Here is a 59,231-nt window from a genome sequence, read left to right on the forward strand (position 1 = left end):
TATATTTAGTACTTGCGCAAGTAAGCTCCCCCACTGTTTTTTTACAGCAACTAAATTCCAAATAAACACGTGTAGACAGACTAGTTTAGCGAAGTCAGAGACAACCAAATTTGGTTGTCTCTGGCGAAGTGTATTAGGTCGACCTGTTCGTAGGAGCTTACTGGAATTGTTTTGTGTGATTTTTTTTGGAACACGATGACGTCTCGTTGGAGTGAAGAGACAACATTAAAATTCGTACACGAGTATCGTGATAGACCATGTTTATGGGACACAAGGTCTGGGAATTATATAAAATAAACAAGCCCGTGATGCAGCATACACAGAGATTGAGGAAACTATGGGAGTCGAAGGGTTTGAAGCAGGAGAAATCAAAAATAAAATAAGGGCCTTAAGATCAACTTATTCACAAGAGAAAAGAAAGATAAAAGACTCTATGAAGTCAGGAGCAGGATATGCAGATATTTATGTCCCCAGTATAAAGTGGTTTAAGGAAATTGATGCGTTTCTTCGTTTTTTGGATGAAAATAAGAGACCTACCCAAGATAATTTTGGTAACGCAAGTATATTCACATTAAATACATATTTAAATAATTCAAAAAATCATTCTCTCCTGCCATGGTACAGCACCTTCACCCATAAAATACTGACACAGTTGATCCCTCATATTCCTTGCAGATTTTGCAGAGTGATTGCTGTGTACTTTCTCCATTGGGGAAAATCTGACTTTAAGATCTCTCCAAGAACCAAATCGCATTTGACCTCTGTCTAGGTCCTCTTCATCTAAAGATCCACTCGGAGTGTAATTATTGCTTGAAGTAATTCTCAAATAGTTGTGTAATGCGCAACAAGTTTTGATAATTTTGTTATAAATAGTTTCTGGTAAACATGCTATGGGCTTTTCAAAAATGCGAAACCTACTAACCATAATCCCAAAACCATTCTCAACGATTCTTCTTGCACGTGAGAGGCGGTAATTGAACACTTTTTGCTCTTTTGAAAGCACCACTTTTGAAAAAGGTTTCATCAAATATTCCTTCAGCGGGAATGCATCATCACCTACGATGAATCCGCCCGCTGATAATAAACCATACTCTAGCGCTTGAGACAAAGAAGATTGTTGGAACACTCCTCCGTCTGACTGCCTTCCAGAGCATCCAACATTTATATAACGGAAACAATAATTATCGTCTACTACAGCTAGCAACACAATGCTGTTAGTGCGTTTATAATTAAAAAATTCACTTCCACAGTGTGCTGGTGCATGGATGACAAAATGTTTTCCGTCAATTACACCGTAACAATTTGGAAAATTCCATCTTTGTCGAAATCCATTTTCAATTACTTTCCATTCTTCTTCAGACGCAGGAACCTAAAATATACAGAATAAAAATATTACAATCGATAACAATAATAATAATAATAATAATAATAATAATAATAATAATAATAATAATAATAATAATAATAATAATAATAATAATAATAATAATAATAGTAATAATAATAATAATAATAATAATAATAATAATCCCCGTGGGGGGCCGGGGTAGAATAGCCTCCTGGTACGTTCTGCCTGTCGTAAAAGGCGACTAAAAGAACAACCTGGACCACCAGGGTTAAATGGTGGTACACCCATGGAAATGGAGACACGAAGTGGAAGATGCCTCGGAGAAAGGTCGCTGCCTGGGGATCGCCAGGGCATGTCTGGTGCCGGCGCTGGACATGACAGTATGCGGACCGTCGGTGGCAGAGAGTTAAGGAGGCGGCAACCTGTCATTCAAGAAACTACACCTCCTCCTCTTCAACAACAAAACGACCAGGAGGGCCCAACACCATCACGAGCCCCCCTCGCTGAAGGTGCTGCGCAGGAAATTCAGCCAGCGCTCACCCAGGCGGGACTACAAAGACAGCGCATAAAATGGATATCTGCGATGAATGAAACCGTCATGCGCAGCTTTTATAAAGTGACCAACCTGGGACGAGAAATGATCGGCTACAGACAACTTCTACATGCCGAATTTAGGAGAATCTATCCACATCTCCAAGTTACCGAACAGAGAGTAGCAGACCAGTATCGGGTAATAATGCGTAATCACCTAATTCCAGAGACAAGACTCAATACCATTAAAGAAGAAATACAAGTGCAAATTAACAACGAACAAGACCCCGCTAACAATGAACCAGCTGAGGAGCAACTTGTAATAGAAAACGTATTAAATAAGACACAGGAACCTACCGAAAACACTCAAGAGGATAATTCTGAGCTATATCACGAACTATCTGCAGAAATGGCACGTGCGATGCTAGAATTTGAGGGAACCAACCCACTGATAAGACCCAAACTTCCAAAAGTAAACTCTTCAAAAAAACTAGGTCAAATTATGGAACTTTCTAACACCAAAATTCTTCCACCTTATCTTTTAAATATTAATAACATGCAATCTCTTCACCTTTTAGTTTATAGCGCAGCAACTGCCGTTGCTAAAACCATGAAAATTAAGATAAGGATCCACAATGACTCTGCAAGAACCGAGCTCCCGATACCGCCATGGAAAACCAGACTTCAACGAAAAATTCAGAGGTTTCGAAAAGATATCGGCCAACTAACAGAATATCTGAGGGGTACACGAACAAACAGACAAAAACAGAAAGTTGATGAAATTTTGCAGAGAAACAACATCCACACTCGGCATGAACCAGAAAATAATACAGCTCAACAATGCCTGGATACTCTAAAACAGAAACTTTCCTTATTTTCAGGGCGCCTACGAAGATACAAGACCAGTAATAATCGAAAACGTGACAATCTTGGAGAAACTCCGCATCTGGATGGAGAAGCCCCTTCATGGGCGGCATCCTAATGAGATCAGCCAAAATCATGTCGACACTGCTTCGTCGAACTATTGGTTGGTATCAGGCAAGATGTTTCCAGAAACCGAGGGCTTTCTACTCGCCATCCAAGATCAGGTTATACCAACAAGAAATTATCTCAAGCACATCGTCAGAGATCCGTCCGTACAAAACGACAAATGCCGGTATGGATGCCAAACATCAGAGACAATCCAGCACATAACAGGAGGATGTCAGGCCTTTGCAGTGACAGAATACAAAGAATGGCACGACTCAGTTGGGAAAATTTTACATCAAGAGCTGGCAATGAAGTTGGAACTTATTGCAAAAGAGAAGGTTCCGTATTATAAATATACTCCAGAACCCGTAGTGGAAAATGACCGATATAAGTTATATTGGGACCGCAGTGTCCTTACCGATTAACATGTAAGGCATAATAGACCAGATCTTATTTTATTAGATAAAATTTCCAGGAAAACAACTCTAATTGATATAGCCATACCGAACAACAATAATCTGCAAGAGAAACACACTGAGAAAATCGCCAAATACAGAGATCTAGAAATTCAAATCGGAAGGCAATGGAGAATGGATAATGTTCAGACCATCCCAATTGTTATATCGACAATGGGTGTAATACCAAAGAGTCTACTGGAATACCTTAAACAACTAGGAACTGGCGAACATCTATATAAGCACATGCAAAAGGCAGTACTACTGGCAACTGCTTGCAGCACCCGGAAATTTCTAGGAGATAACTCTACATTTCAGGTCACTTAAGAACACCAAAAAGGCCCCCACAAACCACAGAGCTTAATCCTTTTGATATCGCAGGTATCTGGGATAAGTAAATGATCCCCCCCCCCCCCTTAGAGGGAGTGCGAGCCTTAACTGGCTGTAAATAATAATAATAAATACATATTTTTTTATTTAAGGAATCAGAATGTGAGCAAGAAGTTGGTGAACACAGAAATAAAGAACAGGATACATTGACCTTCAACGAAACGACTAACCCTGCAAAAAACCTAAGTCATTATCAAAATTGAAGCAAGTGTCTTAAGTTGTTAAGGACCTCAAAAAAATTAGCGAAATAGTAACACAGGAGCCTGCCACAAATGTAAATGAATATGTTATTTTTATGGTCAGAGTGTGGCTGCACAGCTGATGACGCTATAACCGATTTCAGCTATACAAGCACAAGAACAAATCCAGTCTATTCTTACCAAGTTTAAACTTCATGACTTGCGGGCTAATAATAATTATTCTTCTTCATCAGAAACCACCCACACTACTGTTCCATCTTATACCTCTCCACCTCTACAATCTCCGAATGAATATGACAACACCATGAGTGATGGCTCAATCCATTATGAATATAATGCCGCCGAAAATTATTCTTAAGCAGATATCATAAGCCAAGCGTTCACCAACATATAAGTTAAGTTGCTCATATATTGTATGTACGTAAAAATATAACCATATTTAAAAATTTTAAAGAATGATTGTTTCCTTTTTTAAATCCACTTACCTTTATATATTCCTGAAGAGCTTCATAAATGGCATCGCATACCTCAGGTATAAAGTTGGAAATTGCAGGCCTTGACACACGAAATAATCTCTGCAAAGTTCTGCAACTGTTTCCTGTCGCTAAATAAGCCAATGTGATCTCTAATTTTATCCTGGGTGGAATAGCAGCCCTCATTATGGTATCACTTTTAGTAATTATAGAGGAAATTTTATTTAGCAAATTGTCAAATCATTCTTTGGTCATCCTCATACAATTTCTATATTCCGAAAGATCTTCATTAGCAAGTTCTCTCAGCAAAGTAGAAGAAGCACCATGAGTTTCTCTCCGACCCAGCCAATTTTGTACCCAACAACGATTTTCATGATTTTTGTTCATTTCGTCACTAATTATATCTGATATTTCACCACATATATCCAAAACACATTTCTTCAAAGAGGCACGAATATCTGTTGCCGCCATATTTAAAAACGAGAACTAAACCAAATTACTAAAATGTGTGGACACAACTAAATAGAAATACATAATTTTTTAGTTAATGCTTTAGTAACTTGCTCAAGCTACTTAATACGTGTAAAGTAAATTCGGCTTTAGTACGAATAACACAAGTCTTTTGATACGGATCACACATCATAAGTTAGTAGGATTCGAATCACCCAACTATTGTAGTACCGAGGAATTAAATTGGTCCACAGAAGTCCATGCTAGGCGCCAAATTTATATTTTCCGTAATCGTCTTCACCATTTTTAGCGTTAAAATAAATCCTCCTGGAACAAGTATTTATTTTATTTTTCTAAAAATGCAACCACTCAGACTGCCTCAATTCCATACACCACTAGTAAAACTAACGGGTTGAACGATCATCGTGGATCACCGATTCACCCACAAAGTGGCAAATCGAGATCGTATCTCACGCTCAGGAATCGAGACTGTGTCTCATCCTCATGGTTGCGACAACTCTACTTTTGAGTAGAGAGTATGCGAAGATCTACTACAGAAATGATCCTGTGAAGTATGATCTTAAGGGAAAACTGGATTTTTTAGCAGGTCAACGCGAGAAACAAAACAGTCACGGTGCGAGTATACGTATTGCGGAACCTATTGGCGGAACGTAGAGTTAATGCGGTATGTTTTTGGACTTGCGCGAGGCGTTCGACTGGGTTTCGATCGACGTGGGGTTATTAGAAGCGTTAAGAAATATGGTGAATGCACTGGGTAAAAGCTAGATAAAGTGGTATTATTAGATGTTTACATTTAATAAAATTTAGTTGAATGTAGTTTGTTATAAGAGTGGGATCCTTATTGCTTATCGCTTCTTTTCGAATCTTTCTTATCGCTTCTTTCTTTTGTTCTATTCGGAGTACAGAAACGATGTTTACCTTTTTATAATCTAGAAATATGGGGCTACAACTTGGTTATTTATAAATTTTTATTTTTTTTTGTTTAGGACAAAAACGCCTTTAAACTCAAAAATTTTTTTATTTAATTTTTTTAATTGTAATGCGATACAGGTTGCAACGGTTCTTTGAATATTATGAAAGTTTATGGATCGATTAGAGTTCACATGAGACAGTGGGGTTAGTTTTTGGTTATTCTCACCATAATGGGAAGTATTTTTTTAACGTCCAAAGCAAAGTCTATATATTTCAATACATAGGTATATTGAAATACATATATAGACTTGTCCAAAGTTTGACATATGTGATATTCTAGCTCCTTTGACGGTTAAACAGTATCTTTGCGGCAATAATGGCCTACAGAAGATATGTGCGTCTCATCGAGGACTACAAATTATATTAAAGGTTTAAAAAAAAATCTTTAATATAATTAAATATAAATAAAAAAAGAGGTTTACCTCATGTTCATTTGTTACTAAGTTTAAAAGATAACTGCAAGTTTCGAGATATTCGGATATTGATAAATGTATTTCCGCAGATATTCCAGACCCGAATAACACAACACTGTACAATTTAGTTAAGGCACATATGGTGCACGGTCCTTGCGGCAATCTTAACCCCAAATCAGTTTGTATGGATGAGGGTAAGTGTACAAAAAAATTCCTAAAACCATTTATAGAACAAACAAAAGAAAACGTTAATGGTTATCCTCTTTATCAAAGAAGAAATAATGGTAGGACTATCACTAAAAATATTCATAGCAAAGATGTGGAAATTGACAACCAATACATTGTTCCTTACAATCCATTTTTATTAATGTATTTTCAGGCTCACATTAATGTTGAACTTTGTGCAAGCGTTCACAGTATAAAATATATACATAAATATGTTTATAAGGGACATGGTTGTGGTAATATACAGATTACTGCGGCGGAGAAAGGTACACTCCACCATGATGAAGTGTCAACATTTCTGAATACACGATATGTTAGTCCCACTGAAGCCGCCTACAGAATTTTTTGCTTCCCTATGCATGAACAGTCTCACACAGTTATTCGCTTACCCGTACACTTACCGCAAGAACAACAAATATACTTTCGCGAGGACAATGCAACTGAAGCATTATTTAGAGCAGAAATGCAACATACAGAGTTAACTGCGTGGTTTGAGTTGAATAAAAATCCGTCAAGAAGTTCTTACATTTATTCGGAAACACCAGTTCATTATGTCTGGAATAAGCAAGGGCATACCTGGAAAAAACGTGCGAAAAAGCTAAAAATTATTGGTCGAAAGTACAATGTTTCTCCAATTGAATCTGAACGATATCACCTTCGTCTCTTACTACTTTATGTCGTAGGTGCTACAAGTTTTGACGACTTAAGGACTTACGATAATGTCCATTATGCTTCTTTTAAAGAGGCAGCGATGCGACGTGGGCTGCTTCAGGACGATACCGAATGGCATCGTTGTTTACAAGAAGCATCCGTTTTTCAAATGCCACATCAAATGAGGCAACTTTTTGCTTATATTTGTATATTTCAGCAACCTTCTAATGCAGTCTCATTGTGGGATACTTTTAGGGATTCTCTGAGCGAAGACTACTTGCTTCTTTACAGTCAGGATATTGCTTATAAACTCACTCTTAATGATATTAATAAATCCTTAACATTGCATGGTTTTTCTCTTTTGACATTTAATTTACCAATTGTAAATAATATACCATTAGTTCCAGACAATGCACCTCACTTAAGTTTAAATTATGATTGTGATTCTATGATTTTGTAGGCAAATCAGGAGCAACGTCTAATTATTAATGAAATAAGTAAAGTTATACAAGAAAACAATATTAACAGGAGCAATGCTTATTTTATAGATGGTCCAGGGGATACAGGAAAAACTTTTTTGTATCAGTGTCTTATATCGAAGTGACACAAAGAGGGTTTTGACGTAATATCAATAGCATGGACTGGCATTGCTGCAATGCTTTTACCAAATGGTCGCACAGTACATAGCAGATTTAAACTACCTCTTAAACTTTACGAATCTTCGTTATCATCTTTAAATATTAACAGTAAAATGGCAGAAGATATTAAATTAACACGACTAATTATATGGGACGAAGCGCCAATGGCCAGTGCTCATGCATTACTGTGTGTAAATGGTCTCCTTCAGAATATAATGGGTAATAAACATCCCTTTGCAGGTAAAATAATTTTGCTTGGGGAAGACTTTGACAAGTTTTGCCGGTTGTTCCTCACTCTTCGAGACAGATAATTGTATTAAATTACACCATTGTATTAAATTTTCTCCACTGTGGTCGAAATTTAAAATATTTAAATTGTATAAAAACATGCGCGCTAAATCGGAAAAGCAAGACTTTAGTGACTTTCTTCTTAAAATTGGCAATGGTGAATATCCTGCTTTAAGTAATGAGCAAACTAAAAATTCAGTTTTGATTGAATTGCCTTTAGGTATATTAAGCAAACAGGACATCGTGACCGAAATTTTTGGCGTTGGATTTCTAAAAGCTGAAGATGTAATACAAGTCTCCAAATACGCAATTCTTGCACCAAAAAACGAACATTGCAATCACATTAATACAAAAGTTTTAGATTTAATACCTGGAATCGCAAAAACGTATGTTGGTGTAAATCATTTAGTCACTGAAGAAGAAAACGGAATTCTTTAATTTCCAGTAGTTTTTAAATGGTTTGGAATTAAGCGGTTTGCATCCTCATATTTTGACACTAAAGGTGGGTGCCATTGTGATGCTATTAAGAAATTTAAATGTATCTCAAGGCTTATTAAATGGAACCAAATTAATTGTAAGACATATGTATGAAAACTGTTTAGATTTGGAAATTATCACAGGAGTTAAAACAGGACAAAGGGTATTAATTCCTAGAATAGATCTTACGCCTTCAGATAGTTCACTGCCATTTAGTTTTAAAAGACGCCAATTCCCCATTCGTCTTGCTTTTTGCATGACTATAAGCAAGGCTCAAGGACAAACCCTAAAACGGGTTGGTATTTATTTACCGGAACCGGTGTTTAGCCATGGCCAGCTATACGTAGCTATGTCTCGCGCCCGATCGTTTGTCAATTTAAAAGTACAAAGAGTACCCAAGGGCAACATTACTTCAAATGTTGTCTACAAAGAAGTTCTTTGAATTGGAAGACGGGTAATTTTATAGATTACTTTTTTAACATTCTTTGGCCTGTGTTCTAGCGTCAAATTTCGACGGGTTCAAACTAGTTAATTATTAACACATTAAGAAAATTCAAAAATTAAAATAACTAATTTTGATGAACGTCATAATTGGCCGAAGAGGTAGCCTAAAATTTCCTTTATGCAGCCCTGATTTTTATGTCAGTGGCAGTTGTCAAGTATTGTCAAATGTCAAATATTGACAATTGTCAAATAAATTTGAGAGATATTTTAATCAGGGCGGTCGTATTTTTCCAAATATTCAATTACCGGACAACAGTAATAAAATGGTGAAGGCGCTGGGTAACAATTATCTAGTTTAGATTATTTAGTTAGGTTATTATCGTTGTCGATTTGTACATTTTAAAATAATGTCACTTATCAGAAAATAAATTTTCGTCTCGAGATAAGGCTCCCTCTTGTTGGGCGCCAAAAACATGCTTTTACACCAAATAAATCGAATAATTAAACATCAAAGCTGAATATTCTTAGTACATTTACAGAGCGTCCTAGGGAAATTTCCTCAAGTATTCCTACCAATAATCAGATAATTGAAGGCAGCTAAAATCATTTACCATTCCTTAAAAGGAACTTTGATGATCTCGATCTTCAAATGGACATACGACCTTCTGACGAACATCGTTCATTACTTTGGTATATTGTCTTTTGTGGCACAAGCTCCTTCCACATTTTCCCTGTAATAAATAAAAGCACATTTAATAGAGCAATTTAAAACCAGTTTTCCTCCAAAATTACCCAATAAAAGTATGAAATTAAAACACTAAAGCAGGTTAAAATCGTGCCCCGGTCGAGCTGATTCTAATGCACGAAACGTCGTGGTTCCTTATTACAAACCTGTTGCCACACACCTGCCATGGGCGAACTTTTATTCTTTTAAGCACATGCTTTGTGAAACAACCTGTGTCTGTCTTTTGTCACGCTTAAGGGCTACTACTTCCTCCTTGGCCCTTTTTTTTAACGACTTATATGGGAAAAAGGGGAGATATTGTTATAGCAGGTTTACATTATCGTCATATAGGGTGGATTTAATTAATTAATGTAACGGTTATGAATAAAGCAACGTAGAAAGCGAAATTCTAAGAATATACAATTTGCATATTTATAGGTAATTTTGGTGTTTTAAGAGGCCACCAGAAGTAATGGAATTCATGAGTTTTTGGATTTTTTTTTAAGAATCCTAATTGGATATTCAGGCTCCTTTTGATCTTATCTATAGCTGTACCATGCTATTAAAGGAAGAACCTTAAATCTCTAATACGTATTTGGCCTACCATAACCCATAAAGAATGTTATGGCATCAGGTAAGATTTAAAAAAATAAATCTCGAGTGAATCATAATGAAGTGATTCAGGTATGCGGTTGAGATGCGTCAAAAAGGGAAAGTGGTGTGAGATTTTTAAAGCCCAAAAAATAACTTACATCTTTCTTTGTCTCACATATCATTGTGGCCATGAGTTTATTTTTATTTATCTTAATCTTCTTTATCTTAATGAGTCTGAGGGAGATGGCTGAAGATTATGGCAAAAATAATATGTCAGACAAAGAAGGATATATCAAAGATCTATTTTTATTTTTTCACATAGTAAAACATAAAGTTGATGATGGTTCATTAAAAATATTATAAAAATGAAAAAGATAATTTTTGATGTATTTTTTTTCAGAATTTACAAAATGTTTAAAGTATCTTTTTATATATCCACTGAATTTAACCGACAATTTCGCTTTTACATAGTAGTGAATATTTCAATATTTTATGTACACACTCTATACATAAGGTATTAAGACACCCATATGCAATTATAATTAATACCCAAGGACAATGTACTTCAATTAAAAATAAATAAGTGGCTTTTCAAAAATGTGCATTTAAGTGCCGTAGAATGTTCCTTTTGTGGAATTAATTTATGTATTGAACTTTACTTGCTGGTATATAAATCGATTAAATAAGACAATTTTTCCTATAGACTAGATATTTTTTTATCTTTAATATTTTCGTAATCAAGTTTTTTGTGTCTTATTTTAGCACGAACCTCTAGTTATTTAATTATCAAGTCCTGTTTCTTCGTGTTTCATAAGACAAATTTTGCTACAGACCTCTAGTTATTTTTTTATCTTTAATATTTTTGTAATCGTCTGCTTCGTATCTTATGTTGACACGCACCCCTAGTTACTCAACTATCAATTCCCATTTGTCTTTTATAAGAAAAATTTACAGGCCCCTTGTTTTCTATATTCTATTTTTCCAGTTATTCTAGTTGTTTAAATATCAATTCACATCTGTTCATTTTTATCTCTAAGATAAAATATGATCATATCTTCTTTAATATTTGGGAATTTACCATTTAATTTTAGGCATAAGATGCTATGAACTCCTTATTATTTATCAACTTTAATTTCACAGTTTTTGCCTTTAGTGTTTGTAAATTTAATGTTGAATTTATTCATAAGTTTCTAATTTTTGATTTGTTTTTTTAACATTTAAAAAAAGTAAAATTGTATACGTCAAAGTGCATAAACTACTATTTGTTTACATCTATCTTTAATATTGTTCATCTTAAAATAAAAGTAGCGTTGAATGTCAACGTAATTTGCCACGAACTCCTAGTTATTTATATCTACGCGCTCCTAGTTTTTTATTTATTTACTAATTTCTATTTATTTACTTTTATCTTTAATATTTTTAAATTTAAAATAAAATTGGCATTGAATTACTGCACAATTTGCTACGAACCCTCAGTTATTTATTCGTCAATCCTAAATTGATAATTCGTTTCTTTAATATTAAAAGAAAATAATATGATAGTTTTGCTTATTACAAACAATTAAAAACATGAGAACTATTAGATGTCATCATATTCGGCGGAATTTTAATATTTATGTTTAAAGTATCTTCCTTGTTAATCACTTATTCCATTTCCAAAATAGAATTCTTCAATAAATTATTAATATAGTAAACGTCAAATAATATGTTTATTTACTAGCATCTATTTATTTGTTCTATTTTTAATATTTTTGAATTTAAAATAAAAATCGCGTTGAATCTGTATAGTATTTGCTTTTCTTCATTATTAAAATATATATATATATTATAGTATATAATATAAAGTACGTATAGTGCTATGCACCCCTAGTTCTTCTTTTACTAACACCTATTTATTAACTTCTATAATTAATATTTTTCAACTTATAAAAAAAATAACATTAGAATCTCTACATAATTTGCTACGAACTCCTACTTATTTATTTACCAACATAAATATTATGTTTAAAATTTAGTATTGTATATGCTTCTCTATCTTTTTTTATTACCATATATTTATTGCATTTTATCTATACAACTTAGTGCGAACTCCTGGTTATTCACTTAGTAACCTCAATTTCATATTTGCCTTTGGTGTTTTTAAACGTTGGATCTATATAATATCTCCTACAAACCCCTAGTTCTTTATTCGCCAATTCGTAATAATTGTTTATTTTCTTTTTAAGTTTTATAGATTGAAGTGCTAAACTGCTACGCACCCCTAGTTATTTATTTACAAACTGCTATTTATTTATTTCTATTTTTAATATTTTTGATCTTAAAATAAAATTAGTATGGGATCTCCACGTAATTTGCCATGCACTCCTACTTATTTATTTTTACGTGCTCCTAGTTGTTTATTTATTTACTAATCATCTTTAATATTAAGTTAAACTAAAATTTGCATTACTGCACAATTTGCTACGAACTCCTAGTTATTCATTTTACCTGCGAAAATTTAATAATTTTTGTCTTTAATGTTTTTAAATTTAACGTTTTAATCTCTTATTAATATTACTCGCTACACACTCCTGGTTGTTTATTTACTAACTCCTATTTATTTACTCCTATATTTAATATTTTTCAATCAACTGAAAATAAGATTAGTGTTAAATTTATAAAAATTTGCTGCGAATTCCTTTGTTATTATGCTTTAATATTTCAGAATTTACAATTTAATTTTTGGTATAATTTGCTACGAAACCCCAGTTATTTATTTGTCAATTCTTAATTCTTGATTCTTTCCTTTAATATTAAAAAAAATAATATAATAGTGTTGCTAATTACAAACAATTAAAAACATTAGAATTATTCGATGTCATCACCGTCTACGAATTTTAATATTTATGTTCAAAATATCTTCCTTATTAATTATTTATTTCATTTCCAAAATGGTATTTTTCAATAAAAATTCAAATAATATACGTCAAAGTGCATAAGCTGTTACGTACCACTAGTTATTTATTTACAAACTCCTATTTATTTACAAAAATGTGCATTAAAAAAATGCCCTATAAAGTTTTTTCTGTAGGATTAAATTACACTTGCTTTTATATAAATCGATGAAATAAAACACATTTTTCTATAGACCCCTAGTAATTTTTTTTATTTTTAAGTTTCTCGTAATTAAGCTTTTTTAAGCTAACTTCTAGTTGTTCAGTTCTCAATTCTCATTTATTCATTTTTAACCCTAAGATCAAATCTGATATATCTGCTTTAATATTTGTGAATTTAACGAACTCCTATTCATTCACTTACCAACATCAATTTCATAGTTTTTGCCTTTTATATTTTCAAATTTAACGTTGAATCTCTACATTATTTGCCACGAAATCCTAGTTATTTATTCATAACTCCCTGATTAGTGATTCTTTTCTGTAATATTTAAAAAAAAATACTGTATTATACGTCATCGTGCATAAGCCGCCCCTCTAATAGTTTATTTACTGCTATTTATTCACTTCTATATTTAATATTTTTGAATTTAAAATCAAATAACGTTGAATCTCTACATAATTTACTATGAACGAACTATCTACTTCATAGGGTTGATACGAACTATCTACTTACTTACTAGATTGAATATTAGTTTTGAAATTCAATATTGTATTTTTCTTTTTTTACTCTTAATTCTTGTATTTTATCTACATAACTAGCTTCGAACTTCTGGTTATTTACTTACCAACTCCAATTTTATCATTTTTACCTTTAATATTCCTAAATTTAACATTTAAACTCTATATTATTCTCTACGAACCCCTAGTTATTTATTCGTCAATATTTAGTTGTTATGATATAGGGATTACTAACTTAGATTGGTCTCATATTCAAGGAGAGTCCCCAACCTAAAACTGCTCTTCCTACAAGTGAAACCAATTTTTTGTACAAGAAAAATATCTGAGACTACCAGATGTACATTGTTTGGTTTGTGATTTGGTACTTAAAGCAATAACGAGAGGTTTTAATTAAGAAAGATCTCCAGGCTTAGGAGGTACATATCGTTCAATATTAATGCTAGTCTCCTCCAAATTTCGACAAAGTTCAATAACATCAAATGGTGAACTTATAGATTAGGTTATACTAAGGGGGTGAAACAAAATATAATTTAATGATTAAACTGTTTCTTAAGGACCCAAGATAAACACAAATCGACAATCCTTAAGAGGATTCTATAAAATTATTTCTTAGGCTTTTCCAGACAGTAAGAAAGACCGATTCTACTCCCAAAGCAAGCTCTAAACACTGAGGAAAACAAAATAAAAGAAGGTTACATTGATTACAGCTTAGACCTAGTGGAACTTCTAATAGGGACACTGGAAAAATGTGTGAAAACCATAATCGGAGCTATAGAAATATCAAAAAAAGGACAGGTAAACAAAAATATATACAAGAAAAATATCCGGTGCAAGATGCAGTATTTCTGGTCCAGTCCTTATTTTCAATGGACAATTATGATATTATCTTTACTTTTATGATATTATTTTTTTACAGGCAGTTGAGTTACTTTATTCCACACTTCTTCAGTTTAGTCTAAGTTAGAATCAATAAAATGGCTGACTTAGAGTGATAAGGATTTTTTTAAATTGAATAATTCTAACTCTCAAAAAGGACTTTGTCTTTTTTTCATTCTGATTTATTAAAATCATGAGTTTCGATCTCAAAAGAATCATTTTATCAATTTTGTCATTGATTCAAGGGGCTTGATTTGTGAACTAATGATTCATAGTTCATCAAAAGTAATTAGAGAACCCCTTGCCAAGTTTCATTACTTTTCTATCGCTGAAAAGTGATTTGAGATAATTGAATCATAAGACAGTAACATTAAATCATCAGAAGTCGTTAAAAGTGATTTTTTTATTAAAAAAATAATACATTGAATCATTAGAATTCAGATAAGAGTTCTGTTTAAAAAAAATCTTCTAATTCATTAAAACAAGTTTCAATTTCAAATGAATTATTATAATGATGATTTAAAGTACATCATTTATAAAATAATGATTCATTATTTTAGATGTTCATCAAAAGTGATTTAAAAAATAAAGAAGTAATAAATTAATTTATCATTAAGTCCCGTTGCTAAGTTCAATCATTGAAAAATGGCTTAAGGTAGTTGAATCATAAGATTCAAAATTTGTTAAAATTGAATAAATTTGCCTCTTATTAAAAGTTAATTAATTCACTCTGAATGATTAAATTATTCACGTTTCTTTAAAAAACTCTCTTCACTAATTCATTCTGTCATCAAAAAAAATAATTCAAGCACTTGATATGTAAAATATTGATCAGAAATCGTCAAGAGTGATTTTTCCGGAAAAAAAAATAACAAATTGATTTATTCCAGTTTTTGTAACTCAGTTTAATCAATTCTCATTTCTATCGTTGAAAAGTGATTCAGATTTCGTTGAAATTAATTAATTTTGACTCTTAAAAAATCAATTAGCTCACTCTGAATGATTAAATTATTCGCTTTTCATTAAGTTGAGTTTTGTTATCCAATAATGACAATTTGATTTATTGATTTAGTTAAAATTAATTAATTTTGAATCCTAATTCAATTAATTCACTCTGAATAATTTATTTTGGTTTCAAATAGTCGTATTCTTATTATATTATTTATATCGTATAAGTTCAATCATTAAAAACTGAACATAAAGTTGAATGGCTCAGAGTTCCTTAAAGCTGATTTTGACCCTTGACAAAGTTGGGTTGGGCTTTGGTTTTGACTAAATAAACCCGATCATAACAATCATCAATTTTGATAATTTTTCCCTTTAATACTTTTACATTTAACGTTGAATCTCTATATTATTTGCTATGAACCCCAAGTTATTTATTCGTTCCTGCAACAACTGTTGATTTTTTTCTTTAATAATATTTTTCTAAAATCAGTATACGTTAAAGTGTATTAGTTTTTATAAACTCCTAGTTATTTATTTACTAACTATTTATTTAATCCCATCTTTTGAACTTAAAATAAAATTAGCGTTGAATTTCTACACAAATTGTTTCGAACTCGTAGTTATTCATTTATCAACGATAATTTATTTTTAAATGTAATTTTTATAATATTCGCTTTGAACCCCTAGTTATTTATTCGTCAATTCCTAATTGTTGATTCTTTTAATATTTAAAAAAAAATAGTATACGTTAAAGTGAATTCATTTCTACGCATCCCTAGCTCTTTATTTACAAACTGCTATTTACTTATAAAAATACATTTATGCATTTAAGTATGTAGAAAAGTCCATTTAAATGCCCTAGAAAGTTCTTTGTGTGAAATTAAATTAGGCATTAAATTATTCTTCCTATTATACATCTAGATCGATTAAATAAAACAAATTTTTCTATAGACCCCTAGTTATTTTTTTATTTTCATGTTTGTCGTAATTGAGCTTTTGATTCGTTTTTTTTTTCACTAAAACATCTAGTTATTCAATTGTCAATTCCCATTTGTATTTTTATCTCTGAGATTAAATAAATATGATCATATCTACTTTAATATTCGTGACTTTACCATTTAATTTTCGGCTTAATCTATTACGAACTCCTAGTTATTTGGTTACCAACTTTAATTTTATAATTTTTGCCTTTAGTATTTTTAAATTTAACGTTGAATCTCTACATTTTGAACTTAAAATAAAATTAACGTGGAACCTCTTTACATAAATTGTTACGAACTACTAGTATTTTATTTACCTACCCCTATTTGTTTATTTATATTTTAAATATTCAGCATACTACAAATTTCTAATATAATTAAAAAAGTCTAAAAACAAAAATTTGAGCTCCGATGAGCTTAAAACTATGGTTTTTTGAAACTAATGTAATAAATCAGAAGACGAATGCAAAATAATGTGAGAATTGATGAGGGTTTATTTTTTTTTACATCTACTATCAAATTTGAGTTTCGAAAAAATATATAAGTTCCGAATATCTCAGTTAATTGATCTCTGTAGGTACAAATAGTGATCCTGCTAAGGAACCACCACATTCTTTGCTAAGACACCCTGAATAATACTATAATTCTTTCAAAATAACGGTCTCAAGGGAAAGTATAGACTCCTAATTGTCGCCACCTTATACTATACCAATAACACCAAAAATTTTATTACTTCCTAAGTACCATCGTAGTGAATCATTTTCCAAGTATTCTAATCAGCCCAGGTACGAAACAAGACGGCCAAAATCACGGAAATTATATTCACTTATACGATAACAATGGTAGTATCTGGTCGTAGTACCACCATCAGGTCGTGCCTATAATAAAATAATACATCTTGCCTTTTATTCGGTTCTCCGGTTCTCTCGTAGTAGTACCAGCCGCTTGACCCCCCTCTAAAACCTCTTCTTGGGTTCGACTTCTTTCTTTCTTCAGGTAAACTAACCTGGTAGTAGGTGAACCCAAACGCGCTTGCCTGTTGTGGTGGCGACCGTATTAACTATAACGTTTCGCGTTTTTGAGTGAAAATGGTGATTTTTTTATAGTGACTTAGTGATTATTTGGGATTTATCCAGGATGACTAAAGGAAAGTGCCATATCCCGAAGGCTCTTCTTCATATTAGTAACGTAAGTAAAGGAATATTATTGATGATGGTGACCCAGGGTCGACCTGAACGGACCAATCGGAGAATACCGCCAACGGCACAATTGCGTAAAAGCGAGGAGTGTATGTGTGTGCGAGTGAGTGGATAAATGAGAGATACTGTTGTTAACAATGGGTTAATTTAAAAGGACTTTTAAACTTTTAACATTGGCTTACCTAATATGGTTATTCCTCATGCTGACGTCCCTTGGTCCTATTTTTAATGTTCTAGGAATGTTCTTCTTAGGGTGCAAAGACAAAAGGTCGATAATGGCTTTACGAGAAAATGTTTGTCTTTGTCATGCAGGCCTTTGTTTCTTATATTACCTTTACCTTTTATGTTATGTAATGTTAATAAGGCGGTGGTCTTTGATATGTTGGCATGCATAGAAAAAATCCATAATGCATTTTTTAGTACCTTTATTTCTATCATGAATGGTTATTTCAGACCTCTTATGACATATTTTTTGTTTTTTTTTATTTAAATCTTTATTGCATTTAGATCAAAAAATCTCTTGAGGTTTTTTAACCTTTTTCAAATTTCACGTTGAAATTTTGTGTTCTCAAAGACATTTTCGGATCTGAAAAAAAAAATCAGAAGCGCTCTGTGTCATTTCAACTCATATTTCATTTCTTTCCTCGATTTCATTATTGCACCTATAAACAATGTAAGATTAATAAATTTCTATGCTAGTTTTTCCAATGGAATTCGAGTTCTGCCTCTTCTCTTAAGAGCGTGCATTTCACATGCAAATTATGTAATTTTTTTGATCCTTCATATTTATTAAGTCAGAGATTCATAGCATCTCATATGACTCTAACGAGAGCGTGTAAAATCAAATGTAGTGTAATGATTCTTTTATTAATAGCTAAGAAATTAGAGATTTTATAGAGTAAATAGTAATATACAGGGTGTCCTTTTTAAAATTAAGGACGTCGCCAGTTGTAAGTGGAAGGGACAACACTGCATCAATTAATGCATTTAAGACAATTATATTGTCATTCAACATATACTTGTGGTTTGCACTGGACTATTGGACACCCTATATATTATATAAGAAATGTCTGAATGTTTTTTTAAATATGTCCTGTATTTGCTGGAAAACAATTTCATTGTAATAAGTTCAAAATGACGGGGTTATGCCAAAAAATTATAACAAGGCGTTTTTGATACAATTTTTTATGTACAAGTTTTTTTAACATTTTTTACTACCTATTACCTAAAATTGTACAAAAAAAATACCGTATCTTAAACAAAATATGTACATTTAAACATAAAAAATGTGTTGATGGAAAAATTGTACTGTGTTGCGTAGCCTCTGGCCACGTTGTATAAAGCTTTTAGCATTTTTTACTATCTATTATTCAATTTTAACTTGAAAGCAGCCAAAATCTCCAGTTAAGGTCTTTAAAGCTAAGAATAGAAAACGGATTGTCTATATAAAAAAAGATCTTTTTAAATTTATTAAATGAAATCAAAATAGCTTACACAAACGTTAAAATTAACAATTATAATGCCAGAATCTGAAAATATAAACGAAATCTAAAGCACTCCATGATTTATATATACCATAAAAATATATGAATGTAAGGAACAGATTGTTGCTTTCAAAAAATAAACCTAAATAGAAAATTGTATATTAAATCAAAAAATTAATTACACCTTCAAACTGACGAAAATAAAGAAAAACACAAAGTCACGGTCTCACAACATGTAATATGTAAACTTTTACTTAAACTTTTAGGCCTGATGATGCTCTAACTAGAGCGAAACACGTGTAGCCCGTTTATTACATGTTGTGAGACCGTGACTTTGTGTTTTTCTTTGTTTTCGTCAATTTTGTATGTTGGTCTCTTAAAGAATAATGGATGATATTTTTGGACCTTTAAACTTATTAATTAAAGTTATGATTTAAGAATTGTACGAAAAACACCTTATGAGCATTATGAAAAACGCTCAATTCAAAATTTGTTAATGGGAAAATAGATTTTGGGCATAGATTCTGTCACGCACAAGGCGTTTTTAGCACATTTTTTAATGTGTTATTTTTAAAGCTTGTTTATCATTTTTACTACCTATCCAAAATTGCTCTTTAAAATTATTAAAAAAAAATACTCTATGCGTGGCTATACCAATGCGTTATGAAGATTGTTTAAAAATGTGTACATTTAAATTTAAAAAAACCTGTTGCTAGGAAAATTGTACAGTGATGTGTAGTCCCTGGTAATGCACAAGGCGTTTTTAGCATTTTTTAATGTACAAAGTTTGTTTAGCATTTTTTACTAGTTGCACTGTAAAAACTTCCTGGAAAAATAGAACAATGTTCCTGTAAATTTACTTCTTTATTACTGGCCATGCTACGTAAGTTTCCTTATTTACGTAAATGGCTTTTAATTTTTCTGAATTATGTAAAATTCGAAACTAAATACCATGAGATATGTAATTTTACGTAAACTTTACCTAGTATAATAATAAAATTACGCAAAAACTACGATAATATCGTAAAAATATATACAAACTACAACCAAACCAAATAAATACAACCAAACTACGAAAATTTGTAATTTGACGACAGATTTGTTGTAAATATACCAAAGAATAGTAATCAAAAGACGTATTTTATTCAGTAAACTTTGGCCAAACTAACGCATCATAAAAAAGGTTCCAAAAACTGTACTTTGAATTGTACGGCTTCATTTAATTTTAAATAAAATTTTTTTAGTACACAGGCTTTTTATAGGTTTTTCTTAATACTTATCATCTAAAGCTTTACTTTTAAACTTGTATAAAAAACACCCTATGTGCGGCGAAACGGTAAACATCGCTAAGAATGTGTACATTTATATATAATAAAAGTGATGATGTGAAAATTGTACAGTTATAATTATACTTTGAAAATTGTCGAAAAAAAAACCTATGCATCGCCAATTATTGTCTATTAATGCGTTGCCTCTGGCCGCGTACATACTAAGTACAACTTTTTCATGTACAAAGTTTTTGTAACCTTTTTTACTTCCTATTATCTAATTTTCAATTGAAAGCAGCCAAAATCTCCAGTGAAGATCTTACAAGGTAAGGTATAAGGTATAGCTTTATTAAACAAAATTTAAAAATGCTGCACAACCATTAAAATTTACAATTATAAAGACAGAATCTGAAAATATAGAGGAAATCTAAGGCACTTTATGGTTTAAATATACATACCATATAAATATATCAAAGAAAAGAACTGATGTTGCGTTCAAAAAATTATCCTAAATAAAGAATTCTATATTAAGCAAGAAAATTATTACACTTTTAAACCGAATTAATTAAAGTTGTATTTTTTAGAATAGTATAAAAAACACCTTATGCGCATTATAAAAAATTATCCAAAATTTGTACATTTAAATTTACAAAATTGTTATTGGGAAAATCTTACGTTGGTGCTTAGCCTCTAGCTATGCGCATGTATATTTTTTTAATGTACAATTATTTTTTACCATTGTTTTTTACTTATTGTACAACTATCCAAAGTAGTGCTTTAAAAATTGTACCAAAATCATCTCCAAAGTCTGCACACTTAAATTAAAAGAAAAGTTAAAATCACCTCTGGCCACGCTCAGGTCGTTTTAAGTACAATTTTGTTTTAATGTGCAGGGTTTTCTACTGAAAAGCACCTTCTGCGTGGCCAAACTGACGTATAAAGGATATTTTAAAATTTGTGCATTAAAAAAAAATGTTGTGGGAAAACTGCACGACAGAGGCTACGCACCTCTGACCAAGAATAAATCGGTTTTAGTACAGTTTTTATTAGCATATTTTACTATTAACCATCCAAAATTGTTCTTTGAAAATTGTACATAAATATAATGGGAAGAATTGTACGATGGTGCGAAGCCTTTGGCTACGCACGTTGAGTTGCAAGTAATTTATTTAACTCTTAGAACATTAAGAGGCCCTTTTAAGATTTAACTGCTTGTTATCCAAAGTTGTACTTTAAGAATTATATAAAAAAATACCATATGCATGGACAAGCCAACGCATCATGGAAAATATTCCAAAACTTATACATTAAAATATAAAAAAATTTGTGGATGGGAAAATTGTACAGTGATGCATAGCTCTGTATCATTCTGACATATAAATAATAACGACCTGCGTGCTATGGCATTTTTTTCTCTGCTATACTACTTTTCTCTGTAGATATAGTTCTTCTAGATATAAAAACTTAAGCCATAACATTGTGGTTAAAAATAAGGACTCTCTTAGTTCCTCCGATCATACCCCAATCCTAATCACTGTTGTTCAAACCTCTATGCAAGATCCCTATCCTGCAAAACTTATCACCAACTGGGAAATGTTTAAAAATATACTTGCAAAAAATTATCCAATCCCTATGGAATCTATTTCCTCAATAAAACAATTAACAAATGCAAATAAAGAATCGTTTAATTTAGCAACCACTAAAATCCCAATCCCAAACACCCACTCCATAGTCTTCCCAATGAGAATTAAAAGGTTAATAAGAACAAGAAACAGACTAAATAAACAGGCTAGACTGCAAAAAGACCCATAGGCAAAAAGAATTGCGAATAATCTTACGAAAAGAATAAAAAACGAAGTCTTCGACTTCAGAAATGGAAGATAGGGCAATTTTTTAGAAGAACTTAACGATGGCGATGAAGACAAATAAAAATTCTGTAAGGTTTCAAAAATATTGAGAGGGAGAACAAAAACAGAGTTCCCGCCCATAGAAAACCAAGACGGTCTTCTGGTATACTCGGACTGGGATAAGGCGGAAACTTTCAACAGTTCATTAACAGAACAATTTGACCTAAACGATAAACCAGATAATCCGGAATTACGTGAAGAAATAGAGCATCAAACGTACAAATCGAAAACCTACCATTAAACGCATTACCAAGCTACAAAAGTATAAGCCTACAAGAAATAAGAGACGTAATTAAAGACTAAATGAATAGGAAAGCACCAGGCCATGATGAAATAAACAACAAAATGCTGAAAACACTACCTGACAATACACTCTTGGGCTTAAAAACTATTTATAACAAATGTTTTAGCCTGTGCTATTTTTCGGTAGAATGGAAAAAAGCAATTGTGGTAGTACCTAAACAGGGTAAAAACATAAAAAAAACGGAAAGCTACAGACCCATTAGTCTGCTGCCATCACTGGGAAAAATCTTTGAAAAGACGATACTAAGCAGATTATGGGAGGAGCTAGATGAACTCAAAATAATCCCGGAAGAGCAGTGCGGATTTACAAGAGGATTATCAACTGAGTTGCAGCTTGCACGGATACAACAGAGTCTGGTGGATTGTTTTAATGCGACGGGATCTACCCCCATGATCACGCTCGACATCGAAAAGGCCTTCGTTAGAGTGTGGCATGACGGTTTGATCTATAAGTTCTAGAAGTTTGGGGTGTCCGCAAGGTTCACTAAATTTATTAAAAATTTCCTGAAATACAGGGAATTTACAGTTAAAATAAATGGAACTATCTATCACCTCCTATAACAGGATGAGTGCGGGAGTTCCCCAAGGCTCCCCGCTCGCACCAATTTTATTCAACATATACCAAACGGACATTCCAAAAAGCACACACTATTCGCAAGTCGCATTATTCGCGGACGACACTTGTATCTTTGCGAGCTGTACAAATTTATTCCAGATATCAGCGTACATGCAGAGTCATCTAGATAAAATTATAGAGTGGGCAAACAACTGGAAAATCAAAATAAATAGTAAGAAAAGAGAGGCTATTCTAATAACAAAAAAGCATGACCGCAACATCCCAAATTTGGCAATTTCGGGAAAGATGAGATAAAGTATCTAGGAGTATATTTCGACAAAAATAATAACTTCAACACGCACATTATAAAGCAAGTAACTGATGCAATGAAACCATTCATGCGCTCTATTCCTTTCTCTGCAGGAGCAGTAAGCTCTCTTTAACTAATAAATTAATGGCCTATAAATAGGTTCTACGACCTAAACTACTTTACGCCTCAAACATTTTCTGGAATACCACGAAGACGAACATCAGAAAGCTTCAGGTGTTTTAGAATAAGTGTTTGAGGATGTTCACAAATGCACCCTTATTCGTAAGGAATCTAATCTATCTAAAGATCTGCACTCTGACTGCAAACTTGATACCGTTCAAGAATACATAATTAAAAAACATTCAAAGTTCAAGGAAAAAGTCAGAAGTATAGACAACTCCCTAATAGAAGAATTTCTCCTGAGACCAAGAGGAAACCGGCCATGGAAAGGCGTAATGTGATGTTAGCCGCCGAACTCAAATATGACTAAAACAGTTCTTTTAGTATCTCAGGCTTTGTTTTCTCTGCGAGGAGTGGAGCTCGGGCTCTGGTTCCGCCCAAAGATAACTGGCAACCTTTCCCCGAAGCCTAATTACTCTTTCCTATCCTGAAATAAGTTAAAAATCCTTTAATCCAACCTCAGCACCCATATGCTATAGAGAAAAGTAGTATAGGAGATCAAAGAAAGCATAGCACGCAGTTGCAACTGAGAAGACCGGCAAGAGCAATAACATCTAGTCCGGAAGAAACCAGTGTAACAAAAGACAGGCGTAGTCTGTAGCAATGCATAAGATTTTGCTTCGTACAATTTTCAAAGCATAATTTTGAATGATAAGTAGTGAAAAAATGTTTGTGCAATACCGTATAGTTTCCTATTAATTTTTTTTTTTTATTCTAATGTCGAAGTTTTGAACCACGGTGGTAATATAGATGATTTTTGTACAATTTTCAAAGTACATCTTTGGATCGAAAGTGGAACAAAATGGTAAAAAAACTTTGTACACTAAGAAATGTACTTAAAACGACTTTTGCGTGGCCAGAGGCTACGCACCACCGTACAATTTTTTCAGCAATGTGGAATCATATTGAACATCATTTTGGAATTTAAATATACAAATTTTGAAATCTTGCATTGCATTTAATAACGATGCGTTAGTTTGTCCACGCATAAGGTGGTTTTTGAACAGTTTTTAAAGTATAACTCTGAATAGCAGGTAGTAAAAAATTCGAAAACAACCCTATACAATTAAAAAATTGTACTTTAAACGTTTACGCTACAATTTTCTCATTAATGATAATGAAATAAAATGATGTTCAATATGATTCCACATTGATGAAAAAATTGTACGGTGGTTCGTAGCCTCTGGCCACGCACAAGTCGTTTTAAGTACATTTTTTAGTGTACAAAATTTTTTTACCATTTTGTTCCACTTTCAATCCAAAGATGTACTTTGAAAATTGTACAAAAATCACCTATATTACCATCGTGGTTCAAAACTTCTACATTTAAATTAAAAAAAAAATATTAATAAGAAACTGTACGGTAGTACACAAGCTTTTTTTCAGTACGTATCATTCGAAAATGTGGTTTGAAAATTGTACAAAAAAACATCTTATGCATGGCTAAAAACTACGCATGTCCAAGAAAGTTTTAAAATTTGTACATTTAAAATCAAAAATTTAAATGTACAATTATGATGGGAAAATTGTACGGTCGTTTGTAGTCTCTGGCCAGTCACAAATTATTTTAAGTACCAACTTTTTTAGCATCTTTACTACTTATCATCCAAAGTTGTACCTTAAAAATTGTAGAGAAAACATTTCATGGATGGCCAAAGGCCTCGTAAAATTTAAAAATTCGCACATAAAAATATGAAAATTGCATATTTGCTATCCAAAGTTGTACTTTGAAAAATGTACAAAAAAAAACATGCGTGACCAAACTAACGCATCATGAAGAATGTTTCGACACATATCTTTTGAAATTTGTACATTTAAATTCAAAAAAATGTGTTGACGGGAAAATTGTACAGTAGTGCGTAGCCTTTGACCAAGAGGTTTTTCGTATAATTTTTTCAATAGGCCTAAAGTTCGTTTTTTATTTTGTACATCAACTCAAGGATTCCTTTTTAAAATTGTACTAAAAAGCCCTACGCGTAAAAATTCCCCATTTGAAAAAGAGATATTTTCTTGAATAACTAGAAAACGCGATGTTCAGTTATTTTTCTATTTTTACCATAAAATCGCGTTAACTTATCTAATTATTAACAATAATTAAATATAAATCAAATAAAATCCACAATTTCTTCATCTGAAATAATTACAATTAAGAATATTCGTACTACGGCTTTTACTGAAATTTCACAAACACACCGTATATATTTTCCGCGATTCCATTATTCTACCGAAACAATGAAACGCAAACCTAATGTTAGACGGATTTCTTCCAATCTTAATCAGTTCTTCCAATGCAATATAATTAATCCCGCACAGTGAACCGTTAATTTTTTCGACTAATCACCGCCCCTCCTTCCATAGGATCTGAGCTTGAATTACCTGGGAAACTCGAGCTAATAAAAGGTCAAGGTTTAAAAGGCAAACCCATTGTTTCTTCGGTTCGTAGACTCAGGAGGAAAGGTTAAAAATCTCCGTGTGTCTTTGTATAGGCGATATGCACTAGAGAAAATCAGAATTTTCAATAATATTTTGGTTGTTATAACCTTCATTGTGTCCGCGTGTCTCCTACACTCTTAGAGTAGGTGCGACTTATGAAAAAAAAATATGTCAAGGAAGCAATGAAATATTCTTGCGATTGTTGTATTAGTAGAACTTATAATTGAATAAATAACGAATTAAGAAAACCCGTTTTGGAAATTCGTATATAGTAAAGTCTTTATATGTAAATTAACCGTTCGGTTTCATTCTGGCTGCGGCTTTCTTAAAACTGGTTCTTTTTTTTCGGTCAATTTTATTTTTAGTAGGTTGTGCCTTATCTTTTTGCTTAATTGACAGTGCTCAATCATACACAGTTTCTTTTAAATTAAATTGTATTATTGTAGGCATAGTTTTACTAGAAACTAAACATTCTTTCAATTTTTGCAAGGAGTTGAAATTATTTTATGTTTCCCACGCAGTTTTTTAGAACTAAATATATTCTTTTTAAAAATGCACATTTAAATTTTCCGCCATATTTAATGTTTTTTCTTTTGGGCCAGTTTGTATAGCAATATGTTTATCATATGTGGGCCAAGGATGGATATATTATCATGTAGACTATTTGGGGATAGTGAAAATATAAGAATGTATAGAGGATCAGTTATTGTAGTCAGATTACTATATTTATTCAAGTTAATGGGCTTTGCACAGAGTTTTGAAGTTGAAAAAAATAAGTATGTGATCTATCTTCAGTAATTTTTTTCCGAAAACTCAAAAAATCATTTTTAATGATGTCAATAAAAATTCAAATTTTTCGTTATTTATCGGTTTTAAAGGTGGTTTTGAAATTTATGTATACTAGAATTGACCAATTCGAATCTTTACTGAGATTTGAATCGCACGAATCATACTAACTTAGTGATTCATATTATTGGTACTAAATCTCTACTTCATACTAAGGTCAAAGATAAAATTTATTTTTACATAAAATTTATAATATTTGCAAGATTTAGTATAATCTCCTCCACTTAACCAATTAGTGTAAATAATAACGGGAATTTAAGTATACATATGGCCCCAAGAAAACAACCTTTTTTAAATAACCAAATTCAAATCTGTAAACTTTTATGGACTGTTTTCGATAATAGACCACCTTGTGAGACACACAGATAAAAATGTTGATGTCAACTACAGTAAAAGCAAAATTAAATATACTGGTCTGGTCAACTCAGGTCTTGAGTGCAATATAGGCACAAATAATGGTTTCACTGATATTCAGTTGCTGTAGTGGGTACAGTTGACGAAGACTGTTGGTTAATTTTTTGTTAATTATAAATAATATAATATTTCCTGCACTATAAGATACAATGTCATACTACCCAATAGTATAATTTTTTAAATACTATAATAGCAACCTGTTCTATTATGAATGAGTTCCTATATTGGAACACGTGGCTAAATTTGCCAAGCACAAGACCAAAATACGAAAAAAAAAAGTTTTTTATGTACTATGGCCCTCTCCACCCCGCAGATGAATAATGTATAAATATAGAATGGATTTTATGGGTAAATATGTCCCTCAATAAAAAAGTTTACAGAGCGAAGGATTTTTTTTTAATTTTCACATTCCAGTGAGTAGGACAAGTCAATCAGACAAGTAGACTGGAAGAATTTCCACCTTATTCCAGGCAGTTTGAAACGTCAATCGTCTCATTTTCACAATAACTTTAAAGGAAGAATACCTTCTACTGTTTGGACGGCTTAAGTCTTTATTCCAGGCAACTGGACAGAAGCATTTTTGAATTTCCCGGGAAACTTTAAATAAAAATGGCTTCAAATGCCTGGAAGCATTTTCTCTTTATTCCAGGCAGTTGGATACCTCAATCGTCTGATTCCTACAGTAACTTTAAATGAAAATTAACTTCGACTGCTTGAACCAGTTTAGTCTTTATTGCAGGCAACTGGACAGGTGCCTTTTCAAATTTCTTCAGAAATTTTAAATAAAAAATAGCTTCAACTACCTGGAAGAAATTTTTTCTTATTCCAGGCAGCTGGATACGTCAATCGACTGATTTCCACAGTAACTTTAAAGGAAAAATAAATTCGACTGCATGGACGAGTTAAGTCTTTATTACAGGCAACTGGACAAGTGCATGTTTGATTTTCTCGGGAAACTTTAAATAAAAAATGACTTCAACTTCCTGGAAGAATTTTCTCTTTATTTCCAGCAGTTGGATACGTCAATCGACTGATTTGTATAGTAACTTTAAACGAAAAATAACTTTGACTGTTTAGACGAGTTGACTCGTTATTCCAGGCAACTGGATAAGTGCATTTTTGAATTTCCTCGGAAATTTTAAATAAAAAATAGCTTCAACTGCCTGGAAGAATTTTCTCTTTATTTCAAGCAGTTAGATACGTTAGGCGTATAATTTCCACAGTAACCTTAAAGGGAAATTAACTTCGACTGCCTGAACCAGTTTAGTCTTTATTCCAGGAAACTGGACAGGTGCATTTTCAAATAATTTCTCCGGAAATTTAAATAAGAAGTAACTCCGACTGTCTGGAAGAATTTTCTCTTATACGTCAGTCGTCTGATTTCCGCAGTAAACTTAAAGAAAAAATAACTTCGAGTGCCTAAACGAGTTAAGTATTTATTCTAGGCAACTGAACAGGTGCATTTTAAATTTCCCCAAAATACGTCAATTGTCTCATTTCCACAATAGCTTTCAAGGAAAAATAACTTCGACTGTTTGGACGAGTTAGGCCTTTATTTTAGACAACTGGACAAGTGCATTTTTAAATTTCCCCGGAAACTTTAAATAAGAAATAACTTCAACTGCCTGGAAGAATGTTCTCTTTATTCCAGGCAGTTGAGCATCATAATGGTTTGATTTCCTCAGAAACTTTAAAGGAAAATTAACTTCGACTGCCTGAACGAGTTTAATCTTTACTTCCGGCAACTGGATAGGTGCATTTTCAAATTTTTCCAGAAACTTTAAATGAAAAATGTTTTCAACTGCATGGAAGAATTATCTCTTTATTCCAGGCAGTTGAACACGTCAATCGTCTGGTTTTCACAGCAACTTTAATGGAAAAATAACTTCGACTGTTTGGACGAGTTAGGTCTTTATTTTAGGCAACTGGACAAATGCATTTTTGAATTTCCCCGGAAATTTTAAATAAAAAATGGATTCAACTGCCTTGAAGAATTTTCTCTTTATTCTAGGCAGTTGGATACGTCAATCGTCTGATTCCCACAGTAACTTTAAATGAAAATTAACTTCGACTGCTTGAACCAGTTTAGTCTTTATTCCAGGCAACTGGACAGTTGCATTTTCAAATTTCTTCGGAAATTTAAAAAAAAATAGCTTCAACTGCCTGGAAGATTTTTTTCCTTATTCCAGCAGCTGGATACGTCAATCGTCTGATTTTCACACTAACTTTAAAGGAAAAATAAATTCGACTGCACGGACGAGTTAAGTCTTCATTACAGGCAACTGAACAAGTGCATTTTTAGGGAAACTTTAAATAGAAAATGGCTTCAACTGCCTGGAAAAATGTTCTCTTTATTCCAGGCAGTAAAATACGTTAATCGTCTGATTTCGACAGTAACTTTAAAGGAAAATTACCTTCGACTGCCTGAACGAGTTTAGTTTTTAATCCAGGCAACTGGATAAGTGCATTTGTGAATTTTCCTACAAATTTTAAATAAAAAATATCTTCAACTGCCTGGAAGAATGTTTGCTTTATTCCAGGCAGTTGGACATGTTAATCGTTTGTTTTTTCAGAAATTTCCTCAGAAACTTTAGAGGGAAATTAACTTCGACTGCCTGAACCAGTTTAATCTTTACTTTAGGCAACTGGACAGCTTTATTTACAAATTTGTTCGGAAATTTTAAATAAAAAATTTCTTTAACTGCAGGGAAGGATTTTCTCTTTAATCCAGGCAGTTGGACACGTCAATCGTCTGATTTTCAAAGTAACTTTAAAAACTTTAAATAAAAAATGGCCTCAACTGCCTGGAAAAATTTTCTCTTTATTTCAAGCAGTTGGATATGTCAATCGTCTGATTTGTATAGTAACTTTAAACGAAAAATAACTTTGACTGTTTGGACGATTTAAGTCTTTATTCCAGCCAACTGAATAAGTGCATTTTTAAATTTTTTTGGAAATTTTAAATAAAAAATAGCTTCAACTGCCAGGAAAAGTTTTCTCTTTATTCCAGGCAGTTAAATACGTTAATCATCTGATTTTCACAGTAACTTTAAAGGAAAATTACCTTCGACTGCCTGAACCAGTTTAGTTTTTATTCCAGGCAACTGGATAAGTGCATTTGTGATATTTCCTGGAAATTTTAAATAAAAAATATCTTCAACTGCCTGGAAGAATGTTCCCTTTATTCCAGGTAGTTGAACACATCAATCGTCTGATTTCCTTACCTTGCTGAACAGTTTTTGATAGGCCATCATGTCTGTATTGATAAAAAAACGTTAATTTGAAAATTAGCATATTCAAAGTAAAATTTAAGAATATTATATACCGATCTGGTCAACCCAGGTCTTGAATGCGACTTGATAAGACGTCGTAGGTTCGTATATATGTGCGTAGTTGTAGCTTTAAAGATAGCTTCAACTGCCTGGAAAAATTTTCTCTTTATTCCAGGCAGTTAAATACGTTAATCGGCTAATTTCTACAGTAACTTTAAAGAAAAATTACATTCGACTGTCTGAACCAGTTTAGTCTTTTATTCCAGGCAACTGAACGGGCTCATTTTTGAATTTTCCTGGAAATTTTAAATAAAAAATATTTTCAACAGCCTGGAAGAATTTTCTCTTTATTCCAGGCAGTTGGAAACCTCAATTGTTTGATTTCCACAATAACTTTAAAGGAAAAATAACTTAGACTGCCTGGATGACTTAAGTCTTTATTACAGGCAACTGAACAAGTGAATTTTTGAATTTCCCCGAAAACTTTATTTAAGAAAATAGCTTTAACTGCCTAGAAGAGTTTTCTTTTTATTCCAGGCAGTTGGACATGGTAATCGTCTGATGTTCACAGAAATTTTAAATGAAAAATAACTGCGACTGTTTGAACGACTTAAAATTCCAGGCAACTGAACAGATGCATTTTCAAATTTCCCCGAAAACTTCCAATAAAAAAAAGCTTCAACTGCCTGGAAGAATTTTCTTTCTATTCCAGACAAGTGGACAAGTGCATTTTTTAATTTCCCCGAAAACTTTATATAAAAAATAGCCTTAATTGCCTAGAAGAATTTTTTCTTAATTCCAGGCAGTTGGACACGTTAATCGTCTGATTTTCACAGCAACTTTAAAGGAAAAATAACTATGACTGTTTGGACGACTTAAGTTTTTATTACAGGCAACTGGACAAGTGCATTTTTGAATTTCCCCGGCAATTTTAATTAAAAAATAGCTTCAACTGCCTGGAAGAATTTTCTCTTTATTTCAGGCAGTTGAACACGTCAATCATCTGGTTTCCAGTAACTTTAACGGAAAAAATAACTTCGTCTGTCTAGATGAATTAAGTCTTTATTCCAGGCAACTGGATAGGTGCATTTTCAAATTTCTCCAGAAACTTTAAATAAAAAATAGCTTCAACTGCCTGGAAGAAACGAGTTAGATCTTTATTCCAGGCAACTGGACAGGAAAAATACCTTCGACTATTTGGGCAAGTTAAGTCTTTATTCTAGGCAACTGGACAGGCGCATTTATAAATTTCCCTGAAAATTTTAAATAAAAAATAGCTTCAACTGCCTGTAAGAATTTTCTTTTTATTTCGGGCAGTTGGATACGTCGAGTATTTGGACGAGTTAAGTCTTTATTTCAGGCAACTGGAAAAGTGCATTTTTTTAATTTCCCTAGAAACTTTAAATAAAAAGTTTGTACCCCGTTTGTCAAAAAAAAACGTTGATTTTATCATCAGTTTATTCAAAGCATAATTTAAGAACATCATATATCAGTCTGGTCAGCTCAGGTCTTAAGTGCGACTTGATATAAGTTGAAGGTCCTGACCCTAGCCCTCACTGACGTCGATTTTTTAATGTAGTATTATAATACGTAGTTACAGTTTATAGATGTGCCCGAATACTTGACGTGTAGGATAGATCACACTCAAACAACATCCTGAGACGAGCACGAGGAATATTTGTCATCAAATTGTTAAGCGAACATTTTTCTTAATTATATATTATGTAAACAGTGTTCGATGGGCCACTCTATAATCTATCTATCATAGATCAGAAACTATGTAGACTGGTCCCCAAACTAATTTGAACAACATTTCATTATAAGAAAAAATTAAAGAATCATATACGGGTCGATTCAATTCAGGTCTTGGGTGCGTCGACTTGCTTATTGATTGTTCCGCTAGGACTGTTTGGCGAACGTTGGGTGATTTCTTGTTATAACCATATTTGAAGAGTACAGAGATTTTCCGCAAGGTGTGAACTTCTTGAAGAGTATTTCACAAGTTTTGTTCACAATTATGTGTAAAAGGAAGAAAACCTTTTTATATAAGGTAGTCAAAGAAAATTTAATTTAAAATTTACTTTTGCGACAACCAAAATTAGTATTTCTATACCATATGGTTAAAGATTCCCAGGCTGCATTGAAATTTTTGAAGGACTTTGGGTGATTTTTATTCTTTTTAAGCGAAGTTGCTTAAAGGTCAACGAGGTTTTTAATAGTGACTTTTATTTCAAGAAAAACTAGTAGCGTAAGAGCCAATTCTTCAAAAATATTTAATGCAAATTTCGTACGAATATTTGGACGTAGATACTTATACCGGGTGGCGCATCAAAAACGAAACAGAGCCAATTACGGGCAGTCCATTAACTTTTTAAAAAAACGCTCGGACCCGTCGATTTTATTTTCGAGGGGGACACTGAATAATCACAAAATCACTTTCCCACCTACAACCCCCTAAGCGGGGGTGGCACTACCCCTAAAATCTTAAATGGGAATGGGGGTCGAGTGATACCTCATTGGAAAGGTCTTTTAATTCTCTTTACAAGGGTACTTGGTTTAACGCAATTTAAGTAAGTACTTTTTAAAATTTTCGCATTTAAACCTTAAAAGGTAATTTTCAATATTTTTACTTTATCGGAAAAGGTACTTTTTCTGGTTCTTTTAAAGGTACTTTTAAGAAAAACAATGCCAGGCAGTAGGACAAAACCATCAAGTATTATGAAATTATGAGACAAAAAATGAGATAGCTCTATCATATTACAGAATATTTTGACCTTAAGTCTAGACATTTAAAAAATTATCGCAAAAATACATTAAAAAAGAATTTGCTTTAGTTCACTATCTCAATCACAGACCACGTTGGTATTAATATTAATTTATTTACAAAAGTTAATAAATATCATTAGAATAATACGGATGAACGGGTCAGCCATAGAGAACGGGTCACCCAAAAAATTTTACAAATATTTGTAAAATTTTCTTGTTGACCAAAACTAAAAATTGAATTATTCTCAATTTATTCTAAATGTAGTACGCTGTTAAAAAGGTGATTTATAGTGCGGGACTTTGTTTTTTTTAGGTAATACCTATTTTTAAAAATAAAAAAATTATTTTTTTTTTATAAAAATTTTTATAAAAATTTTTATTTTTAAAAATAAAAATGGTGCATACAACGGCAGAAAGAGTTGAAATAATTGAATTATTTTTTGGAAATAATCAATGTGCTAATAGAACGGCGGAATTATTTAATAAGCGAAATAAAAACAGCAAGGTGCAACGAAAGTATGTATTGGAGCTTGTTTCCAAATTTCGAAAAACTGGATCAGTGGCGAATCGCAAACGCAATATTGAAAATCCCGTAAGAAATGAAGGTATGGAAGTGGCTGTACTAGGGCATATTAATCTAGATCCTACATTAAGTACCCGTCAATTGGAAACTGTCACAGGTATTAGTCGACGTAGTATCCAAAGAACTCTAAAAGCTCATAAGTTTTATCCGTACGAAATACAATGCAAGAGCTGAATGAAGATGATTTCGATCGGCGATCACAATTTAGTGAAATTATGAGTGAACGAATTATTAATGACTCAAATTTTTTGTTTAATACGTGTTTCTCTGATGAAAGCTCTTTTTTCCTGAATGGCTTGGTCAATCGTCATAACTGCCGATATTGGTCCGACAATAATCCTAGAGTGTATCGTGAGGTACACACCCAATACCCACAAAACTTAAATGTCTGGGCTGGTATCTTTGGTGATAATTTAGTTTGTCCATTTTTTTTACCTGGAAATCTGACAGGTGAAATGTACTTAGAGCTATTACAACAGGTCATTCATCCAGCATTGACAGCTATAATTGAAACTCAAAATGACAGATACGATGAGGATAGATTGATGTTTCAGCAGGATGGTGCCCCACCACATTATACGTTATTTGTGCGAGAATATTTGGATCGGACCTTTCCAGGACGATGGATTGGAAGAAGAGGTGCTATTGAATGGCCTTCACGATCACCGGATTTATCACCTCTAGACTTTTTTCTTTCGGGTCACTTAAAAAGCAAAGTTTATGAGACTGAACCCACTTCGTTAGAAGATTTACAAGGCAGAATTGTAAATGAGTGTCTTCAAATCACTCCTGCAGAACGTGCGACAACGCTTTGAGCAAAATCTTTTTTATTGTATGGAGAATGGAGGTGGCTATTTTGAACATTTATTATAAGCTAACACTTAAGCAAATTCTTTTTAAATCTATTTTTGCGATAATTTTTTGAATGACTAGACTTTAAAGTCAAAATATTCTGTAATATGATAGAGCTATCTCATTTTTTGTCTCATAATTTAATAATACTTGATGGTTTTGTCCTACTGCCTGGCATTGTTTTTCTTAAAATTACCTTTGATGATATATTGAATGATAAAGTAAAAATATTGAAAATTACCTTTTAAGGTTTAAATGCGAAAATCTTAAAAAGTACTTACTTAAATTACGTCAAACCAAGTACCCTTATAAAGAGAATTAAAAGACCTTTCCAATGAGGTATCATTCGACCCCCCTTCCCATTTAAGATTTTAGGGGTAGTGCCACCCCCGCTTAGGGGGTTGTAGGTGGGAAAGTGATTTTGTGATTATTAAGTGTCCCCCTCGAAAATAAAATCGACGGGTCCGAGCGTTTTTTTAAAAAGTTAATGGACTGCCCGTAATTGGCTCTGTTCCGTTTTCGATGCGCCACCGGTATTGATCACACCAACCAATTCCAACCAATCGGTTTTAATATTAAATAGATGTTTGTAGTATATTTTTAAACAAAGATAGTTTCAATATATCTAAATTTTCTTTAAATATTGCTTGATAATATTCTTTGAATCATCTAACGTCCCATGTCCTTTTCATCTAGTATGTAAGCATAAAATAATAATTTACTATTAGAAGGAAATAATCTGCATTCATTTCCTTAAACGAAAAAAGTTTAATTTTCTTTACCTACTGCATTTAGAGCCGACAGACAAAGCAAGTGAGAGTCGTATCATTGGTAGGAATCCTGAATTATTGGACGAACGTCTCTAATGTATTTTACAGTTAGTCTGACAAAGATGATTACTGTATTTATTCAGGTTTTTCTAGAAACTCAAATTTTCCTCATCCTTTTCTTCTTGGTGGTTGAACTTAAGTATTTTCTAAAATTTCAATATTTTTTCTTATTTTTCAACGGGAACCTTTGGTTTTTTCTTTTTAACAAATAAAGTGTCCAAACTTTCATTAACCTAAGCCGTTAAAACCATTTTTGAACATCTCAATATTCAAATTTCCCGCCACCATGACAGTGTCACCTATTTAAATCGGTTTTAAATAAAATTCCAAATAGTTTCATGGATAAATTTTCAAAGATGGTGGTCCAGCATGTATCTTGTTTGCAATGAGTGCGACAAAGATGGGTATATGTGTGTATGTCGTAGGCGATTTGCGGAATATGAACATCTTGGGAAGGTCATTGATTACAGTTGAATTTTTTCAGATTTTGGTAGTTGAATATTTTTTATTCAAAAATGCATATACCTAGGTGTCAATAAGAACGACTTTTTTTAAATATGAAAATAAGGCAAAACAATTCAAAGGGCTTAAGCCTTGGCAGATATACTAACTTTCAGATAAAATGAATGCAAAATAAACGACTAAATAATACAGCAATCAGTAATCAATTCGATACTTATAAATATTTGTGCAAATGCCAACTAACTAATATGTGTATATTGTTAAGTAATGCCATTCAAGGTGAACATATTCCTGTTTATTTATTCTAAGAGCATACACTTTAACAGTTAAAATATTTATTAATAATGACTTTTACAGGTACTTTGGCATTTGGACATCTTCAGGGAGAACTTTGAGAGTTTAGAAAACCATGCTTGTCTGGTCGAATCCTGCCTTTTTTGCCTACTTAAGGTAAGTCAGTTAATAAGTACGTAATCAGCTCGTATTACCCAACCAAGACAAATTTACTGGGAAATTTTACAATCGAGTTAAGAGGAAATTAGACAGGAAATTCGTTATGCAAGTCGCACGTTTTTATCTTTTGTTTATTTTGGCGGATCTGTAGATTGTAACGTGATATTATTAAATTAAATAATGCTTTCTGACGTTAATTAATCATGATATGTGAGAACCGAGATTAGAGATGAGGTTTCATTTTTTTTCTTATGTTAGTATGGCACACTTTTAATTAATATTATAAGGTTTGACATCGATGTTAAAAACATGGTAACGTGTAATATGTCACTTACCATTCAACAGTGTCTGATTGCAAAGACCAAGAATATCAAGAAGTTGAGACTCTGTCAATGTCACTTGTCATTACAGTATTTAATAAAAAGTAGAATAAATAATAACAAAAAATTATCAAAACTGACAACCTTATCACAACAAATACTTCTTTCTTATCTTTTAAGTATTTAATTATTTCACTATAAAGGCCAAGAATTAAAAAAAGTCGAATAAGTTTACAATCTGTCAATGTCATTTGGCATTACAAATTCTTCCGAAAATTTCATTGCAAAGGCCAAGAATTAAAGAGGCGAACATGTTGATATCTGCTTTAGGCTCTTCAGACAGTTATTCCGAATGTTAAGGTTACTTCCAGGCACTTGAATATAAACAAAATGTTCCTCAAGTCACTTAAAATGTTAGAAAAAGTGTCTCACGAACTTAAATACTTAAATTTAAGTTACTTTAAAGGAATTTAAGTGTTTATTAAATTAATTCATTTAATGCAAGAATTTGAATTACTTAGATGATACAGGCATACGTGTTGGAATATCTTTAACATTTAATCCAGATTCTTGAAGTAATCAAAAACTTATTCAAGGCTCTAATGGTGACTCGGAAACTTTTACACACATTTGAAATACTTAATTCAAGCCTTTTAAATAGTTAGTCACTTATACAAGGGTTTTGAATTAAGTTATTGTTTGTTTCAGGCTCTTCGGACACTTACTCCCGAGGTTAAATTTAATTTTAAGTACTTAAAAAGTAGTATTGAAGTAACTTAAGATCTTGGAAGTTATTGCAGGATCTAGTGTTAAGATAGTGACATTGTCCCACATTGGATATGATTTTTAGGATAGTAGAATTTTTCCACTATCCTTAATACATGAAAGTAGCTTTTGAGTTAAGTCACTTATACAAGGCTTTTGAATAAGGTTATTGCTTGTTTCAGGCTCTTCGGACACTTACTCCCGAGGTTAAATTTAATCTTAAGTACTTGAAAAGTGGTATTCAAATAACTTAAGATCTTGGAAGTTATTGCAAGATCTAGTGTTTAGAGAGTCAATTGTTCCACATTGTATAGGATAGTAGCATTGTTCCACTATCCTTAATACATGAAAGCAGCTTTTGAGTTAAGTGGATGGAAAGAGCATTTATAAGCAGCCTGGTTTGTGTATTTTTATTTAAAATGCTTAATAGATCACTTATTTCAGGAAATTACGTTTCCTAAAAGTTACTTCTTGTTACATTATAGAAACCTTAAAATATAGTTGATACTTACTTCACAGTCTTGGATTAATCTGAAGCTTATTTCAGGTTCTTAAGTTCCTCCAAACTTTAATGGAGATACATCCAAGTACTGAAATACATACAAATTGCTCTTTAAGTGACTTTTTTAAGTGACTTAAAATTTTGGAATAAGTGCCTCATGAATGCTTCTTCCAGTCACTTAAAAAACGTTGTGTAAATACATGCCAAATCGTTTTTGCCCTAATTCGCATTATCCGCAAATTTGCTTTAATCTCACATGTAAACTTAGTAATAAAGACGCGTGCAAGAGTGAAGGAAACGAGCTGGTTCCCGTAGATCAGCTTCAGCGCGATGCATGGGGCAAGCATAGGAGAGGAGATATCTCTCCTCCGTCCAGTCTTCTTGGGATAATTAAAAATTAAGAACTTGTAGAAGCAGTCAAAAGTGTCAATGTCATTACAGTATTTCCAAGAATATAATTTCCAAGGCCAGGTATCAAGAATATTAAGAAATTGTTCATCTCTCAATGGCGCTTCTCATTAAAGTTCGAGGTACTAGTTCGAAGTATGATAAGGAATATCAAAAGGTTGTCAAATTTGTTAACGTCACTGCGATGATAAGTACATCCTTTTTATCCTTTAAGTTTTTTACTTTTGAAGTATTTTAATATAAAGGCCAAGAATTAAAAAGACGAAGAAGTTAACTATCTGTCCATGTCACTTGTCAAATATTTCCAAATGTTTAATTTGAAACGATTTGAAAATTAGAAAATCAACAACGCACAGAAATTGTAAAAGTGTCAGTGACACCTTTATTTAATTTTTCAAATATTTCAACGAATATTTAAACACCAAAGGCGAGAATCAAGAAGATAAAGAGGCCATTACATTATTTGATGGTAAAGGCCAGTATATTAGAAGAGTAGCTGTCAATGTCACTTGTCATTACAGCATTAAGCAAGCAGCAAAATAAGTAAAATAAATATTATCAAATCTGATAAGGTGACTTATCATTACAAATACTTCCCTTTTCCTCTTTAAGTTTTTTAACACTTAAGTATTTCATTACAAAGGACAAGAATTTAAAAAAGACGAAGAAGTTTACAAACTGTCGCCTGACATTTGTCATTACAAATTTTTCCCAAGTATTTTATTGCAAAGGCCAAGAATTTAAGAGACGAAGAAATTGACAGTGTCACTTGTCATTAAAAACGTGCGCAGTCGATCCATTGCTTAAGCAAAATTTGCTATTTGCGTTTCTAAATAATTATCTGCTTTCCATCACATCACGTTTTTTGATTATCTGATGGGTCCATCAATGATTGGCTGATGGCAATCACTGATCCATCGTATTTTCGTTTTGGTGGAATGGTGTGATGGAAATGTTGATGTTGACTTTGACATTTTATAATTTTTCTTTAATAATTTTTTAATTTCATCAGTCAAGCAGCTGTCAATCTGTCAACCATTCGTCAAAAAATCCTGCTGAATTTAAAAACGCGCCCATTTTTAAGTGTTTGTTTAATTTGAGAGGATTAGTCAAGAAGACTGGAGGTAGTAGAGATATCTTACCTGGGTTGGGTGAAGCTAAATCCTTTAGGGCAAGCTCGCTATATAATTACAGTAACAAGAGTGATAGAAAAACAAAGGAGGGAAAGAAAACAGCCGTTGAGGCGCGTGCGAGAGTGGGAGAAATGAGGTGGTCCACGTAGATCGGCTTCAACGCGATGCATGAGGCAAGCATAGGAGAGAAGATATAAGAAGAAGTCATGACAAATACTTTCCTTTTAACCTTTAAGTTTTTTATTACAAAAGCCAAGAATTAAAAAGACGTAGAACTTGACAATCTGTCAATATCACCTTTATTTCATTTTTAAAATATTTCGACCATGAACTTAATAAATAAATATACCTGGACTGCTAGTGCATATGGCCACGATACTCAAAAATGACCACTGCCTGGTGGTCGCCATTTTTATAATGGTTGTGTCCTTTTGATGTTGGTCACTCTGAACATTTTCATTGTTGCCAACAAAAAATATATTAAATAACGGTAATGAAGTTGACGACTTAGTTTTTGGCGATTTGTAATCGACACTTGGGTATATCGTCTGCAACAGGCGATGTAGCTTCCTCCTTATTTAATACGTGGATAATCATCCTTATTTAAACGTCACTGTTTCTCAAAACCGATTTATAGTAAATTTTCTGTATGTGTTGTTTATGATAGAATTATATATAGAGTTGTTTATTTTTACTGTATAAACCCCTACTAACTACATAAAATCATCTATATTTTGATTTTTATAGATGGTTATACCTATTAATGTGAAAACACTGTACATACAAGGAAAGTAAAAGTCGTAATAGTAAAAATAGAAAGAAAATAAAAATGTGTTTAACTGAATTTTTTAAGTAAAAATTTAAATGAAGATCATCACTTTCATGGTATTAGGATTTATAAAATTCGAGTTTAAGTTTAGATTTATAAGATTCAAGTCTATCAGAATAATAAAACAAATATTTAAAAGTGAATGCATATATTCCAAGTTGATTGAAACTTTGTCTCATTTTAGGTGAGGATTACTTTCTTTCATAAATTTTAACGAAATTCTTAAAGTAGTACAAGAAAAATCATAGATATAACGCAACTACCTTAAATTCTTAACTAAATGTAACTTTTTATTTTATATTTTTGTCAACATAACCTCTCAAAAACTTAAATTGTTTTGTTTCTCTACAATTGGCACAACTGAAATTTGTCAGAGTGACCAACATCGAAAGGACACAATCACGGAAAATGGCGGCCACCTAGTAGTGGTCATTTACTTTTCATTAAATTGGCAGTCCAGGTATATTTATAAAGTCCGTGATTTCGACGAAATATTATTAAATATCAAAGCCCAAAATCAAGAAGATAAAGAAGTCGTTACATTATTTGATGGTAAAGGCCAGTATAATAGGAGACAGTACAAAGAAGAGTAGCTATCAATGTCATTTGTCAATACAGATATTTTATTTGGTACCAATGGCTAAAAAGAGCTGCATCTTCAATAAGCCTCAAATTAAATAAAATGCCTCAAACCCGCCCACTATCAAAATTGCATTAAGTATAAGATATAACCTCAATAAATAAATAATTATGACTTATTATTCAGGTTTTAATAATTCAAATTTGCCGCCAAATCGGGATACTTCTGATGAATTTCTAGTATGTATATCTTTTACAATGAGTGGAACAAAGATGTGTGCACAAGATCAGTTGACCTAAATATTTATTTGCCACATAAATTCAAGATTGACAAAAATAAAATGTTTCAGGCCCTTTTCAAGGAACTCCAAGTCAGCCCGGCAAAAGTCCTACCGCCCGATACCCTGAGAAAAATCTTATCAGACTTCTTCAAAGATGATGCCAAACTGAACATCAGAACTACAGAAGATGCAGGTAAGAAATTTCAACTTTTACAACAAACACCGATTATTTTAAATGCATAACCAATTTTTCTTTTACAGCCGAATGCTTCGAAGATATTCTGCAGCAAATCCACTATCACGTGGCCTACAAGAACATCGACGACAAATGTATGGTTCCTAATTGTATACCTCACCAAAAATTTGCCATGAAGTTGGTAGAGCAAGCCGTATGTAGCAGATGCGGCATAACTAACAAACATCTTGAGTACACACAAGTAAGAAGTAAACCTGTAAAGTTATTCAAATAATCCATTTTTATTTGCCTTACAGATGATTCAATATGTGTCAACATCAGCCTTGGTCTATCAACTCAGAAGTAACATAGAACGCGCTGATCCATTCGGACGATTGATCCAGAGGGCCAGCAATATGGGGGAGGCAGGAAAATGCTTGGTAAACCTCGAAAACATTCAGAAACCATTTTCTTCAATAACAAGTTTTTCAGGACCCATGTGGCTACCCGACGTACACCAACCGAGTTCTCAGGAACTACCCTGAAATCGTATCGATTGGCTTGGTGTGGAACTCAGAAAAACCACCCCTAGACCACGTGCTAGAAGTGATTACATCCATAGACACCACTTTGCATCTCAATCATATATTCAACAACGTTACAGACTTTAGATGGAACGAAAAAGTTTCTCATAAGTTAGTAGGCTTGGTGACCTACTATGGCAAGCACTACTCCACCTTTTTCTATCACAAAAAATTAGCCGAGTGGATTTATTTGGATAACGAGAACGTTAGGACAGTCGGAACCGAATGGGAGCAAGTGGTAGAACAATGCAAAAGAGCCAAATTCCAACCAGTACTACTTTTCTACGCTATCCCGAACGAGATGTGCATATCCAAAATCCTCGGGACCAATCAGCAACAGTTACTAAGACGCTCAATCACTCCCAGTCCGGAGAAACCCAATATGGACCCAGCGAGACGTGCAATAACCCCAAATCCAGATAACCACCTTATGTATCAAGACTATGTGAAACAGGCTCAACTCAAATATAACCTAAACAACCCAGTCAAGCAGCAAGTGAGTGTCAGGAGAACACTAAGCACAGGATCTTCTTCAGGGGTTGAATCTAGCGCCTACGTATCTGATCACAGTAACAACTTAAAAAGGCGTGACAGTGGCAACTGGAGCGGAGATAGAAACAGCGCCTCCTCAGCTTCCTCCACCACCATGGAAAACCCTTACTTTTACTTAGTAGGCAAAATGCCACAAGGAAGCCCTACTAAGGTATGCAACGGGAATTTCCCTTACGACGGTGGCTACGACTCCTACTCACTCTCTTCCAATGATAGCACCAACCTAATCAACAACAACCAATACGCCATGAAAGCCAACCATCAATTAGCGCAAATCCCTGAAGATTACACCAACATGGCCAGCAACTCTCAAAGTTGCGACGTCCTTTGCGACCAAGCAGACGAACTTCTAGTGAAATCGCGACAACTAGAAGACACGCACGACCTAGTTCTAGCACTAGCTCTGTGCAATGCGGCAGCAACTAAAGCAAGAGCTGCCATGGATGCCCCTTATAATAATCCACAAACCTTAACTCTAGCCAGGATGAAGCATAACACATGTATAATGCGTGCCAGAAGCTTACATCGTAGGATGGCCCTAGGACCTAACTCCCAAGAAGGTAGAAGATCACGTGAAGGAAGACATTCCAGACAAAACTCCCGGGATAAAGGCAACCATTCCAGGCAGCAAAGCCTTGAAGAGAAAGAGAAACCAAAACCGGTAAAGAACATTGAAATATACGCCACCTTACCTAAGAAAAAGAACGAACTTAAGGCGGCGATCAGTGCAATGGCCAACAGTGACGACACTAAAGACGAAAGCTTATATGATATGATCAAAAGGAAATCGAGAGGCGCGGTGCAAACAAAAGAAAAACGTTCCAGAAGTGAAGATAGAAACAAAATCATCCGGACAGACTTTTCTATAGCTCCTTCACAAGTGGAACCTACCAAAAAAGAAGAGAAAAAAACACAAAAAGACACTAAAGACGACGAAACTAAAGGCAAAAAGGGCCATAAAATACGCAGGAAACTCTTAATGGGCGGATTGATTCGACGTAAAAACCGTAGCATGCCGGACCTAACAGATGCCAATCAAGAAGCGAAATCTGCTCCAGTAGAGGATGATTGCCTGAAGAAATCTCCCGTAGAACCAAAAACTAACGATAACGGATATTTATCTGAGGGCCACTTAGAACCAAGTGATTCCTATCAAAACCCTAACCTAGAAAGGAGCAAACTTATGAGAAAAAGTTTTTATGGTAGTGCCGGCAAGATATTAACGGCTGCAAAAGTGCCTCCACCACCGCCGTTAAGAACCACATCAAAACTGAGCCACTCATCGTCAAACGCTTCGGAGAAATCCGATAAGGTGGATGAATATTACAAAACCTCTAACTTTTCCAGAGACCATTCACCTGAGAAGCAATCTCCCATGTCTCTACCTTATTACGGAAACTCCAACAGTTCTTTTGACGATGACTCGTTCAGTAATCCTTCTTCTAGAACTGTAGTCACTCAGGCTGATGTCCATCAAGCCCCTGCTGATAATGGAGTGGATGAAGTAGATTGTTTTGTAGCTCCCTCTAGTGTGCCCTTAATGGATTTGCCTCCATATCCAAGCCCTGCTGGGTCTGTCATACATTCAAGGCAAAACAGTGCTGACTTACCTCCGCCACCTTCACAAGTTGAGTTACTAACTTTGGATCAGAGCAAAATATTACCAAGCAGACTTGCTTACCCTAGCAAACCATATCCTAATCATTACATTGGTACTGCGTCTACCGTACGCACCAATGGGGAAAACAGTTTGCTTAAAGAGTTAGAAGCAAAACAATCAGATTTAAGGTCTAGAGGCAAAGGAGCAGATGTGGTTGATTCTCCAAGAAGTAATGACCAACAAGAGTATACCATACAAGACACCAGTATTGTAAAACATTTGGCTTTGCGATTTGAAAACAAGGAGGAACTCGAGGCTTGCTTTAGGCAAAAGATTTATAAGAAGCCCCCAGAGCCTCCCAAGCCACCCGTAAAACCTCCTCCTGCAGAGAATATTGTCGAGCCTCCCAAGCCTTTGGCTGTAGAAACCAAAAGCATCCAAGAACGTATTGCAGAAGAGATACGTGAAGTTGAAATGATAACTTCAGCAGTAAATAAAGTATTTTCTGACGAGAAAACTAGAATAGCTGCTCGACCTCAGAAAAAGAAAAGTGTATCGTTCTGCGACCAAGTGACTTTAGTATCCACGGCAGAGGAGCAGGAAGAAGAAGAGCACATTCCCAATCCAATATTGGAAAGAGTGCTGCGATCAGCCGAGAGTAATCCACCAGAGAAACAACCTGCTGTTATACCACAATGGAACCAACAATATTATCCTCAAACTGTAGAACCTGCTTTAACGAGGACTTACTCGGCTGAAAATGTTTTGGCCCAAGACTACCAGCATCAAACCTATACTGCTCAGCAGGACTACAGCAGAAACCCGCCTCAAGTAGCTCAACAAGACTACTACTTTCCACAGCAATATCAGCACTATCCTGATCAATCTGCTCCTGCTATAGCTAGAATGAATATAACCAACCATAACAGACCTCCTCAAGACATTTACTATGCGCAGCAAGAGAGAGCAATGTATCCAGCTTACGCACAACAACCAAGAACATATCCTAATAGCCATCAGCCCCAACCAGTTCCTATTCAAAACCATCAACAAGTCTATGCTAACACCCAATCGATGAACTATCATCGTGCTCCTGGTTATAGAAATAGTCCCAATCCAATGGCTTATCCTGCAAGGAATGATTATCCTCCCATGGTTCAGTATCCTCCAGGGAGACAGATGGGTGTTTCGCCTCTACTAAGGAAAGAGGAAGAACTCTACCCAGATATGTCCGGTTATAGGCAACATCAGGCTCTGCAGCAGAGACACAGTTTGCCCAATGGGGTGCAGGAGTGTAGTCTACCGCCACCACAACCCGTAGTTACTCCCATAGTAGTAAATAATTCTAATAATAAGACCAAGTGCAAGTTGTGCCAGAAGAAAAGTGTGGCCTCCCTGAACGTTTATTGTCAGGATTGCGAGTTTTATATGTCGAAGTTTAGGCCTAGTTAGTTCTTATGGTGCTAATTATTTATGAGATTAATATTATTATTTTTATTGTACAGTTGGCCTTATTGTTGTTTGATGTCAATGATACTCATTATTGTTTAAGTTATTTGTATATATTGTTTTAGGATTTTTTTGTTTGTAATATAAGTAGTTTTTAGTGTAATTGCAACCAACCTACATGGAAACACTGCCTAAAGTTTAAATTTTTGAAATATTCTGTTGAATATGTCAGTAAGAGACGTTTTGTTATAAAAACTTATAAATTAAGACTTCTGTGATGCGAATAATTGAGTGATGATTTAAAAGCATTCCATCCGTAAAATGTATTATTTTTTAATTGTTTTAAGTTTATTATAATGTTTATGTACATTAACAAAATTTATTTGAGCATAGTTTTATTTTTTTTCTTAGTTTGTAAGTGATGTCGTGTTAAGGTGTTAAGAAATAAAGTATTTTTAAAAAACGTTTTCTTTGTCTTTTTGTAGAAAAAATACTTAATAAAATAATAAATCCCTAACATTTTTCCTTAATAAAGTCCTGACTAAGCCTAGTAAGGGTGCGTTCACAAACGAAAAGGCGATGGTTACCTTAAGCCGGGTAAGGCAATTGTATGACGCCATGGAGTAACTTAAAAATCAGTCCACTGGAAATATTCCCTGATATTCCTGAACGCAAAATATCATTTGTCTTTTCTGACATTTATAATGTTGCTAGGCTAATATCAATTTTTCAGTTCAAGTTTTTATAAGTTTAAGTATACAGTGACCGCCTAAAGTTCCGCATAAATTCGTTAAAAATTAGAGACATGATTTTTTGAGAAAACGCTCGGATCCGCCAATTTTTATTTTAAGTTGCGCATTATTTCACATAAATTTTTGTATACAGGTTGGAACAAAAAAATATATGATGTCATCGGTCATTTTTTCAAATAGAATGCTATATTTTTTATTGCATTTATGAAGTATAGGCGAAATTCCAAGCAAGTTTCGTATAACACATCTTATCTCAAAATTCAACTGTTTCAGAAATATTTACATTTAACCAACAAGAAAGCAAGTAAGCACGTCTATTTACAAATTAAGATAAAATGGAGGATAAAATGTTATAAACTGTGAAAACTCTTATTAATGTATCAAGTGTTCAAACTGATCCCCATTTACATCTTGGGAGAAAGCAAGACGGTTTACAAACTCATGTAAAACACTATCAATTATTTCAGGTGATATACGTCTAATTTCATATCTAATTCTATTTTTCAAATCTTCTACGTTTTCTGGCTTCTCAATATAAATTTTATTTTTCAGATATACTCATAGAAAATAGTCGCAGGGATTTAGGTCTGGTGACCTGGCCGGCCACTCTATTGGCCCTCGTCGTCCTATCCATCTTCCTGGGAACACTGTATCCAAGTAATTACGGACATCTCGAAAGAAATGTGGCGGTGCGCCGTCTTGCTGAAACCGCAAATTATCTGTCGGGACAGCAGGGTCTTGTTCTTCTGGGTATAGGGCAGCCAAAGCAGGGATAAGATCTTCTTGAAGAAAATTCTAATAGCGTTGTCCTGTTAAGTTTTCTTCGAAAAAGTATGGCCCTATTACTTTATTTTCCACGATACCAGCCCAAACATTAATAGATTTACGGTACTGTGTATGTTGATTAATTGCGCTGGGTTCAAATAAAAAAAAATAAAAAAAAAAGTTAGTTAACTCACGATGAAAAAAAAGGTAATTTAGTGGACTGTAAACACTTAATGAAATTAACTAAAAAACTTGGAAAACGCTGTTGTGAGACCTTACCTTCTATTATTGGTGGCCGAGATTTGCGAATTATCTACACTTTCACGCTAGCGAATTTTCGGTGTTGAGTCGCGACTCTAAACTGTTTGACGCTTAGAGCTCGAATAAATCGCGCACTGTTTAAGGCCTCAAAACGAGGAGTTGAAATTCAAGAAAAATAAAAATTATTTAAACAAATGAAATACTTCCTTAACAAGGTGAGTCAACCAAAGGCATTAAATTTAACTAAAGAAAAATACCGAGTGATAAAAGAACATGAATTAATATGAACTACATAAACTAAATGAAAATTAAATGAAAACTTAACAGTGTATGAGCCTCAGTTGCCCATTTTGATGAGTTGATTTGACACTGACCAGTACCGACAATTTTGCCGATTTACGACACCGTTTAAACAAAAAACACAAACTGACGGTTATTATTGCAAATGTTCATCATTTGCTCGCAAAATTGGTTTCTTCGATCAGGATCGTCCTCATTTAATTCGTGTATTAGTGTAATTTTATAAGGGTGGTATTCATTTGCTTTTAAGATGCGTCTTACTGACTTTCCGGCTATATTATTATCAACTGAAATTAGTGAAGTTGCATTGTTTGGATTTTCTTCGACGGAGAGCAGAACGTTTAGTTTCGTTTCTTCAGAAATTTTTGGACGACCTGATCTTGGCAAATCCCTAACATGACCTGAAGTTATGAATTTGTGCTCTATTCTACTAACTGTTGACTGAGAAATAGGATGGTTTGGGTATTTGGCATTAAACAGTTCACATACTTCTTTTTGCGTGCGCACTCGATCCCCGTACCCTAGCATCATCAAAATTTCAATTCGTTGGGTTTCCGTTAAATTAGCCATAATTTATTCTGATAAAAACTATTAATTTTCGAACTGACAGTGATATTCGAATATGGAGATTCTTTACAAGTGCAACCATGGAAATAGAAACAATTGGCAGTGTTTATAACATTATTTTTATCCTCGATTTTACCTTAATTTGTAAATAGACGTACTTATTTGTTTTCTTGTTATTTAAATGTAAATATTTCGGAAACAGTTGAGTTTTGAGATAAGGTGTGTTATACGAAACTTGCTTGGAATTTCGCCTATATTTCATAAATGCAATGAAAAATATAACATTCCATTTAAATGAATGACCGTCATATCTTTTTTTTTGTTCCACCCTGTATACAAAAATGTATGTGAAATAATGCGCAACTTTAAATAAAAATCGACGGATCCGAGCGTTTTCTCAAAAAATCATGTCTCTAATTTTTATCGAATTTATACGGAACTTTAGGCGATCACTGTATAATCATCGTTGTGAAAATTGGAAACATGGTAGGAGACGGAAAAATAGCAATATTGCTATTTTTATTAGCCACATTATAATTATATTTCGGCGCTTCGTTCTCGAGATCACTAAATTAAAGAACTATGTACTACTAGTTTCGTAGCGCATTCGTATCCGCAATCTGGTAGTGTCTATCTAAGGCAACTTGAAGTTCAAAATTCTGATGCTTTTGATTTTTTAAAATTAAAAACTTTAGAGAGAAAATGCTGAATTTGTTTCACATCTGGCATATGTGCGTGATAGCTCCCATTAACCAGCTGTATTAAGCCAACATCACGATGTCATCGGCGTACTGCAGGGTGGTGTTTCGAGGGGATGGGGGAAGATCACGCATGAAAATGTTAAACAAGAGAGGAGACAAGGGGGAACCTTGGGGTACTCCCGCTTGGATCGGGCGGGGGGTGGAGGCGAAACCGTCAGCGCAGACACGAAATGATCGGTTGGTCAAAAAAGAGTGGACAAGTCTTACAAGACTATCGGGAAAACGGGCATCGACTAGTTTATGTAATAAACCATCGTGCCACATTTTGTCGAAGGCTTTGCTTATGTCCAAAAATACCGCCCCGGTGTGCAATCCACGGTTAGCTCCGGAGAGAATGTGGAAGGCAAGCCGGGTTGTTTGATGAGATGTTGAGTGTTTGGTTCTAAAACCAAACTGACCGTCGGGGATAATTTGGTGTCTGTTGCAAAACGTGGTGAGCTGATTGAGGATAGCTCTTTCGGCGATTTTACCCATTGCTGAGAGCAGACTGATTGGTCTGTAACTCGCGGGGTTTGTCGCTAATTCTCCCTTTTTTGGGAGAAGAATGACATCAGCGGCTTTCCATTGGGTTGGGAAGTATGCGAATCGAAACACACCGCTTATTATATTGGTGAGATTGACGATTTGGGTTTCAACAAGATGTTTGAGGGCCGGGTTGCTAATGCGATCCGCGCCGGGGGCTTTTTTGTTTTTAGTGGCTTTGATTATGCCACTGATTTCGACCTGAGTTATTCTGGGTGCAGGGGCTGCAATTGGGGCTTGAAGGGCGGTTTGGACAGCATTGGTGATGCTGAGGGCCATTGCGGGGTTTTTTGGGGGATTGGGGGAAAATTGCCCTTCAAGTGAGCCTGCGAAGACCTCAACCTTTTGTTGCGGGTCAGAAACTTTGGAGTTGTTGTGGTTAATGAAGGGGAGGGGTCTCCTGCCCCTTTAACCAAATTTTTAGCGAGGCGGAAAAGCTCCCCAGGATATTCAATGTTTTGTTCGATATCATCGAGTTTTTGCTCCCACCTCTCGGAGTTGAATTCTTCGAGAAGTGTTCGCACTCGTTGATTCGCTCTATACGACTGACGTTTAATGAAAGGATCGCCTGTTCTAATGGCTTGTCTTCTTAAACTGTTACGAATTCTAATTTCCTCTCTTATATCGTCAGGTATATGAGTTTTATTGAAAGTCCTTGGGAGCTCTCTCTTAGCCGAAGACAGGGCTTCAGAGATGTTTTGCGTCAACCTGGTTACGGCGCTTTCGAGGGATGGGGGATCATTTATGGGGGGGACCGGGGGGCAAGTTTGGAGGTGATTTTTATATGCAGCCCAGTTGGTGACGAATCTGGGGCTGTAAGTGTCGGGGGAGTTTGGATGTTTACCTATTTCCATGTAAATGGGGAGGTGGTCAGAAGAAAGCTCATGCAATACACTGACTTGTGTAGGCCTTTGGACATTTTTGAAGAAAAACATGTCAAGGATGTCATGAGTACCACAGGTTGCGAGGTGAGTGGGTTCTTGGGAGGGCTATACATTAAATGGAATGGCTTCTGCCATTTCCTGTACGAGGAGACCCCTTTGGTTGTGGCGTCTACATCCCCATTCCAGGTGTTTGGCGTTTAGGTCGCCACCTACCAGCAGGATTAGGGTGTCAGGGGAGAAGAGGTTTGCCAACTGGACCCTAGTGATTTCTTTGTTAGGGCTTGAGTAGACGGATCCTATCAGAATAGGACCGCTGCTCATTTGGACGGTGACGAAGGTGGATTCCAGAGTGGGATCGGGGTTTGGCGAGTGAAAATGGGGGACTGATTTTTTGATGGCTATTAAAGTATCGGGATGAGGTTTGGTTGGATGTATTTATAAAGTCTGGGTGTGAAGTTATAAGACGCGAGCCTGCGGAGCAGACCACGCCCCCCCAGGATGCTTAACTTTTAGCTGATGAGAAAAGGTCGGGCGGAGGTGTGAACGTAACGGTCTTTTACGGTGCTTTATGTTAGTGTTGTAGGTTTATGACGGTTAGATTGGGTTTTGTGTGGATTTTATATGGTTAGTATGGATGGGAACTAGGATTTGAACATGTTAGGAAGGAAACGAATGAACACTGCGAGAACTTAGACCTCAACTCCAAGCAATAGCTTAATCGCCGGGTTAGAATTTAATTTTTCCAGTTTTGCCATCAGGTTGCCGATTTTCTTTTCCAACATCCCGTCAAGCAAACTTAGAAGATTTAGGAGGTTTGTGTTTTTGATTGGAAACTCGAGACGTTTCATGTGCGATGAAAAAGTGCCGTCCTTTGGCTTCGCCCTCCTGGTTTTAGAGTCCGCGTCGATTCTCAAGGTCTCGGCGAAACTTTTTTTTTCTGTGTTTATGTTTGGGTTTTTTTGGCAGCGCCAATAGCTCGCCACCGCAATTGCAACATTCTGCCGGTGTTGCTCTGTTCTTGTCAAAGTTTGCATAAAAGTGATCGCCCTTGCATTTATGGCAACGCGGCTTTGCGTTGAAATTGCTCATGACGTAACCATATTCTTGGCAGCGATGGCACTGCCCAATTTGCTTCCTATTCTCAATGGTATGAATCCTTAAGCGCTCGACACGGACCCTAATGTTTAAAAGGTTTTCAATCTCAAACACAGCCTCTTGCTCTTTAGCAACGAGGAACCTGATGAACCAGTTTTAAGCCAACCCAGTTCCTCCGGCTCGAACCCCATCGTTTTAAGTTCCTCCTCCACTTCTTCTAGTTTGAAGTTTTGGTTCAGTCCTCTCAGTATCACATTCAGATTCCTGTCCTCTTCAAGGAAGAAGGAATGGAATTCCATTCCCTCCTCCTTGATAAGTCTGTAAGTATTCTATGATCTTTGGGTGTTTTTTTAGCTTTGGAATGGAATTTTCAGTGGAGTTTGGAATAGGGTTTGAGGCTGACGATGTTGAGGGGACTGGCTCCCTGTTTGTTTTTTCAGGGTAAACCAGTTCAGAGGCCGGCACGCCTCCGTCCTGTGAAGGCGGAGACAGGCCCGCATCTTCCCTGGTTCTTTTCTTGTTTTGTTCATTTTGACTACTATAAAGTAAGGGATTCATTACGATTCAGCACCTCCTCGAATTTTCTATTGAGGTCGGAGATCTGCTTCTTGAGAGAATGGTTTTCCGAGATCATCGAATTTATCTTATATTCAAAAAGTTGTAATTTCTCGGTGAGCTGTTTGTTTTGATATTTAACTTCATCAATTTCGTTTTCCCTCCTCTCAATTAGCAAATCTTTCCCGAATTTCCTCCTCGAGTTTTCCCACACGTTCCTCACTTTGCCGCACTCTGAGGTGTTGTTTTGCCAGCTCCCAGGTCGGAGAATGGAGGGGTTTTGAGTGTTTTTGGACAGTCTTGGGTCACGGGATTGTGATGGGGGTTTTTTGAACTTTGAGGAGCCATCCGAAGTCTTACCCGGCTCTCTCTCTTGTCTACTTTTGGATCTCCTATAGTCCTCGCATTTGGTTGATCTATCTGTCAGGTATCCATCCGATAGGTCCATTTTTTGCTTATCCTCTTTTTTGTTGCGGCGCTGGTTGAGCCCCCCACTGACGATGGGGAGCGAGTCTTTGAGACTTTGGATTATTTTCTGGATAGTGAACAAATTGGGTGGTTCACGTTGTGTATATAACAATGACTGAACTGATCGTGCTCTTATGGCGACTAATGTTCGAATAAGAATAATGAAATCGGTCCAAGGTACACAACGGTATTATTTCAGCAATTCTTTGCTTTCTACTTTTAGGTTATGCCTTTAAGTAAAAATATATTCATTAATATCAAGCTTAAACACCTGTTTTCAATTGTAATAATAAAAATAATTATAATGTTAACAATTTAAACGGATGTTGACGGATAACAAATTGTTCAATAAATTACTTACCACGATGCAAAACACAAAACACTCTACAGAAACCCGCACGACTGATTTTTAACTTATACATATATGTAGCTGCCACATATCGACTGTATCTTTAAACAACAGTGGGTAGAAAATAAAATACACTGACACGAGGTACAGACCAGTCCAACACTCTCCCCTAAACTCATTTACAATTAGTGTAATTTATTAGATGTCAAACTAAAAACTCAATTATGTAAGAGCCTAGTTCTTTCGCAATTTGCATTTTGTGAAGTAGCTATAGTAAAGTTCTTGTCTCTTAAAACAAGATGAGATGCATTAAACGTAACAAAACCTCCATGTTTAAAAGTTCAGGTAGCATAAAAAAATGCATAAGATAAGGAGCTTAAGATATTTTATGTCTGGTGAAACATCCACTGCATTGATTTATAATCAACATATTACATACGTATATGTATGATCACGCATTGAGAAGCTATGAGCAAAATCAGTTTGGGCGTATGTTTTAAAATTTCAGTTGTGGAAACCACAAATAGACCTATGGCCGGTAGACCTAAGACCGCGGCCGGTAAACATTAGTTCTGCGCTGTACTTACCGCCTTGTTTTTTGTTATAGTGTGGTTTTATTGAAATATTAATGAAAAATGAATTTATTAGTGGAATGGCGAAATGGAGAACGAAATGTAGTGTCTTCAAATGAAGTGCAGCCTTTAAAAAAAAGGCAAAAATTTAAAAAAAATACAGCAGTTGAAATGTGGTTTTTAAATAAGTGGTACTATAGAAAAGTAATCGATTTAGAAGTTGTTGAGAGTGCAAAAGAAAAACTCCAGGAAGGTTTAAAAAGAAAAAAAAGAGAAAAGATAATTACAATTAGAATTTATTTATTTTTGAGAAATTTGATTAATTTATTTTGTATTTCATTCTACCTAGTTCAGTGGGTAGAAATTATTTTAATTGGTTCTTAAATTATTATTTTAGACATGCCTATGCCTGCTTATTATGATGACTCTCAAACTGATTTAGACGATGTTCCATTAGTGTTATTAAAAACAAAGGAAAATCGGAATCACGAACAAAATATTAGAAGAGAACGTAAGTTAAGCATGCTTGTAAACGCAGTGTGTAATGTGATTTATAATATTAATTAAACTGTTTATTAATTATTAATAGTTAAACAAATAAAAAATAAATGTTTTTATATGGCTTCATCCCGAAAAGTTGGGCGATAATGGAGATAGTAAGGAAGTGTCAGATAGTGAAGATGATGTTCCACTGGCATTTTTCCAGACCAAAAAACTTAGCAGTTTTGAAAACATACTTATGGAACTGGATATAGGCGAAGAAGGTAAGTTGACTTTTTAACAGAACATTAATTAGAAAATAAATTTTTTTAAACAATAAATATTATACATAAAAAAATTAAATACCTAGTAGGTACTTAATAAGAATACTCGCTTTCATAATTATTGTCATTTCTTTATTTCATATTAGTACGATACACAATTTATTATTTGATTTAATTATAGGTTTAAAAGCTGTAACCCATGTCACCAGTGATAATTCTACAAAAGATAAGTCTTACACTGAACAATGCCAACTAAATCATTGCAAAAAAATGGCATCAGTTTTTACGCTTGTGGTTACTAAGTTTGTAACGAGCATGCTGTGGAAAATTCAGGCTCCGACACAGTTATTTCTACTGAAAGAAACCGTAAAACTCCTATGAAGCCAATTATTATTCAAAACGCGATTTGTGAAACTAAAAATTGTACGGATGAAATATTTGCCAGTTGTGAGATTTGCACGGCACTTTTGTGCTATGAGCATTTCCAAAAAATCCTGAAGATTTTTTGGTGGTAGGGGCTGAAAAAGAAACACCCCAACCCGGACGTAATGCTTACTTAGATTTAGTTTTCAGTCATTTTAAAGAAACCAATTTTATGCGAGCTATTGATTATCTGTTGCCTGAGAGTATGCACCATATTCCTTATGTTGGTGAGATAGCTGTTATGCATCCCCCTCAATTGAAAGTAGAGCATACTTACCTTGATTTTAAAAATACCAATTATATTGGATTTAACAGCTTTCTTCCAGTATACAGTGGGGTAGTCTTTTTCAGGATAAAAGTATTCAACTCTGTAGTGACACTTTTTATGAAATCATTAATCTGGGTCTAGCTATGTTTGTTCCAACTAAAGTGTACAGAAGCTCCAATTTTCCTTCTTACTTTACCTCTGAATTGAGGACAAAAATAATATTGAAAAAGCAAGCACACCAGCAATACAGAATAAGCGGCTACCAGAGGGATTTTCAATTATTTGCTGCAATGCGGTCTGAAGATTTTGGCCAGACGAGATTATAACAACTATTTAATCAACACTGAAAGCAATATTACTAATAACCCTAAAAAGTTCTGGTCATTTGTTAACCAGCAAAGAAAATCTCAAAATCTACCTACCTGTATGTTTTATAATAACAAAAGTGCAGATAATAGTAAAGATATAGCTGATTTATTCGCTAATTTTTTTTCTAATGTTTATTGCAACAGTAATGTAAGAACTCCCAATTTTAGTTTAGAGAATAGGCTTGATTTTTCTATTTGTGATATTGGCTTGTCTGAGATATTTGATAAACTATCTAAATTACCTAATAAACTTTCCTGTGGACCTGATAAGATACCTGAGTACATGTTAAGTAGACTTAAATATAGTATATCACTTCCTTTGTTTTTGTTGTTTAATAAATCTATATCAGAGGGTGAGCTTCCAAATATATGGAAATTAAGCTATATAATCCCTGTGTATAAGTCTGGTGAGAGGGATCGCATTGAGAACTATAGAAGCATCTCAAGGCAGTCTGCTGTTCCCAAGATTTTGGATGATATTATATGTGATCAGCTTAGGTGGGCGTGCAAGGGGGTGTTTGATGAGAGGCAGCATGGGTTCATTAGTGGTAGATCTACCTCTACTAATCTTGTTTTATATGAGGTTGCCTTGCTGGAGGCCTTCGAGAATGGTTATCAAGTGGATTCAATTTATACTGACTTCTCGAAGGCCTTTGACAGGGTCAATCATGAGTTATTACTAGCAAAACTTAGTTCCCTTGGCTTTAGTGAAAGATCTCTAAGGTGGTTTAGAAACATGCTGCTGGGTCGTGAGCAGCGTGTTAGGATTGGAGATTCTGAATCTGGAAGTATCTTGGTTACTTCTGGAGTTCCTCAAGGGGGACACTGTTCCCCATTGCTTTTTGATTTATTTCTGACTGACCTTGTAACGTGTTTAACTGACTGTGATTACTTAGCATATGCAGATGATTTGAAACTTTTCCGTGTTAAGTCACAGCGGGACTCTGATATCTTACAACACAATCTTACTTCTTTTGTAAAGTGGGCTAATATGAATGATCTCTCTTTAAATATAAATAAGTGCTACTCAATTGGATTCTCTGGACTTAAAAATAAAATGAATAATATATACACTATTGATGACATAGTACTTAGTTCTGTTGACTCAATAAAGGATTTAGGAGTAGTCTTTGATACTCAGCTCAAATTTGGGGAACACTGTGATCTTGTGGAGGGGAAGGCCTCTCAGATGTTAGGTTTTGTTTTACGAACTTGTCGTGACATGTCTATATCTACTTTGAAGATACTTTATTGTTTATTAGTTAAAAGTCATTTAGAGTATGCCTCGATCATTTGGTCTCCTTTTTATAATTGTCACAAAATGCAACTTGAAAGAGTCCAAAAGAGGTTTATCCGGTACTGTTCCTACAAGTTGAATATGCAGGATAACCTACTTGACATGGAGGCAATATTAGGACTTCAATCGTTGGAATCTAGAAGGATTCAAAGTGACCTCAGCTTTGTTTATAAGGTTATTCATGGGCTTATTGATTGCCCTGCTCTCATCAACAGCTTTAATTTAAAGGTCGCTGCACGCACCCTAAGGAGACATGAATTGTTTGCTTTACCAATCTGTCACTCCAACTATTCTTTACATTCTCCAATCTGTCGTAGTCTTGCCTATTTAAACTCTCACCCTGAACTTGATCCATTTGCAAGCTCACTCTTTGGATTTATTGGTAAACTGGGTCAAATATTTTAAAATATTTTAATTTATTGTTTTCTTATTGTGTTTATTTCTTGTGTTTGTTTTGAAGACTGTCTAAATGTTCGTGAAAGTACTTTTATTATGTTAATTATACATATTTTACTTTATTTAACATTGTAACCAAATCTTTTGTAAAATGGGGTTTCATGTATATTGATTGAATAAATAAATGAATAAATGAATTATTCTCCCTTAATACGCATAAAATAGCAAAACAAAAAAAATATTTAAGACAAGCTTATACAGTACCTAAAACAATGAACCTAGTACTCCCAAAAGTAGTTAGAGAAAGGTGCGATTCTAATTACTGCGTGCTACATAATAAAAAATGTGATTACTGAAGAGCACAGAATGAAAATAATGATAGATTTTTATGCTTTAGGACAATTAAATTTACAACGTGAGTTTATATGTCAGCACGTTGTATGCAAGATACCTAACGTTAAAAAGAACGAGTCTCGAAGACAGCACACTCTTTTGTATTACCTTTCAATTGATGGTATTTTGACACCTGTCTGCAAAAAGTTGTTTTTAAACACATTGGATATTTCCGAAAAGATGGTTCGAACTTCTTTATCAAAACGCATGACAACTGGAGTTGTAGAAAAAGAAAAAAGGGGTGGAAGAAGGAACTGTTTAAAACTAAGAGATGACCAATCAATTCAATTCAATTTCAACTAAATCAATTTCGACATAAAGACACACATTTTGAGATTTCCAAAGGTAGAGTCTCATTATTGCAGACAGTCATCAACACGCGAGTATTTAAATTCACAACTCAATCTCATAAAAATGTACGATATGTATCAGCAAGAAGCACTGGATAAACGAAAAGGATTAAACCACATAGGGAGTTTATCAACCTACAGAAAAGTATTTAACACTATGAACTTATCCTTCCATGATCCCAAGAAGGATCAGTGTACGCTAAGTGTAAGAATACACGAAACTGCCGATGGCGCATCTGTTATTATTGACGACGATTTAAGAAAAGAATTTGATTTACACGTTGCAAATAAAAACAAAGTTCGGGATATTAAAAATATCCAAAAAGAAATGGCTTTGACTGACTCCAAAAGATTATGCGCGGTATTTGATCTACAACAAGTCATTGACTTACCTATTAGTAAGGAGAGTGTCTTATTTTATAAACAGCGACTTAGTGTCTACGATTTTACAGTGTACAACATAGCCACAAAAGATTGCTTTTGTTATACATGGCATGAAGGTCAAAGTAAGAGGGGATCTTCAGAAATATCTACGTGTCTATTTATGTTTTTGGAAACATACGACCAAGAAGGAATGAAAATTGTTGATCTATTTTCTGACGGATGTTATGGTCAAAATAAAAATTCTGTTACACCTTCCATGTTGCTTTACTTTTTAAGTAATAAAAGTAAAACCATTAAAGCCATTTACCATTACTTTTTTGAAAAATGTCATGGACAATCTGAAGGAGATTCGGCGCATAGAGCAATTTCTTCAGCTGTGTCAGCGACAGGAGACATCTTTATGCCAAGTCAATTAATACCGATTTTTAGGTTGGCTAGAAAAAGACACCCATACATCGTAAAAGAAATGACACACACAGATTTTTTCGACTTTAAATCTCTCTCTCAAGATTTGCGAATACTAGAGGAGAAGAATTTAAATGGTCGCAAGTGATGGAAGTAAAGGTTGAAAAGGCAAATTTGCAGAAAATTTTTTTCAAAACAAGTCATTTACAAAACACTTACAGACAACTCACTCTTCCTCGAAATATATGGAATAAAATTAAACTAAAACCTTTGAACACCAGTGAACAGAAAATTGCACTCAAGAAATACGAATCTTTATTATCCCTTTGTGAAGGAAAAAATGCTGTTGTTCGCCA

At 34.1% G+C, this 59,231-nt stretch overlaps 2 protein-coding genes and 1 non-coding gene across 3 annotated transcripts; 1 reads left to right on the top strand and 2 right to left on the bottom strand.

Annotated features, from left to right (window-relative positions):
• Positions 1–543: 543 nt before the first annotated feature.
• On the bottom strand, positions 544–5,371 carry LOC126733490 (putative nuclease HARBI1). Its single transcript, XM_050436796.1, has 2 exons — positions 4,379–5,371; positions 544–1,369 (listed from the first exon to the last, which is right to left on the bottom strand). Exons 1-2 carry the CDS (start codon positions 4,550–4,552, stop codon positions 593–595), a joined length of 951 nt encoding a protein of 316 aa, XP_050292753.1. The 5' UTR covers positions 4,553–5,371; the 3' UTR covers positions 544–592.
• Positions 5,181–5,398, bottom strand: LOC126733661 (small nucleolar RNA U3). Its single transcript, XR_007659812.1, has one exon. It is a non-coding gene; the product is annotated as a small nucleolar RNA U3 (small nucleolar RNA).
• Positions 5,399–17,677: 12,279 nt separating this feature from the next.
• LOC126750434 (uncharacterized) lies at positions 17,678–46,443 on the top strand. The gene is made up of 6 exons (XM_050460058.1): positions 17,678–17,869; positions 36,704–36,796; positions 41,686–41,809; positions 41,878–42,053; positions 42,109–42,231; positions 42,284–46,443. The coding sequence occupies exons 1-6, from the start codon at positions 17,819–17,821 to the stop codon at positions 45,977–45,979; spliced, it is 4,263 nt and encodes a 1,420-aa protein (XP_050316015.1). The 5' UTR covers positions 17,678–17,818; the 3' UTR covers positions 45,980–46,443.
• The last annotated feature ends 12,788 nt before the right edge of the window (positions 46,444–59,231 follow it).

This window comes from Anthonomus grandis, chromosome 2 (genome assembly GCF_022605725.1).
Source record: "Anthonomus grandis grandis chromosome 2, icAntGran1.3, whole genome shotgun sequence".
Lineage (NCBI taxonomy): Eukaryota > Metazoa > Arthropoda > Insecta > Coleoptera > Curculionidae > Anthonomus > Anthonomus grandis.

Bases quoted from the DNA above. Each gene is read 5' to 3' on its own strand.
- LOC126733490 (XM_050436796.1), bottom strand. From the start codon at position 4,552: ATGAGGGCTGCTATTCCACCCAGGATAAAATTAGAGATCACATTGGCT. The intron at 1,370-4,378 runs GTAAGTGGATTT...TGTATATTTTAG, and splicing joins CTCTTCAGGAATATATAAAG to GTTCCTGCGTCTGAAGAAGA.
- LOC126750434 (XM_050460058.1), top strand. From the start codon at position 17,819: ATGACTAAAGGAAAGTGCCATATCCCGAAGGCTCTTCTTCATATTAGT. The intron at 41,810-41,877 runs GTAAGAAATTTC...TTTCTTTTACAG, and splicing joins CAGAACTACAGAAGATGCAG to CCGAATGCTTCGAAGATATT. The intron at 42,054-42,108 runs GTAAGAAGTAAA...TTTGCCTTACAG, and splicing joins AACATCTTGAGTACACACAA to ATGATTCAATATGTGTCAAC.